The sequence below is a fragment of the Leuresthes tenuis genome, unplaced genomic scaffold, assembly GCF_036924035.1.
Source record: "Leuresthes tenuis unplaced genomic scaffold, fLeuTen1.0.hap1 SCAF_6, whole genome shotgun sequence".
Classification (NCBI taxonomy): domain Eukaryota; kingdom Metazoa; phylum Chordata; class Actinopteri; order Atheriniformes; family Atherinopsidae; genus Leuresthes; species Leuresthes tenuis.
In genome coordinates, this window is record NW_027325360.1 from 23,747,528 (window position 1) to 23,815,263 (window position 67,736).

At 40.8% G+C, this 67,736-nt stretch overlaps 1 protein-coding gene across 2 annotated transcripts; it reads left to right on the forward strand.

The window, feature by feature from the left end:
• Nucleotides 1–4,859: 4,859 nt before the first annotated feature.
• lmx1bb (LIM homeobox transcription factor 1, beta b) lies at nt 4,860–48,609 on the forward strand. Of its 2 annotated transcripts, XM_072387018.1 has the most exons (9): nt 4,860–5,242; nt 5,540–5,662; nt 6,106–6,292; nt 41,539–41,771; nt 43,572–43,747; nt 44,255–44,332; nt 44,698–44,764; nt 45,430–45,591; nt 46,697–48,609. In XM_072387018.1, the coding sequence occupies exons 2-9, from the start codon at nt 5,593–5,595 to the stop codon at nt 46,852–46,854; spliced, it is 1,131 nt and encodes a 376-aa protein (XP_072243119.1). In that variant the 5' UTR covers nt 4,860–5,242; nt 5,540–5,592; the 3' UTR covers nt 46,855–48,609. The 2 variants fall into 2 exon arrangements, with proteins under 2 accessions (XP_072243119.1, XP_072243118.1); XM_072387017.1 differs by lacking the exon at nt 4,860–5,242 and having other exon boundaries at nt 5,258–5,662.
• Nucleotides 48,610–67,736: the final 19,127 nt, after the last annotated feature.

Sequence of the window (67,736 nt, forward strand, 5' to 3'; positions counted from 1 at the left end):
CACACTGTATTTACAGCACTTAAACTGGTAAAGTTTCATGGAAGCGGCTTCATGTCAGTGTTGATTTGGTAAAGACATTTTTCAGGGATGAACAAAGTTTTTCTGTGAAGGGAACAGAGAAGGTTGCACTGGCTGCCTTTGTCCAGCAGGGGATGATGTTGTTATTCAGACAGCTGATTTTAAGGGTCTATGCAACTGTGGAGTAATTTAGTACAGTTCAGACCGAGTCTGGGGGACCGATGCATAAATCTGACTGCAGGGATCACTGTCATCAGATGAGCTGGGTCTTCAGGAAAATAGTGCCACAGCTTGGAATGATGAGTTACCATAAAGATAGGAGGGCTACATTTAAAAATAATGTCTCAGGGCAATCAGTACCTCCTCAGAAGATTGGGATTAACTGGTTCTTACTGCACTCCATACATTTTTGACAGTCAGGAACTCCTGTTTATACATTCAAATAGAGTTAGTTAACAGGAAATAGAGAATCTTAAGAGAAAAAATGTTATTTGTGACTGTGACTTGCTCTCAGTTCATTCAGTTCACCAAAATTAGCAGTTTGGTTAATTAATGATTCAAAGACAGTAAAGCAGGAAATAATAACCTTTCGAATCTAATAAAGTTTATTATTCATGTTATTCTATTTTATTCTGACATGTTTCAACAATTAAATACATTATGGTTATCGGTACTTGTGCTCATTTAGTTGGATATATTATCTGAAATGCAGTAGAGCTAATAATACTGTTATATTGAGACTGATTTCTTCATTATTATTATTATCATGCAACCTTGGTTGTATATATATATATATATATATATATATATATATATATATATATATATATATATATATATATATGACTTTATAATTAGATTTCATTTTAATCAAGTTATAGCTCTATGCCTTAACAGAGTGTGGCCCACAGACACAGGTAAACAGATTTCAAAGTCGTATTTTCAAACTTGTATGTCAGCTTGCTGTCACACAGGGGCCTGTCAGGCCATTTGTCAAGAACTCAATAAATTTGTCAGTGGAAAGGAGAGGGAAAAAAACAGAATCCAATAAATCATAACGTAAACAAATCTAGCCATGAGTTGACAGTGCTGTATTATACTTTGGTCTAATCCTTTGGGATTTGGGATTATCGAGTAGTATCTCTTCTTCTTTCTTCTCTTTCTTTTTTTCTTTTTGATTTTCTCAGTAAGGTTAGAAGGGCCGTGTGCACGGTTGAGGCAGGAGAAAAGTTGAATTATGTGCACGAGAGGGGAAAGGGATATGTGGCGCAAATAAATCCACTGCTCATCCTGCACCGTTGCATCGATGAAGTTTCGTTAAGCAACACGTCATTTCACCATCAAGGCGAAATACACCGACGCTTGTGGTCATTTAGAACATTCGAGGAGCCACTTTGTGACATATGAATTTTGAACTGAAGTGAGTTGTTAAATTTAGTTGCTTGTTCAGGGGCCCATAGGCCTTTGGGGCTCGGGCATTCTCATAGCATGTTTGTTATTACAGTAGCGCTCTGCCTGTTTGTTTGCTGAGTAAAATAACTCCATAAGCCTAATTTTTAAGGGATGAAAACAATGGAAAAAAAATGTTGAAAACCTTGGGACTCAGCAAAGTCAGATTAAATTACAGCCGATTGGTCGCAAATTGCCGGCGCTCAAGCCTCCAATAAGCCTCACTGTTGATCCACGACGGTCAGCGGTTCCGTTGACTAAACGAGAAAAGTGCTCGGCCCCTGAAACGCTTCCCCAGCCACTCAGTAATCATATTAGACATGCAACCATGGAAGAAAAGCTTGTGCGGGATGGAAATAAAAAAAATGCGATATCAATATTTTCATCAACACATTTGAACATATCTTAGATTAGAAATTGATTGCTGGCGCATTATGTCATTTTTAAAAAAAAGTGGCGAACAAATTTAATCCGCCTCCAGTCATTCGAGCTTTAGAAAAAGCATCGTGGAGAGCCTAGAAACACTCATTAAAAGATCAAAGTGAGTTAACTATCAAAGTCTTCTGGCTCTGCAGTTTAAGCAGCCATTATGTGTTTGGTTTTCAGAGTGTCTCCTTTGAGGATGTGAAAAGGTTCCTCCCATTTTTACCAAGGTATTTTATTTTAAAATGCTTCTCGGTGCGCTTTGTTTTTGCAGACAGAGCTGAAAATTGGAGCATTTCAGCTCATGCAAACCTGCGGTAGAGTTGATGCAAAACGCTTTGCTTAAGAAGGATGCAGCGCTAATTTCGGTGTGCTGGTTTCATGTATTCTTCGTTTGCGCTGAAGTGAATATTTTCTGTGTTTTGCATACACAGCCTCCGGCTTTGAGCGGAGCAGGCCTGGCATCGTTGTTATTCTGCATTCAGCTTACAAACAGCACGATGTAAATGTACAGAAAAATATGTTGACCAGTTCTGCAGTTTGATTAAAGCGTCTGTTATATATTATTTAGACTCATCGAAGTCATTAAATAACATTTAAAAATAATAACCGGTTATTTTGTTTTTGTTTATTAATTTATTCATCCAGGCGCAACTGTCTGTGGTTCTTACTGTATTTTGGGAGTGGCCTATGAAATCATAATCCCGCATTATTCATGTACATAAACAACACAAACAATCCGTCTTTGTCTGTTTTCCTAATTCTTCTAAACTTTTCGCCTCTTCTAGTCAAACGCCCTATCAGCTAATTCCAATTTGAACGCAGGGGAGGCTCAGCCTCATTTTTGCGCGTTTCTTTTCACTAAACTTTCCTAATAAATTATCACGTTTTCGCTCGTTGTCCCTGAAATAATTTAATTTGGTGTTATATACGGAGTCATTACCCTCACTGTGAAAATTGTACAGCAACCGAAATCACAGCAGACTCGTGCGGAAATGCGAGCTGCTCCAAAGGCGCGTTATTATACTGGTTTCTTACCTTTCCGATGGATGCAACAGTTCTGGCTACTTTAAAGTAAATTGCTTGCTTTCTGTACTGCACACCTGCTGCTTGGGGTTTTATTTTTCTGCCCCATGGAAGGCGAGGGAGGGTTTGCCATGTAGAGGCTCATTAAAGCTCCGCGGGTTGAGAGTTGGCGGATTGATTTATTGAATGAATGTTTGATGTCCTCATTCACACAAGTGACCTGGGCGATAACTCCTGAATGAGTGGCGGGAGGGAGGGGCGGAGGGCGGGATTCAGATGTTCTTGAAAATCTATTGATTATATTGTATTGATAATGTTCAGCTCATAATGCTGCTTAGTGGTAAGATAATCCAATATAGCGTGAGGCGGAGGTAATTGACCCCATGCTGATAGAAGTGCTGGAAATAGGAGGAAACCAAGCTAAGCCGGGGGAGGATGTCTTCATGACAGCCTGGTGCGGATTCATTTTTAGCGGAGCGAGACTCCTCTAATGAAAAATATTAAGATGTTAATGTTCATTAGAGATGTATAAGTAACACGTTTCTGTTAAATATGTTTCTGAAGTATCCTCTCTGTGCATTTCATAACTGCAGCAGTACTCTGTTTGGCCAGCAGAGGGCAACGCTAACAATCTCCTCTCTGTGTTCCAAACCGGGCTGCAGGTCATCGCCTCGATGCAGCACAAAGGAGATCAGAAACAACACACAGCTGGGGCCTTTGGAGCGAAGGTAAACGCTGACTATAGATTTCACACCAGTCACAAAGTCTGAAACGCAATCGACACTTTTGATATTCCTCCTGATTTTAATGCAACATTTAAAACCAAATTGTGTGAAAACATATTGTCATTATTATTATTGCAATTCGTAATAATCGTAAAGCAGAGTTGTTTTCAAAGTAAAAAAAAAAAAAAGCACCGCAAATGCTGGACTGATTTCAGAGCACATATAACGTTTCTCATCAGGCCTCCTCTATGTGTCCACTGCTCTTATTTTCCCCCAACGTTGATAACAATCAGTGTCTCGTGCAGCGTGACACGGGACGCAGCGCGCGATCCCATTAGCGAGCCTGTAATTTCAGACGGGCCTCGGTGCGCTGTGTTCCTCCACACCTCCACAAACTTCGCGAACTGCGTGTAAAGATCTTGAACAGAGAAACTGACAGGTCGTTCCTGGATTTATCCGCTGTCAAAACCGTCAATGTCGGCAACCGTTTGGACATTCACGTTTAGTTCAAATTATCCTCAGTTTAGGCTGTTTTAGGAATTCCAAGTATTCCGATTATTTTGGTTTTATTGTGCGCGAGGAATATGTCCTTAATGTGTCCCTACAAAAAATAAAAAATAGACTGTATTATCATTATTACTACTACTACTAGTAAAGTTATTATTATTTATATTATTATTATTATCTTTATTGTTATTATAATTGACAATATCATTGTTGGTGCTAATTTTCCTGCCTGATCGAAAGGTGGACAGCCGTGTCTGCAGGCCACCCCAGGGCCGGACACAGCGCTGTTATCACCGCCGATCGCCAGGTGCATCAGCTGAAAGAGTTCGGCAGCTTCCAGCGGAGACAATACACAAAGAGCTCGTGATGCTTCAAGAGACACACACAACATACTCCTATCTGTATAGTTTTTATGACAGAAGCAAATCTAGCAATTCGTGATGAGGGCTCCAATTTTTTTCTTCTTTTTTTTATCTCAACTTGGTGCATTCAGTTGGCAGATGATGCTTGGTTGGCCTAATAAACCCAATAGTGACGTTACAGCGCAATCACAGAATTATTATTATTAATATCATTCTTATTCTTATTATTATTATTATTGTTATTATTATTATTATTATTATTATTATTATTATTATTATTATTATTATTATTATTATTATTATTATTATTATCATCATCAGGCCTGTGTAAAATATCACTTTCCTTTTGGCTGGTGTGTTATTGGACTGTGAGGAGCGCTGTGTGCTCTGCTCCAATAGCATCTCAATGGCGGTGAATGGGGAAATGAAAAAAAAAAGTGTAGCCATGCATGCAGGAGTGGGAGGATCTACTCGCTTCAATCTTGATCTCAGACTTTTGCAGCGACAGGGGCACAACCAGCCAACCGTCTCTGTTACTTCCAAAGAGTTCCTGCCGGGACATCTGCACACGCACTCTCCTATCTTTGGATTTGTTGTCAACTTTTGCTTCTTTTCCCCTCTTCCTCGGCGAGAGTGTCACTCGGTGAAGTCATTTTTCCAGCTCCCTCTCCCTCTCTCCCGTCGGCTCGGGGAGGAGAAGATAAAGCTTCCACGCTCCTCTAATCATAACAGGTGACTGTTCAGAGAGTTGTCCGCCTTTAATGTTTGCTGTCTCATTTCTCCGCGCCTCTCTCACACGTAGACGTTCTCTTTCCTTGCATCAAAGTCGAGTTTTTCTCCACTTCATCTAGTTTATTTCCCCCTCCTTTTTTCTTCCCTCCTTCGAGCTGTGGGCTGTGTGTCACACGGAGCTCAAACGTTTTCAACAGGTTTCCGAGCCTCTCTCGTGCTCCCTAAAGTCCAGACAGATTTGAGTGGCCGGGATTTGCTTGTCAGGTCTAAACCGTATTCTTATGGATATTGCAACAGGTCTGGTGTCACTGGAGCGCCTCTCCGCGGGAGAACAGTCCGAGACGTGCATCATGCTGGACGGCATTAAAATTGAAGACCATCCGCTGCGATCGGGACAAGCCACGCTGGGAGTCATGCTCGGTGAGTCCTCCAGCTCTGAAGTGTACGCAACACATCTCTGCAAGTCACTGACGTTCGGGCTGCTGTTTCTATTGTGGATGTTTGCACGCACGCCCAAGTCAGTTTTATTTCCTGATTTTCCACCTTCGACAATTCCAAAGCGAGGAGAGGTTAAACAATAATATACGTCTTTAAATAACAGAGATAACAGTGAGCTTCTAACCTAAATTATTACCAAGATCCAGGAAGGCTGAGTGTGTGAGGTGATGCAGGCCTCATTATTAGTATTATTATTGAAGAGGGAGCCTACATTTGAAGCTTTTGAATGTAATAATAATAAGAATATATGGCCTGTAACATTTTCCAGGTTGTCGTTAGGCGCAGCATTCCACGATGCAGGCCCTCTCCCTCTTTTCCTGACCGACCTCATCTCTTTTTTTGCTTTGTTTCCCTTTTTCTTCCAGGGACTGAGTGTCACCACAGATCCGTGTGTGAGGGATGCCAGCGTCCCATCTCCGACCGCTTCTTGATGAGAGTCAACGATTCCTCGTGGCACGAAGAGTGTTTGCAGTGCACCGTGTGTCAACAGCCTCTCACCACCAGCTGTTACTTCAGAGAAAGGAAACTTTACTGCAAACACGACTACCAACAGTAAGCACAGTGTCCGGGGAGGGAGCTTTGCTTTTTCTCTCTCCTTTTTTTCTGTTTTATCTTTCCTTTTTGCATTTCTTCACATTGTTTCAGTTGGTGTGCAGCGATTTAGGAAAAACTCGTGGGGCATCGTGATGGTTTTGGATGGTCTGTTTGGCCTTGTGTGTGTGTGTTGCAGTGCACACACACACGTCTGAAAAGTAATTAAGCTGCAGTGTGAGGTCTCCTATAAATTCTATAAGCTTCTTTTTTTCTGAATTGAGATGCATAGAGCTATGATAAAGTCTACAGTTTAATATTTATTTCCTGCAGCATATTGTTTAAAACAGCAGTTTTTTTTCTTCACCCGCTTAGACTTATATTATAAGAAATCAGTGCTCACACATCGTCGTGTTATTCTGTTTCTTGACTTTATTATTGTCGCCGTGGCCCACGGTGTTTCCACACCTCAAACTAAAATCCTACTCGGGCCTGAAAATGTGGAGGCGTGCTCTGTCGGGTTTTATTCCGCTCCCCGTCGGATATTTTCCGCTTGAGTCGCGTGGCCTTTTCCTCCATCACCACCACCAACGGCTTCAGAATCACCCAAACGACGGAAAACTTTTTTTTTCTTTTATCTTCAACACTTTAAAACCAAAGCGCGGTTTAGATCATTTTCCGATTTTGATCAGCCCATATTTGTTTGGGCTGTAAATAACTCGCCTTGATTTGCCTTAGATAAAAGAACCGGTTTCTTTTATTTGATTTTAGCTTGCTTATCTCATTTCTGTTAATTCCATTTATTTTCTATTATTTTATTTCTTTTCTTTTTTTTTAGCAGTGTTTTTTTCTATTTCTTTATATAATTTTGGGCTTTACTTTATTTGAAAAGAAAACGATTGCAGCGTGGCGAAAATGTGACTGTATATTATAAACCAGCACGCGCACTGCACTCTATACCAACCTGTGAGGCTCAAGTGGAGAGTCTGAAATTTGCGCACGCGCTCGTCGTGCACGCACTGCAGCAACAACACTTTAGTAATAAAATAAAATTTAAATTCAGTGATGGAAACCTCTGTGAAAATATATGGGTTAAAATGCTCACGTTTGATTACAGCAACAGAGCATTCAGTGGCTCATTCTTAACAGTTTATTTAGTCATTTGCTCTGCAGGATTCACAGCAACAGAATAACTTAAAACAGCATTATTAATAATAGAATAATTTATAATAATTGTATACATTTGAATTATATTTGAATTATTTGAAGAAATGTATTTATCCATTGCGTATTTAAATTTTTTTATTATTGTTATTTACTTTTTGTCAATTTAAACCATTTTAAATTCTATTTAGGGTCTGTAACTGGAAGCACTGAACAAAATAGATTTTATTAGTTTTTTTTTTGGGGGGGGGGGGGTTCCCCATGAACAAGCTTTTAGTTTTGAGTGAACTGAATTAATAAATGATCTCATAATATGGGCAGAGATGGCAGATAAAGGGAAGCTAACTCTGAAGCAAAGTGACCCTGAGTATTACAGGGCTGCTGTTTGGCCTGTGAGGACCCCGGGGTGCCTTGTGTTTCTCATTGCATGAGCGCTTTTCATGCTTGTCACTAAATTTTCAGCTTTTTGTGTCCGGCCTTTTTAACAATTCTGCTTCGATTACCGGGACATTATGGCTCTCTGCTAGATACCTTGCAAGCAACAAAGAGTTACATCTATTGCCATCCGTGCCATTCATCCAGCTTTGTGACAGCAGTGTAGTCGGCCGATAACAATGGAAAATTCATAGCAGTAACTAGGGGATACCAGAGTCACGGCGTCACGGCTCAGAGCTGGCTGGAAGCTGATACGCTCAGATAGAGTGAGGGATCTCTTTCTCATGCTTGTTGCAGCACTGTCCATTTGCAGTTTTTGAATTTGTTTGTTGAGTATAAACGGAGGAAGATAAAGAGACGCACGCAGAGACAGACTGGATTTTATCTGACAGCCAAACAGTCTCTCCTGGTATTTTGTTTCTGATGTGCTCTTTAACAATCAGCATTTGGAACATAGCTGACCAGTCGGCCCCTTCTGTTTCCCTGCTTGGTACTTTGAATGCTGTGAGCTTGTGTGACAATTGGGATCACCTCAGCCAAAAACAACTAGCTGCCGGGCACCATCCTGCACTCCCACATTATTATTTGTCACGTCTGAATTCTTTATACTCTTTTTTTTCAACCCCTCCATGGTTGAATTAACTGGTAGATCCCTTCATCATACCAACACAAGCGTCCCCGCTTTTTTCTGCTGTTTATTCCATTTTTTGATGGGTTACTTAAAGATGTAATTGGCACCTTTTTGACTTTTATGACACCCATTTAAGATGCATTTGTCAGCCCACAAACTGCTTTGGGCTGTGAAGAGAGCTCCAAACCTTACAGAGGTCTTCGTGCCTAATTACATTCCTACAGCAACTGATTCATGCCCCGTAATCAGCCCTCACTAGCTGTAATAAATCAAGGAATTGGCAAGCAGGCTTTTTTTTTATTTTGCTCTTTTGTAAGAGGTTTAAGTGCAGACGGGGGAAAACAGTTGTCTACTGTGTTATTAGAACTCCTACCAACCCAGTTTAACACATCATGCTCCCTATATTGTAATTATGTAGTAACGAGATTGGATTACTTTGGCCTTTTTCCCCATATGTTTGCCTTTAGTTAGTTTGTCATTTCTGTTTTGATATGAAACAAGCATTTTTACGAATGAGGGATATTGTTGATAAGGATTCACACCATCTTAAATGTAGAGATGATTTTGATTAGTTAAATATTTAAAGAGGAGATATATAAACAGCTAAGTAGTGCTGGCTTTTGTGAAAATACATGATACAAGTCTGAAGGCATATCAGCAGAGCTGTCAGTTGGACGACAGCCGTAGCCGTAGAGGAGGAACAAGCTTGAACGAGACAGGCGGTATGTGAAAGGTAGAGTGGAATTACACCATTCCAGGAGAGTTTGCTGTGCCCTGGTGTTTGGAGGTCAATTATACATCATTAGAAAGAGGGAGATCTTTTCCCCACAGGGACCTTTCCTCTAACCAAGCAGATGCTTTGAAGGGAGCCGTGTAATAAGGCCTATCACTCCACCGAAGTGTTGGACAACACCCCTGTAATGGACTGCCTTGTTAGAAACTGCCACAGGCTCCAACTACAAAACATAACATTTGCTAACTATATTTTACACCACGCTGTCTGCGTTTGGATCTTGCTGATGCATTCCAGAGGGCAGTTTTTTCTTTTTCATGCTCTGTAAAGTTTTACTGTGTAGCAACATACAATTTTAGAATGTTTCATTTGTAATTCATCCCAAACAAAAAAGAAAAAAAAAAAAAGATCAACAAGCAGATTTCTTTTTTTTTCAAATCTTCAAACTCATGTGCTACAAACTTAAATTCAGGTCACGGTAGAATGAGCAGTAGAATAGCACAGCAGTGATGAAGCCATAAAAGCAGAGCTCCCAGAACCTGTCTCACCTCCCTTGTATTCTGCACGATCCCCCGGTGTGCTGAGAGGTGCTTTTTAGAACTGTTTGGAGTGCCCTCCTGTGAAATTGTTGTTTTTTAATTAGCTGTGCTCGGGACGCTACCGCAGTGTGTGCCGGATAGATGCTGACGGCTGGGTTTCTGTGTTGGCTCACCCAGTGTGTGTGTTTTGCTCACTTTAGGACACTCCCGTATGATCTGGTGCTATGTGAACACTCATATGCACACCAAAAAAAAAAAAAGAAAAGAAAAACACTGGGACATAGTTTGTGTTGTCAACCCAGCTGAGGAGTTTTACCGTTAATTGAAGACGGTAAGTATTTCAGTGGAAGCTCTGGTACAGGCCTGTGTGCGGTGGCATTTGTGGAACACTTTATCTTATTCAGCTATTCTCCCTTTTTTTATTTAAAATTTTCCCTGAAAATGATAAAAAGCTGTCTTTAGTCATTGCTCTTAGGTACACAGAGATAAATCAAATGTTGGAAACACAATGCCGGATGATATTGCACAGCTTGGTGGGATTCTTAGTGCACGGCAAGAAACTAGCTGAAGCTGGCCCTGTTCCTTTGTAAGGAAGTATTGGGTTTTATGTCAACATGGCTCGGCCTGTCCCAGCAGCAGACGAGGATGCATCATCTGTCTCATGGTTTGCTAAAACAGTCATAACCATTAAAAGACCTGTTGGAGTGTGTTGATCTGCATCACTGCAACATATAGGTTACTTTTTTTTTTTTGTCTGGTTCCCATGAGTGATAAATATAAGATTTTTACATACATTTTTTCACACTGTTTGTGTGAAAGCACTAGTGAAATTTTTAAAAGGTTATTAGTCTGCTGTGTTAGTCTGTGTGCCTTAAATATGATATTTATTTACTTATTTTTGTGATGTCAGTAAATCACAAAGTCAAGTATTGCTCATTAAATCAGGTGATTTCATTTGGATTTATTTCTGTAAGTGTCCGCTGTGCGTTTTAGTCACAGTGATTGGCTGCAGAGTGTGTGGCAGAGGTGCTGGGGGTGAGCAGTGTGTGTAGCAGCAGTTTAAACACAAAACTGTTTGCAGGACTCTATGGGAAGCCACAGAGGCTCAGGCACGGTAATGCCCATCACCACTTTAGAGGCCAGACTGGTGGCGAGGGATGTGGAAAGAGGTCTCCGTGGCTTTGTGTGGGGGAGCTGTTGTGCAGGGGAGGAGAAGGATCTGCAGAGGGATCTGCCTGGTGTGCTCACATTACACTGGATGATAGCAGAGGGGTGCAGAGGAACTCAAGCATGCAATTTGTTGGTAGCCACAATTTAACCTCATCTCCTAAAGCCGGCTGTTAGGCAGCCAGTGGACATGTCAGTCAATCGGGAATGCTAATCAGTGACGATAGAGAGAGAGCCTTCGGCTCGGCATAGCAGCGATTTTCATTACTTGCTCCAAATCCTCTGGCCTTTGGGTTTATTTTCACAGCATGACAACTCTTCATAACAAAAGGCAAGGCAACCGCAAACCATTAAATGCAATCTACAAATGAGATTTTGGCTAAATCTGTGAAATACTGTAATAGTCTTCTTGAAGAAGCAAGCTGAGGAATACACACACTCAGCAAATATTTTCAATTTTGATTCGCTAGATTACATGTTTAAATCAGGATGGCGAAAATGTTCACTGGGTAGATTTTATCTGCACTGAAATTATTCAATTCAAATATCCTTCACAGTGTGTTGTGAAAGTGCTGCCGTTTCTCATTTATTTCTGCACATTTGCTGTGTTTCTCATACCATTTTCAGAGGTGTTTGTTTCTTTCTGCATCTATAAATGTGGAAATACCCCTCACTTGTTTCTTCAGGCAGCTCGGTCGAACGTGCATGAGAAATTGAGACATGGCTTCGGCTGCTGGCTCGCAGTATGGCTGCTGGCCCCAACTGTGTATATGTGATCCCACTCTGGAATGTTTTTCCAACACGTAGGCTTTTCACAGATACACTAGAGAGGACTGGCATCATAGTGGCAAGTGCTGCATTCAGACTGTTGTGTGCCCAAGGCTTACTCTCACACTCACGTCACACATTCAAGCTGTACATGTGAATGGGCAGAGCAGTGTGTTTGTCTACATACGCCCCAGGTTTTTTGTGAGGGTGTGGGCGCATGCGTATGTACACTTGCTTCTTCTCTGTTCTCATTTCTTTCTTTGTCTCTAATCTAAGCTTTTTCACTGCATTGCATTTGCTCCCTGAATTGTAAAGATACATTCCAGTATCTTACCTGAGTTGTAGTATGTCAGATTTGGTTGCGTGAATTCACACAACTGTAGATTTTTGTACAAATGCATCAAAACATTGCTCTTTGCTTTTTTTTTTTCTAACTGTTTTAATCTTCATCAAATGAGATTAGCCCCCAAATACCGGTATTCCTGCCCAAAGTGACTGACAGAGATTTGCACTTTTATCATTAAGTGTGACACTAAGCTGGTCAGAGCTTTGTCTTGAATGGAGGGTCTGACGGAAACTGGGGCTCCTAATCCTTTTATTTGTGTCAGGCCCAGAAAGAGGGAAAGAATGGGGCCAGGGTGGGTTGGGACTGCAGAATGTCGTGGCCCTTAGTCCCCTCCAAACCTGGCCTCCACAGCCAAGTGAGCATGGGACTCATCTTATGTGGTCCATGCACTCCAACAGACACACTCACGAGCACAAACAGACATGCTCATTTTTGCACGGTATGTTTAAATGTTTGCACGCAATCACAAATAAACTGTCTCATGTACAGTTTCATGCAGTATGTTTACATACTTATACACATGTACAAAGACAAATACACTTATGCACATGCCATTTCAGAGAGTGTACCTGTTGACAATGACAGCAGAGCTTGTGTCCGTCCATGAGTGCATGGATTGCGATGGCAGGAGGCTCAGTCTAGGATGAGATTAATAAAGTTTGCCGGTTCCCTGGTCGAGGTCCAACCCAAGGCTTTTGTCTGCAGCTCACATCGGGTTGTGGGGCTTCAGCTCCTTTTGTGTTTGCACCCTTGTGGTAATCCAGCTTCAGCGGGAGTCCCCTGGGGCACTTTATTTACTCATTCAACTGTTTGGAAGTCTGTTAGACTTCAGATCAGATGCAGTGAGACCAATGTGATTACTTTAACCAGCACTTGCAGATTCCTGCCCAGCATCTTCTCTCACCCTGAGCTGGTTTGCTCTGCAGGTGGGAGGGAAGGTCCATGCTGGTTATTCCCTCTCTGTCTGTCCTGTGTATGGCCCTGATTTGAGTGTCTACCTAAAATTCTATGTCATTAAATTGCTACAATAGGTATCAAGCCTCTTACGTTCACACAATGTAGATCTGACCCTGTCTTATCCTTGTATAAATGAGTTTGTTATTTTACTTTGCATGAGGAAAATAGCCCCTGAACTGGTTGCTTCTTGAATTTTTGAATTTGTCAGGTCTCTATTTCACCACATCATAATTCAGCACCATAGCAAATGTGGTGTCTTAGTATAAAAACCAACATCTAGGTTTTATTGCAAACAATGGAATGGATTTGGTTATCCATCCATCAACACAGACCCAGAGCTATGTATTTGGGGCTAACCCTCATGTTAAACCACTGCAGGCTGTCAGACTCTCTGAATTTACTCTCCATCCCTTCCCCTTGGCGTGGCCAGGGAATATGGTTGAGATCAGCTGCCAGGTCCGGCATCTACAGTGAGAGCTCTCTAAATTCACTGCTTAGACCCAGCTGCTGATTGGTGATGGCTGTCTTGGCAAGAAAAGCAACCCTGTATGAAAACAGTGCAGATTGGATTTCTGTGCATCTGACTCATTCCCGTCCTCTCTGACCGGCCCCCCCACAGCAAACCAGCATGATTTGTGCATGAGGTCCCGTGACCCATGGAAGCTTCAAAAAGCAGCGAGGGGAAATATTTGGATGATCCTGATGGGGGAGTGGAGACGTGGGAGTAAGGCAGAGACGATGGGGGCTTGGTAAGAGCAGGGCTATGCGGTGTAAGGCAAGGCAGATGTGGAGAATCTGCAGTGCAGCCGTGATGACAGGGGAGTGTGTGTGGAGATGACTGTCCACTTTGGACTCTTAGCCCTCCCACCCAGGCACCACCACCCTCTGTGTCCCCTAGGAAACAGACAGCGTATCCTGCATCAAAATGGTGAAACAGTTGAGGGGTAACTATTTCTCTGCAGGTTGGAAAGAACTGCAATAGAGGAGGCATTTTATCATCAGGTACCATGCCATGATACTGATCGTCTGTACCTCACCCCCCTGCTGTACACCCCCGATCCCTTCTCCTCTCCCTTTACCTTTCCTCTGCAGGCTGGATATTAATATTTCCCAGAAAGCTGCCACAATATGTCTTCTTGGGAAATTCCACGTCTCCTGAACACTGCAAAATGATCTGGTGTCTATGAGGAGGATGGATAAGGAGATAAAACAGAAAATTTTCAAAGTGTCTTTTGTGCGTATGTGATTTCATAGTGCTGTCGGAATGGAAATATCTATATGGCTGCCTTGATAAGATAAATGCGTTGCTGCAGGTAAGGGCCAAGTTGTTTGCTCTATTCATCAAAATGTTCTTCTCTGGCCTGTTTTAGTGTCACTGAAAATCCCATTAACAAAAATATCTCTAATAGCCTGAGGTTTGATGCAAAACCAAACTCATTCATTAAAAACAGAAAACAAGTAGCGCGAGGAAAAAACTATCAGTCTTGGTCTCAGTGCTTGTCTTTGCCTCCCCTTGAGAGTAGGTGGGGTGAGTGACCCCCTAGTTGTCTGTCTGCCTTAGCACTGGCCCTGCAGGCGCAGCCTCACAGGGGAGCACTGTCCCAGCTGAAACTGGAGCTCCATCGTTGTGTTGTGATCCCAGCTGGAAAGAAAGCTCGGGCCCTGAGTAGAGCCCTCTCACTGCATGTAGTCACCAGGTCATCAGTGGCCTCTCAGCCTTCAGTGGTCATCACTCTGCTGAGCGTTTTGCGCAGTACCAAGTAGGACCACATTATTTATTGCCCCTGAGTCTTTGGTTCTTTTAAGGTTCTGTCTCTCAACAAATGTCAGAGAACAGAAGTTTTATTGGGGTCACATTATCAGTAACCTCTACTTTAAGCAGTTAAACTACCTAGGTGTTAGGTCTGTCTTTGAATTAGTCTACATATCAGTAATTTCACTGTCAATGAAAATACAACTAGGCCATCCTCAGTTTGGTTCTTGTTTGACGGTTTTATTCAGTGTTTTCAAAAGTCTTAGGTCAAAGTAATTGTATGCATGCAGCCATAATTGTTTGTGTGGCACGTCCACTTGCATGCCATCACCCAGCCGAATGTTGGATTTGCTGCTGGCAGTCGCCACAGTCTATGGATTCGCCTGTCAGTTGTGCAGTTTTGGAGGCATAAAAATGGTTCGTGCCACCCAAACCACCAGCCACTCGCCCCCACTTCTCTATCATCAACCGAGCAGCCTTCTCCCTCCGCTCCTTGCTCTCCTTTTCCTGGGCCCCAGAATCTAGGCTGTGGCCTGTGGATGAGTGCTACATCCTGGCTGTCAGCACAGGGGTTAGCTGGGGATTGGCCTGTGGTGGAAGTGAAGTATCAGGCCCTGTCTGTCAGCTCCTCGTTCCACTTCCTCCCGCCCCTCAGCGCAGGCTGCAGTCAGTGACACAAACATACGTTGAGTCAGATCTCTGACTTAAAAAATGAAAGGATCACCCTTTAGAATAGGCATATTCATAGCCCTGCCAATAAAAAGGGGCTGTTTAAGTGCTCGGGTGTTGTGTTTTTAAACAGACCGCAAAAGCTTTGACAGATGGTTTACTATTTCACCCAGTATTTCATTTCAGGTACTTTTAAATGTTGCTTTCTGACTTCCGAGGAATGACCACTCACCCAAAGCGTGTATTTGCATACAGTTACAGCTCCTTTGCAGCCATTGCTGTCTAGAAAAACCCACTCCCATTTATCACATTGATAAATGTTTACAAATGTCACATGTGGTATTCTGTAAATGTTGCAGGTCATATATTTTCTGCCAAGATTCTGTGTTTTGTGCATTGGCATTGAGCCATATCTTCACTTTGTCTTTGTGCATCACATCTACACACACAGGTATATAAATACTCACACACACATGGACACACATCTGTACGGCACATGGTTTCAGACAGGCCTACACATGTCAGAGGATTTGCGACTATAATCAGATTAATTGGTCTATCTCTCTTTGGAAACATCACATATACACATGAAGGCCTCTGGTAGCTTTCAGCTGGACGCTGCTTACACTAACCAGAAGCCAGGCAGCAGGCGTAAGGTCGGAGGGGTCACGGCACACTCTGTGGCGTCAGCATCTTTTTGTGGCTTACATTATAGAAAAATTGTTACAGCCCTCGAAGCTTTGTTCTGTTCAGTATTTCTTTCTGTTTCTCTCAAGAGTTTGGATTTATTTAAGCTGCATTTTCTTTTAGTTAAATTTGACCCAAAGAAACTTGTTTTTCCCCCAACATAAACACGAACGTTGGTGTTGCTTGGCAGAAGCCTCAACCTCTTCAAAGGAGGTGACTAAGCACACATGACCCTTGTGAAGAATATTAGAAGTACATTAACCATAATCCTTATTCACATTCTTCAAGCGGCTTACAGGTTTAGTGCCCCAGTACGCTCCATGTTTTTCTTTTTGCCCACAAGTATGTCTATGTGAGGGACTATCTACACACATGCTGCCATTCATGATTTTATAATAGCTTTTAGTCTCACCACAATTTATACATGGGAATAAGTAATGCTCCCTGTCTCTCACTTTCATTTTCTGATTTTGCAAACTCCTTTAAGATATATATACATCACACTGAGTGTATTTAAGATTTGAAATCATTATTATGTCTTGTGGGCAACTAAGAGTCATCATTACTGGCAGAAAACACTGACATATACTGATGTTATGGGGCAGTGATTTCTGGGTGTTGAAAAAGAAAAAGTGTGAGATGGCTAAAATCATTTGAAAACAAAATTGAGAATGTGATTAGAAATATCCTTGTCTTAAGAAACTAAACAGTTTTGAGTGTTAAACAGACAGCTGAACAGAACTGATTAATGGCTCAAGCAACTACCAGTTCAAACAGTAATGACAAATTGTCAAAATAGTTTTAAGTTTCCATGAAACATATAGAGCTGTTGGCTCCTACATATTTATGTGTTTTCTGTAAAAGGTGAACCAAGGGAGGTCATAACCTCCCATCCCCCACTGTCTTCTCTGATTGGTCAGATCCACAGACCTGAGCAGACACAGTCACACATTTCACAGCAGCTCCACCAGAATTCATGTTTATAATCTAATGGGAGAGATGAAATACATGAAAAATGGATCATGAAGTATCCCTGAGTGCAGCTTGAATTATCATCCTATTTTAGTTTTTTCAAAAACAACAAATTCTAAAGTATTATTAGGTAACGCAACAAAATGATTTTCTCTCAAAAAAGAGAAAATCATTTTGTTGCGTTTCCAAATAGTACTTTAGGCTGATATTGTCGCATACAGCAGGTGGCATAAAGAAGAAGACATAAAAAAAAACTAGAAAACAATTCACAATAAATTTGAGTTAATGGGGACTCCAAAGTATTTTAAAAATGATTAAAAAAGACACATATATATAACAGTGGATAACAATAATCACTAAAACTCAGGATAGTCGTCTAAAAATAGAGAAATGCTTGAAACTGTTTAAAGATTTAGATTTAGCCTCTAAAAATTATCCACTTTAATTATGTTTGACTTTTTATATCATTGATGGCTGAATAGTATCTGGTTATTAATGTAATTTGGAGTAACATGTTTAGAGCATGATGGTTTGTGGTTGCAAAGGGGAGCTAAGTTCATCTGACATGGACGTGTGAGTGCCTCGGACAAAAAAAGTTGAGAAACGCAGCTTTAGTGGGCAGAAATGTGATATTTATGCACTCAACCACTGACTTCCACCCAAAACTAATGGTTGATGAGAATGGCTGTATGAATTTACTTTTAAGTCATTTTTCTCATTCAGCATCAAATATCAGTGGTGTGAGGTTTACCAAATCCCAAACACACACAATAAAAATTGTGTCTGGAAAGCTGTCAGTCATAAACGAAGCAACTTAACCTTTGTGTACTTATTTGTTGTCAAAACAGTCTGTCCGCTTGCTCTGCTTTTTGTGGTAAACCCCACTCTGCTGGCCCTTGGGATGAGTGAATCACCCAGCTCTCTCTTTTTCGCACATTCTGGCGCTAATAAGCTCTGACACACCCTAAACAGCCACCCTCTCAAAGAGTACATCTTGTGTGGAGCGGTGGTTTGGTGTCCAGGGGAAGCCTGCGGTTCTGGAGCCAGAGAGGGAGTTGTGTCCTGCCGTCCCACAGAGATGACAGGAAGATAAGAAGGAGAGGTGGCCTCTCCGCACAAAAACATCCCACCAGGAACTAACCTAACCAGGGGCAGAGATGGAGAGCCTCAGGATTCGTGTCAAAAGCTATCCTGAATGGAAGAAAAAACACAGAAAAAAACAACATTCCTATTCATCAAAATTAAGATTCCTTGATCACTCTTGACTGTTCGTCATCCAGAGACCTTCAAAATATAGTGTAAGATGTTCTTGTGGTGTCAGAATATCCATATCCAGATTATACTACAACAACATGCCTCTGTGTGTCACAACTTTGGCTTTATAACATGACTTCTCGAAACCAACAGCCACAGTGAGAAAGGGGGGAGAAGAAACTAAGTACAAGCGACAGACTCTTGGCAGACACTGCCCTTGGAGTTATAACTTAGAAAACCGCTTAGAGTTTGCAATATTTGAGAAGGCGAAGTGAAAAGGTAGCCATTTCTCCTAGACGATGCGTAATGAGGGAACCGTAGGGAAGAAGAAACAGCGAGCGGTTTCTGGAAGCGGCACTTACACAGGGATCAGCAGCATTAAAAGAGATTTACACCCCTGCTCTTAAACCGTTTTCTTTTGCTCAATGGTTCCTCTTTTACAGATATTTCAAGGAAGCAATAAACTCCACTGACAAGCGTCCGAGTGGTTTTGAAACATCCCTCATGGGCTACAGAGCTCCATCATTGCTATCACAGTGTCTTGGCTCTGTGTCGTTATTCCTGTAGAAGTGAGCCTGTTTTTGTCTGTTTACAGCATCTGGCCTTGTCTGGATGTTATGATCAGCCTGTTGTTGTTTATATCAAAGAAATGTTGCGTAACTAACTGTGGTACATCAAGCATTATGTTCTCCCCAAGGGTAAGTCAGTTTAACATTTGTCTTGTTGTGAGAGGGGCTTTTGCAGCACAGTTTAGGCATACAGACTGTTTTTCTTGAAGGTAAAGTTCTTTTGAAGCTGTCTGCATGGTCCAGAATGAGGCCCTGCACAGTGTAAGATGTCATACTCCCACTGTGCTGACCAACATGCTCTGTGGGCCTTGATGTGCCCATAACATTTAATGGGACTTTGGCAAATGCTAATGGAAATTCTTACTTTGCCTAGTAATCACATTTCATTCCCTTCTCCATGGTTGCTCTTTTTTTATTTACCATAATTATTTCTTTGCGTCTTTGATATATTTAAGTATGAACTTATGGCCGAGAGAGAGGAGTGGAAAAAAATCATGCATTATCTGCTAATTATTAAGATTAAGGGTGGGATAAATAAACCAGAACCAAAGGGAACATTTGTCTTGAGTAAGGAATGGTTCCCCATGTTCTGCTACCCCAGAGCGTGGATGTTTGTAGTCTCCTGTAGAGTATCCCTGATGGGTTTGATGCTGGGACCTGGACTGACAAGATACTGCAGAGGAGGAGGGGGAGGAGGAGGAGGGGGAGGTCATGCCGTGGCACATACATGTCTCAGTGTGGGATGAGGAAACATTTCAACCTCGCGCAGGTTCAGAAGAAACAGCCTGCTTTTGATTAGTCACTGTGATCGCAGTGATAAACAATTCCTGTGGTCTCATGCTCACAGAGACATCGCTGGCAACGATTGCGTGTTCACGGGTGGTTCATGTGTTTGCATGTATGTTCAGAAATGTGTGAATGTGTGCTTTTGGCTGTTGAAAGCCATTTCTAAAATTAAGGTCTGAATAATATTTGTCTTGAAAATCTTTTGTACATTATGATAGATATGTCTGGATATGGATATTATTCATATTTGTACAAGCCTAAAATAGATTATTGTGATGTTCTTAATGTCTTCAGTCATCACAACATGATCGCAAGGTCAAACAGCAAAATACATAAAAGACACGCATAAAATCTGTTCATACCAAATCTACGGTTCATGAGAGCCCAAAACCATAACCAGAGGGATGACAGAGGAGTTTTAAAACAATTCACTCTCAGAGACTGTTGCCCTCTTTGCCCTTGCTGGTAACTGGCAAGTTTATCTGTTGCTGTACTTCCGCGCAGATGCCTGGCATCGAGCCGCAAGGCGATAAAAACGTCTTCAGGAGGTAAGTGTTTATGGTGAGGATCCATAAGGTTAGCAGGATCAAAGCTTTGTTAAAAGGACATGAAGCAAAGACACAGGCATGATAAACAAAACAGTCAGTTAGTCATACAATGGGATTTATGACAACTAGAAACCATGTCAGGAAAAGGTAGATTTCTGTCAGGTCATTCTTTATTGTAGTGCAAAAAAGGCCAAGAAGAATAAGAAAAAGAAATAAGAATGAGTCCAAAAGCACAGGGAAGCTGAGTAAAAAGAACAATATAAGCAAGGACGAGAAGAAAGAACTGGTAATTTTATACTCTAGATATAAAGTAGATAATTTTTTTGCCACTTCATATAGCTATTGTGCTATTTAAATACAATACAATAAGAAACCGAATGGATGAAAACTGACTTTTTCATATTCAGTGAATTTCTTAGTATGTGGCTGGAAATGCTCAGCAGCCTGTCTGTCTTACCAGGGAAATGGCGTTGTGCATGAGTCAGCTTGGGCTGTTTCTGGTGCTCATCTATGAGAGAAGTTTGATTGAGTTGACTGTTTTAGTTGAGTATTTTCACAAATGGCCCCCTGCCTGCTCAATCCCCCACACTAACCCAGACTTTAGTACCAGATTGCAATCTGGTAAAATCTGATAAATGCCCTTTAACTTTTTAGTATGTTGCAGAACTGAGTTTACACTTTTATTTTGTTTTCTCATGTGTTCACGTTAAAACCATGTTTTTGTAGTTTGGCTCCTTTATGAGCTCTGGCTGTATTGCACATTGACATACTTTGTGGATGTCTTCTATAGTAGCTTCTATCTAGCTGTTTGTCAGAGTCCTAAAGGAATGGGAATGGTGTACCACCTCGACCTGCAGTTCCCGCCCTGCCCAGTCATTTGCTTGCGGCTAAAGCTTTAAGTGGGAATTATTGCTGGGGAGATAAGTATGGAGATAAGCCGGTCCTTGCCTGCATGATATATGAGGTGTCTGGACATGGCGATAGGTGCACCTGACCTGGAAATGAATGGTGTGAAGGTGCAAGTGCAGCATTTGAACCCCCTTATTCATCAGGCCCTGGTTGTGTAAGTGCAACACCCCAGATCATGACACAGATATTTGAAGGCAAAAAAGTTGTATTATTAGAGCATTTATAAGATTGAATCTGGTGTTTGGGTTAAAAAAAGACTAGTTTGTGTTTTGTGGCAGTAAAGCGATGGAAACTTTAGGAACTCTGCAAAAATTATGTGCAGAGGTTGAAGCATTTATTTTTTAAAAAAGGAAATATATTGTAGGTACTAATTATACTTTATTAAGATTTTCCACTTGACTTAAAAAGAACCACAATGTGCCCCCTGTAAAACATCAGCAACAGTTTTAGTACATGTCAGTTCACCATAAGTACGAGACAAAGGATAAACGATTAAAATATGTACAATAGTAATTGAATGGAAAAGTCATTTAGTATTTAAGTTGGGGAACACTGAAAAAAAAGCAGCAAAAGTAAAAATGTCAGAAAATCCCCAAAAATATTTAACACTTATTAATATTTATGTTCATTCCAAAATTCACTATTTCCCCCACAAAATGCTGCATTTGAACTTTTAGCAACTTTGAATGTTATAAATGTGGATACATTTAGCCCCCATGTTAAAAAAAATCGAATAAAAAAAAAACAATGCTTGAGTTGAATTCAGACAAATAACTCACAGGATTGAAAAAGTCTTCTCTTTTTGTTTCAGAAAAGAAAAAGTGATTAGGTTGCTGCATTTTTAAGGTTTGTGGGAGAAACATTCCTCCTACTTGGTATGTTAATTCACAGCTCCAGGGTCTGTACCGGCCTTCGCTCTTTGAAGTTTCACTTCGTGCTGTCTTTTCTCCATCAGGTGAATTTGCAGCCTCTCAACATTTTTATTTATTAGACAATCCCTCACATGTAAAAGATGATAAAGTCGACGTGTTACAGACAGTTCCTGCTTTCGCACATTAAGGAGAAGTGCTTTGTTAAACACCCCAGCAAATTTGAGCTTAAAATTTAATGACACTTTACATGCCAGAGGAGCTTGCTCATTGGACGGCTGCCAAAAGGAGACAAACCAGATGACTATGATCTTACTGGCACAGTCAGTGTAGCAATGCACTTATTGCATGATTTCATATTTACTCACCTTCATCCCTTTTTTGTTATGCAAATCCCTGCTGCCCATTTGTTTTCTCTGTGCACAGCACATTTCTACTGGTTACATACCTGGAACATTTGCTCTCATCTGCCATGATTGCTCTTTTTCTTCTCCTCTCAACTCTGTACTAAGAATCATCTTCAGCAGCCTGCTGAAGTCCAAACAGGTCAGCTGCTGTTGTGATTGAGGAAAGTAGAGATTGTTTGACCCAGCACACAAAGAGTTATAGGTGGTTGGTCAGCTTGTCAGTCAGTCAGGTTGGTTGGTTTTTTAATCATTTCATCTTTGCTGGGGGGCTCTCCTGAGACTCCTGCAACGTTTAGCAGTCTGCGGCTCAGGACCCCGGGGCTCGTCTAAGCCTTGCCTGTATCCGAGCTGCCATTATTAGCTCTGCTCTCCAGAGCACGCCGCTCATCTCTCCCCAGAGAGGGCTGCTGAAAAATGAAGCTCGCTGGCTGGGCACAGCAGCGGAGGGCCAATAGCCCGACATGGAACAGTAATTACTCCATTGATATTCCTCACACAATAACACTGTCATCTCTCATTTGCATAACCTTGCTCGGCTCACAACAGCAGATGAATGCATACGATCTTGTCAGGAAGCAGCAAGAGTTTAGATGCCTGAAGATTTGAGTTGTTTTTTTTCTCTCTTCTTTTAGGTGCCAGTTGTATTTTTTTTTAAAAACTGGATGAAGTGATTATGCTTCACTAACTTCCTACTGTTGTGTGTTAATAGGGTCTTGTGGCTCAGATGTTTTTGTGGCATTAGAATATATACAACAACATGGGTAGCGTAGGTTGTTATGTATCAGGTTTGCAACAGTGAATGTGCTCATGTGAGTCCGCCTTAGAGAATGAGAGTGTGTTGAAGGGGTGGGGTGTCAGTGGATGTCATAGGGCCCTGTCTCAGTCCTTGGTTAATAGCCATTGGTCATAGGCTGTCTCCCCTTTATTTCTTTTGCTCTCCTGCTCTATCCTCCCAGGTCTCCCACTGGAGCAGCGCCCTCAGGCACAGCATCATTTATTGCTGTCAGGAGTCACAGTGGAGAGGAGGGGGGAGAGAAGTGTGTAGGGGGGTGGGGGATGCAGGAGGAGGGGAGGCAGGGAGAAGATGTGCTGCAGAGAGAAGTCAGTGGAGGCAATGGGAAGAGGCAGGCATGCTAGACTGTCAAATCTCAGCCGTTGAATATTTAATGGAGCCTGGAGTGTTTATTTAGTTAGCCTGTCGATTTTTACCGCTCTGTCAATAGCAGCTCCCGTGTAGCCTGCTGATGATCTTTAGTGTCTCTTCCCCCAGGAGAGGCTAGGCACTAAATGCAATTATGGATTTTCCTGCACCGCAATGTGTTTGATATTTTTACTGATCTAATTTGCAATCTGGTAGTTTATTGTTTGGCATTTTAGTGGCGCTCAAGTGGCGGGGCAAATTTGATTTCCCCTCATAATTCTTTATAACTTCATTAATGCTGTTAGCACATTGGCACAGATCTTAAATAAAGCTAGAGAATCATTCCACGCATGAATGCATTCCTCATTTTATTGTCTCCATGCCCCATTCTTTTTACTGATTCTGGTTCTAATTAAAAATCATCCTAGTGGTGTACTGTCTTTGTGAAATATGAAATCATAATCGGATTTGAATGGCTCCCTTCATAAGGGCTTGTGTATTTAACCAAATGCCCTGCTCTGTTGTGGGCAGAACAAAACAGAATCAAAACAACTTCCTTTCAGTGGCATTCAGCATCTTCACAGACAAATGAGGGTATTAGCCACAGAACAACAAAAGTAACAGAGCTAAAATAATGTGGGTGATTGTCTCCGAGAGACAGTGTGATTCTGTACAGCCGTAGGATTTCTAGCCCTATGACGGATGTGTTAGTTAGAGGCGCAGCATTAGCTGTAATGCTGTTAGCATGTAGCCATGTGAGTGATGTGCTAGTTAGATGCCCAGCAGTAGAGCTAATGGTGTTAGCGTGTTGAGCCTTCAGAGGGATGCAATCGGTTAGGCTGTGATGGATGAGTGTCGTTCTGCAGAGGCCTGTAAGCCTCCTCATTCGCAGGGCTGTCAGCTTCTTAAGTGGACGTGCACAATTAGCACTGAAATCAGAGACTGCTTAATCTGATAGTGGGTTTAACATTCAGTAGGAAAAATGACTCATCTAGCTGCTGGTGAGTGAATGATGGCTACTATAAAAGCAAGATTCAAAGCTTTGTAAGAGAGAAGGTGCTGATACACATCTTTCTCATTCTGAATTCCTGCAAATATAAAAAAAAATAGTGCATTGTTCTGGAACTTGGTCTCGCCTGAAAAAAAAAAGAGGCAAGAAGAGTTTTAAGCGCTTTATCCTGCAACACAACTTGCTCCCCTCTTCAGATAAAAAAAAAAAAAGCTTAAAGAACTAAATAGATCTGTCAGCACTGCAATTCTATGCTATAGAATGAGTGACAGACTCTGTCATATCTCATAGTAAGCAGAACACACATTCCACTTCAGGGGTAATGAATAGGACACATGTTAATCTGAAAACACACTTAAGCATAGGCCTATGACATATTCACTCGTCTCTGAGTTTCCAAAACAAACAGAGGAAATATCAAAGGCAGAGAAGCCTCAATTTTATGCTTTACTTCAGATCAACAAAACCTGTTCTCACTTGGCCCACTGAACACATACACATAGCTATCATTGCCAGCCTGATTATCAGCTTTGACTGTGTTGGTGTTGTGATTAAAGCAACTACAACTTAGGTTTTATCCATTTGTCACACTTTGTTCATTTAGACTTGATCTGATATCAGACAAACCCTTTTAAAAGAAATCGGTGAAGATTTATTTTTTACTTTTTTTCCTATAGTGATCTCAGCAATTCCGTCTGTTATAGGCTAGTATGAACATGGAGTTTAATTTTATGAGAAAAAAAATCCTTTTCTAAACTGAGGACTGTCATCAAATCTCATGCAACTTTTGCCCTTCTCCTCTTCCATCACTTGCGGTTTCAAAAGAACACAGACTCTCTCAGCCAAATCTTAATCACATGAGCACACATGAGAGATGTTTGTGCTCTAGCCATGTATAAAATTCATTGTCCTTATCAGCTGAGATGAGACGGGGAGCGGAGCCGAGGAGGATTTCTCTCTGAGTAGAAAATGTCATTTTTCTGCAATAGTTTATGATTCATCCCTCCACCTTTGACTAAATAATGAGGGATGACAATTAGAGCAAGCCATGGGAGTAGAAATCAAAGGACTGAGATTCTCCTTGGCAGGGTAAGGCCTGTCTAAGAGTGCTCCCAGCAAACAGAATCCAGATGTCAAGGTCTGTACCGCCATAGGCTGCTGCTGCCGCTGCTCCTGCCACAGCCGCACAACAGGCTCTTTCTGCCAGCTAGCCAGCCAGCAACCCGCCAACCAATCTCTCAAGCTCCATGCTTGCAAACATGACAGGAGCCTCTCCCGGTGAAAGCCTGGGACAGAGGCCCCCCACCCGAAATAAAAGAATTCCAGCCCACGGCCTTCACAGAGCTCAGGGCTGAGAAGTATAATTTCTTCACGCTGTGATTTATCTATGCATCGGTTTGTGTCTCTATCCCCTCTTTGTCTTCCTTCGTCCTTTAGTGTGTGTCTCCTGGCTTGCTGTGCATGTGGGATTAGCTATTTGGAGCAAAGAAAAAAAGTACTGAATATAAACAGGCATTTGATAAATGTATTGTATTTCAAGATTATCAGTGAACCCAACTGAATTGATTTATCTGTTTTTGCTTTAATTGGGCCGCTTTTTTTGTGGACATTTTTTACATTGTAAGTGTAATATGTCTGGCGGTGGATGCAAGGAGAGAATGAAGTCAAAGGGGTTGGGTGATGTCACTCATCACCGCGGCTGAATCAATGGCCCAATGTGGCAGAGAAAAGGCCAGCAGAGCGCTATTGATATGTTTAACAAATTAGCCCTGATGACGGCAGGTGTGATTGTGAGCGCAGCTCTGGGGTCAGCTCGTCATATGGTGGCTAACAGACACGATATTGCTGCGTGTCCTGATCTCTCCATTCCCTCACAATGGCATTAGGGGCACCCCAGGGAAATAAAGAGTCCCACTCCCCTATCCCCAGTGCTCTTCAAATTAACTCCCCAGAAGGTTAAGCTCCCTGATTCATAATTATTCAAGCCCACCACCGCAGCCACCAGCAGCCCTCTCCACATCCACTTCCCAGCCCCTCTCTTTTACTCTCCCTGCCACTTCTCCTGAGTGGCACTTGGCTTTTTGTGGGAAAGCCCAGGAATTAGATTAACTAAGCCTGACCTGTGAATGAACACCCAGATGACGGGAGCGGGATTGGACTTGATCTCTGCCTGTCTAGCTGTCTCTCTTTTCAATCTAGCTGTCTGTCTCTCATATCGTGTGTTATTGCTTGTGAGCGTCCCTATGGATGAGACATTTTCAGTCGCGGCAGCTATTCTGCAATTCCATATATGGGCCTCAGAGGAGCAGCCAGTGTCAAGAGTAGGTCTCACTTGCATGGACATGATTTGAATGATGCGAGGCGCAATTGGCCTTCAGTTCTCCCTCTGTGGGCTTCTGACAGGCTCAGCACCAGTCTTCTCATTAGATGAGTGCCAACACACTGAACAAAACACAGTGACTGTAATGGAAGGAGTCTGTCCACAAACTGTAGATGTGATGGTAAAAAGAAAAGTCATGATATTTCCCAGTACTAGAGCATTTTTATTACTACCTATGATATTAAGTAGACTCTACATGGTTAAAAGCAATGAACACCATGAAATTGTTATTGAAAGCAGTTTCATTTCATGTGTAATGCACATGATTATCCTCACTTCAATAAAAGTCTTTAGTGCATCTGACTCCCCAATCACAAGAAAACATGATTCTAACAGTAGTTTGCTTATTACTGGCATATTGGCCATATTAATAACGTATTGCATTATCAGCCATTTCTAATTGTCACAGTTCTCAGACAGTGTAGCTCTTTTGTGGAGGTCGCCTTGTGCCTCTGAAGTCAATTGAGCTCCTCAGGAGGAAGAGGTAATGTAACGAGGGCCCACTCTGACTGAGGTCCAGGCTCCTTTCTCTACTATCACATAATTAATCTCCTGATTCTAGCACTCATCATGTCATGACAGATACGTTTGTGTTTGGTGCATAATGGTGAAGAGTTCTGGGCTTCCCGCGTGTATCTGTTTTGGAAAGTGGTTATAAAGCCCATTCCTTCACAAGCTATAGAGGCTTACGTACAAAACAACACTCCCTTTGGGCTCTATTAGGAGACAAAGAGAAACACACACTTCTCAAGCAGGTACCCTAATAATATGTCGGCAATTTAGATAATGAGTGGGAGTGAGATAAACTAAAGTGTGTATTACAGGTAATTGGATCTGCAGTGTGTTGGCTACCTAAGCATCTATGACATATTGTGTTTTGGTTTTCTGGCTTACAAAGGCCACTAAGAGATGGACTGCCAATGAGAAGTATTGTAAAGCATTCCAGCAATTGCAGTAGTGATGGGTGATTTCAGATACTTAAGCTGTCTGCACCCACAAACATCATCAGAGCTGCAAGCTGATCAGACCTTGAATATCCGCCTCTGGACAATTCCGACTTTACATTATTTTTCCCAGCTTCTCCATTTAGTCAGAGGATGACAAATACAACACTCGTAGCTGTCAAAATGATCAAGCTGAGAGTTTTTCTCTTTTTTTTTTTCTTAGAGGTGAAGCCTAGAAAAGTTGGAGCCATAATGAGAGTTGTCAAGCTCGAGAAGTGAAGCAGAGCACTGTGAGAGCAACACAAGGGTGCCTTTGGGGGCCTGGTGGACTGAATCTCCTTGGCCTTTAAAGAGATTACCTTGGCAGAGGAAGGAGCAGGTCTGCCCACAGGAATTAGGAAGAGATAGGCCAACCAGCCCATTACCAATACTGCGGGGTACCCTCACAAGCTTCATTAATAATCTGATGATGAATCACCACTTCAATTGGACCTTTATAGCTGTTGCCTAATCCCTACTCCCATCTTCTCAACTCCATTCTTAATGGGCAGGTAGTTTGTTTTTATTTCTCACAATAATCATTTCTTTAATTGATTAAGTTTACTTATTTCATAAAAGGTGGTTTAGATAAATTGGGATAATGCAATGCTAATGTGATGGCTCTTTACAGAGGTATTTCTTTCAATCAAAATGGTTAATTGCGTCTTTTTTGGGATATGTCCATATGATTCAAAGTAGTCCAGGTTTTAAGACAAAACACAGGGTCAGATTTCTCCCACTCTTAATTAGATGAGGGATGGTCTAATTAAATCAAATTCATTATCCTCAGCTCTAGAAATCAAGGGGCTCTATTGGAAATAAGGTTAAGCTCCCCCTCATCCATCATGGCCTAACTAACCAATTTACAGGCCAGCCGTTTGCATGAGGCATTATTACCTTGTCATAAACAGTTACCTTTAAAATATTTGAATCAAGCCGTGATATGCTAAGCTTTTATCACATTAGTTTGTGCTACTGTGTCAGCCTCTTTCTGCCTAAGACAAAGTGGGTCCCAAATAATTATATTAGCCACATAAGGCAGAGACAGTGCAAACGACTGCTATTTAAATCTGGTTTAAAATTCTGTATAATTAAGATAAAACACTGTACCTCGAATAGAAGAGGGGCTGAGGGCTTTTTCTGTGGTAAACAATGTAAAGTAAAGCAGGTAGTGTAATTTATAAGGCTGCTTTTATAGCAAAATATGCACAACTGAAGAATCAAACTAGCGTCTCATTTATCTGTAAAGAATTTTATCTTCAGTCGTGTCCATTGCTTTGGCTGCATGTAAAGTCGCAATATCACCTTTACTCAGCTATAGTCTCATTCCTGCAGCTGCGAGTCACTCCGCATCCTTTGTCTAGGAAACATAAAAAGCCACCATCATGATTATTCAGTTCAACTGATCTCTCTGAGCAGATGAGCCATTCATCATATGTCTTGCCTTTGATATTACTGATGCTAAAAATGATTACAATTGTCGTTTAATAAACTGCCGCAGCGCTGTTTCACAGTTGATATCTTGGCATATTTACATCTGATTAGCCCAGGTTTAGCATGTGAATTGTATCCTTCGATGTGAGAATGCAGTTGGTTAAAATTTACAACAGTCAACCATAGGGCCACAAGCCCTTTAAATGCCGCTCAGTAATGGAGCCATATTCTGAAACACATGAGGCCTGTCCTCTGTTCTGTGTTGGAAAGTGAATTAGTAAGCTCCATTCTGAAGCTGGTGATAGAAATGGGCTGAAAGCAGTGATTTGTTGGCAGCGTATATTACAGCCCGGTCAGGGAAGGAGGGATCACAGAGGCGTGTGTGTGAGGGATAGGACAAGGGGCCTTATCACTCAGTGTTTACTCACAGTAAATTGAGTTGAAATAATAGTCTTTCTCTGAGGCCAAACAATGGAGCAGGCTGCAGTCTGAGGGCCCAGGCTGGTGCAGAGCTGGCCCGCGCCACTTCAAAATGAAAGGCTGAGCCTGGGGCCATGAGGAGGAGGCACGGCGGGAGGTGGGGTGGTGTCCTTTATGTGGACAGCTACACCAGTCGTGGAGCAGACACCCCTCTGACAGGCACCTGTGCAGGACAACGGGGAGAGAGAAGCGTGGAGCTGGGAGGGAGGGGTGGAGGTGGGGGAGGGCAGAGTGATGAGGCCTCAGGGTTCTGTCATTAGGTTGGTGGTGGAAAAGGAAGATGACTGCCCTGAGGACAGAGATGCGACAGGTCTCGATGGGACAGCGACCACGACCTCTCGTTCCCCTGGGTGTGCACGTGGACTGGTGGGACGTGTCAGTCTGTTAGCCCCCTCCCTTGCCCCACCACGCTGTTATAACCTCTAGCTATGGGTGAGCTCCAGTTGTCTAACCTGCAGAGAGGGGGAGTGCGTAAGCAAGAGGGAGGCACAGAGAGCATATCCACGTAGTGCATGGACCCTCCTATGCTATTGTTTTTGCGTGCGTGTGCTTCAGCTGCAGCTCAGCTCTGCCTTTTCCCCTTCATTTATCATTCTGCAACATAAAGTGCTGCCACAGCATTATAGAAACAGCTGCTTTTTTCAGACAGCCACAGAGAATGGGCTGCTCTCCAGCACACAAAGACACTCCTGGACTTAAAGAGAGTGTAAAATTGGTGGATGAATGCAAACCTTTTTCCTTGCTGAGAGGGCTGACCATGGATGTCAATGAGGCGGGAGACATTGTCATCAGACAAGACAAATAAGAATCCATATCCACAGAGTCATTTGTACAAAGAGCAGCAGGGGCACCAGTGAGATCGGTGTTGTTCACAGTTAAATATGCATAACTACAGCTGCTGCACATCATACCCTCTTGAGAATTCATATCAGGCTATTTAACCAGGTCTTATATGCATGAATCATCTGAGTCGAGGCATCTGTACGTGTCCCTGTGCACTTCAGCACAATGCAGTGTCAGTTTATTGAGTTCAGAGCCAAAGAGAAGAAAATAAACCGTGTCAGCGCTCTGTTAGAGATCATAATGCAGTCACTGAAGGGTTGTGGTTAAGGCCACTGAGCTGACTCGAGGTAAGCGCCGCGGGGCCATGCAGATGCACTGTGAGTTGGTCTGTGAGGAGAGAGCAGACGTGCCGTGCCATGCTTCACCATTCCACTCCGAGCCTTTAAGGCTCCACGTGGAGAAAAGGGAATTTTGTCGAACCTGTTCTCTTCCAGCTGGAGAGATGAGATTTTACACTCCACCAACCACATGACAGAGAAATGCTGTGTGTGTGTCTATGTGTGTGGGTGTGTGGGAAAGACAGGGGAAAGCAGAGAGAAAGAGCAAAAAGGGCATCAGACAACTCCTCTGCCAGACCTCCTGGGGCAAAATGCATGCTTGAATACTTTAAGACTTGATCAAAATAGTTTCACAGTAACTTTAGCTGCAACAATGGAGAGAGAATTTCCCTTTCAAGATTAAGCACACAAACACTTGCATACACAATGCAGGTTGAAGCAAGCATACAGACAATTCATTTATTGTTCTTTTAGAGTAAAACAACACAAAGATAACACTGAGTATTTGACTGTGTGTGACTATACACAGAGAAACCACTAAATCTTGCAAGTATAAACATGTCTGGCTTGAGCTGTAATGAAGGATGCACTCTTTACAAGTAAAAGTTGTAAAGAGTACTCTTCCATGCTGTAGTCCTGTGTTGAAACTCACCCGCAAGTAAAAGTTGCCTGTTCATGTTAGAGTGAAATTGCCCCTGTCAGTCCAATACATGCAATATGCTCTATCTTTTAAGTATGAGCAGAATTTCAGTGTTGTAGCTGTTGAATTTGAAGCTATTACGACGTGAAGCTGTGTCATGTTGTACGTGTATTATAAATTTGTTTAAAGTTTTATTCTATATATCACAACCTCATCTCTCTTTTAGCTCTATTAACATGAGTAAATAGTAGTTAATGTATGTAATTGGGTTACTTTTAACATGCCTTATGTATGTGCCCTGGCAGATCTGAGCACTGTGTCCTATATTTCAAAACTCTTTAATTTCTTCAGGTCAAAGGTAACTGAATAAATCTTCATAGGCAAAAGGGGAAGCACATTCTTTAATCCATCCTTATGCATACATCTACTTGTCGAGTTTAGATTCATCACTTTTATATCTGACTCCCTTGGCCAGGCCAGGAGCTCTTCAGTCAAACCAACTAAAAAAGAACATATATTTAAAAAAAAAGATGATTCACAATGACCTTTAAGCTCCCTGGAATTTGTAGGTGGTCTCAATAATGTTGCCGATGGTCTTTAGTGAAACAGCAGGTTTTTGGTTTGCTTTGCGGTGTGTGTGCGCCCCTCTGTCTGTTTGACACATTCCAACACCGCACCCCTCACCAAGGCTCCTAACTACCAGTCAGTCGCCATGGTTACAACCATACATCCATGCCAGCTCTTCACACTCAAAGACATATTTGTTTGGCTAGTGTAGCTACGTTCCCGACAAAAAACACAGCTTTTTAGCATAACACCTGCTAATCCTTGGATTTAGCTCTTTGAAGAGGATTGCTGATCAGATATTCAAATAAATTATTTGAATGCTAAGCCGAATGTTAATCCCTGGCCCCCGGGTTTTAAAGCATCCTGTCTTTCAATAACAGTGTTTATTTTTCATTTGCTTTCTCCTTTTCATTTTCTTGTCAATCCCGCCACTGCATATTAGCTTTGTTGTCCGTAACCTCAAGGAATGGGGGATTCATCTTTTAAAGGATGCAACAATTTCATACCATGAATGATTTAGATGCTCCTAGAGAGACAAATTATTTGACAGATTGTTATCAGTCATTCTTATAAAAAATTAAGGTCGCTGTCGGGGTTTCTCTGGGTATCAGTCAGTTGATCTATCCTGCCACAATCGCCACTATATTCGGATTTTCCACTCAGTTTAAACTAATTATATAATAATTGGGTCAAGTTGGAGTCAAAATAAAACATCCAAAACTCACGCTGAAGTGTTTATTTTACACATTTTGTTTCATGCATGTTTAATGAGAATAAATAATACTTGTAATTTTCTTACACACTTATTATATTAATACAAAAATACACAATAAATTGGGGAAATTTCATTGTGCCAGCTAGTTTATAAAAAACATATTCACCTATAATTCACCTATAATGTGCAAATAAGTTAGTTTCCATAAAATACAGGAGTCTTAGATATATGAGTATGAATATTGTGATGTGCATTTGTCCCAAATAAGGCAACAAAATAAAAATTCACTCTTCTAATCTATCCCTTTCTTGCACCCTTCAAGCTGTACTGTTTGTCTTCTTTCCTCTGCATTTCTTGGCTACTTTTACTAGATGTTATCTGGATACTTATATATCTACATAGCTGAATGTTAGCAAGTACAGGAGATGAGTGGGCGGTTGTTCTTTAAATTATGTTTAAGTTTGGATAAATAAATGACAAGAAAAAAAGGAGATAATGAAAGACAGACCATACCAAAACATCTACATCCGTGTAAAAACTATGACTGCTTATTGACCTTTCTGAGTAGCTAACATGACTCACATTGCTATCTCTATATACCTCTCGGTGTTCTTTCAGTATCTCCTATGGTGCTGGCTTTTGTCTTAGTTAAGACACAGACAGAGAGAATCAAGGGCGAAAAGATCACAAACACTTGAATCCAGATCTTGTGAACAACGTCTAATTCCTGGTTGCCTCACATTCTCTCCCTCCAAACTAATTTTGGGCTTAGACTGATTCTCTGTTAAGTAAACAGAGCCCCCACATTCAACAGTCCCCGGTCACAAGGATCTCCAGATCATCTCTGCCCATTAAAACCTGAGCAAACACTTTACTTCGCACCAATATGCTAAAGATTGCAAGAAGAGAAAAAGGGGAAACACACAAGGCCTTTTTAAAGCGCTCCCAGATTGTCTCTCTATCTCCTGTTCTACCCTTTAATCCAGAATCTTTCAGTGCTGGTAAACTCCTCAAGATGGACATTGCTTGGTTCAGGACGGAAAGGGGTCAAGCTCCATTGGCCTCTGCACAGAGCTGTGGAATTTTTCATTAGTGCACAGCTGGGTCACAAGTGGCTCCAAAGCCGTCTTAATATTGTGTAGGCCCACAGATTAGGGAGTGGAGAAAAGAAGCCAAAGCGTGATGCTCTCTTCCAGACCCCGTCTTTGCATATTTGCAGACTTGTGCTTTAGAACACCTCATATTACTGTTTGTTTTATTTCTTAGACCCAGAACCTCAGGGTCAATAGTAATTATAAAGCCCTCCAATCCAAATGTTGTTTTTTAACTATTCCTGCGCTGAATCTGTAAGATGAGTCCATTTATTTTCTTACAATAAAGAAAGTAAAGCATCTTAGAGATGGATAAAGCCTTCACTACGCCATGATTTAATCTTGTCTTTCACTGGACATCAAATCATATTTGTGTGCATGGCTGCAAAAGTTGTGCAAGGATTGTGCCTTGTTGCTAACTCCTGTGTCAATCTCTCATTATAAAAGTAATAATTGTGCATATGTGGGAGCTTGTAGTTAGTCATACCGAGGTTTTGAAGCATGTGAGAGCTGTTACACTGACTTTCATAAGCAATAATCACTCAAAGTGGCTCATCGGTGGCCTGCTCTGCTTCACATCATTCAGATCAACTGAAGCCGAACAAAGAGATCCACTTAAACATTTATGAAATTTATGTGGATGAGTTTAAAGATGTTTTAACGGGAGCTAATCAAACCGAGCTTCTCGGCTTCGTGTTGTAATCATGTCACATCCACGGTGATGGCCTTTACAACGTGCTTTACTTACAGGAAAGATAAAGGGCAGTGCACAGAACTTCATAACAGCCTTGTAAGGCACAGTCTTATAATTTATTTGTTTAAGGATCAACTCCACTTTGAGAACAGGTAAAAATAGGCGCACGTGAGTGTGTATGTAAAAAAGAAATCATGACAGTCATAATTTCTTCACAGATGCAGAGTGCGGGATCACACTATTTGATCTAGGCTCTAAAAATTGAGCTTAAATGTGATGTTGCTCTCATTTTACATACTCAGCAACAGCAGCTGTCCAAACAGCATCATGTGTGCTTGCCTGCTTACTCTTGTATTTAAATGTGTACTTAGCCTCCTATGCTGCCAAATACACTGTCCTTTTCACTCCATGAGCTTTGTTCTACCTGTGTGGCTGGGGAGGATTATTTCCATGCTGTTTTCCTGTAGTGGCTCATTAGTAGGGATGTGTGAAGGAGTGATGCTGCAAAACAATTGTAAACATTCTGCTGTTGCGTATGGGGCTTTGTATGAACGTGTAGCACTGACTATATATTGTGTGTAGCCTTATATCTCATATAGTCCAACACCAGTTTGAGTTATATCCAATGCCTTCTTCTAAATAACAGAAATATTTGATCTAATGTAAACTAATGATTAAAGATCGACACACATTTTGTCTGTTTTAGGCTCTTGCAGTGAGTTGGAACACATAACTCTTCTTCGCTGTGGTTCAGGTGTTGAGTAATCTGTGAACCCTAGAATGAGATCATTTGAATGAAGTTAGGATTTCTTTTTGCAGCTGTGCAGTGTAGCGTAATAGACAGATCAGCCTGGGATGTCCGTCCGGACAGGGACTCGTCCAAAGAGCTGCACATTCCACCACATAGGAGCTCATTCTACCGTAGAAATAAAGTGTCCATATTTATTTTCACAATAGCAGACATGTGGTATAGATGATCCTGGAAACACTTCACTCCATACAAACTGTAACCGGCGTCATCTTACAGATTTAGTATTGCTCTGATCAGCAGCTATTACTAAATGTGTTCCCTCTGAGAGGCAGGGCAGGTGCATATGCACACTCTTAACACATGAAACACGTTTCTGCGATTATCTTTGCTATGCCAAGTGCAATCAGCCTGTCTCATTCCTCCCCTGTGGGCACGCAGGCAGGCTATGCTGAGCGTCAGTGTAGGGAACAAGCAGAACCTTGTGGCCAGAGCTGCGTGATGAAGACGGCACCTTTGGGCCATTAGTGGTGTACACATCTCCCGTTAATGTGTTTTACTTTTACCTGCTGGGAGTTTAATTAAAAAACAAAGAGCCTCAATTTAAAGGCCATTATTATGCTAATGTAGTAAGCAAGGGATGGTGATTAAGCAGCTTTTAGAGCTGACTGGAGCTGGCCCTTGGGAGCAGAAGGATGGCACTTTTTATTTGCCTTCATTACTCTCCATGAATCTATGCTCCAAAGAGAAATGCTGATACAATAAAACAAGGTCAGCCACTGAGATTGTTCATACGAACAGCATTACCACTACTACCTTTTTTGTCTTTTACTATTCACACAGCTCAAAGTTTGCTTTTATAACAGTCAAATAAAAATATTTTTTTTTCCCTTACTCTCACAAACCAGTTGCATTAGAGCACAAGTCTCTTTTTGAAATCTGCTTTTATCATTCTAGCCTCTGCAAGCAATCACACTCTTGTATTAACTGAATTCAAGCTGCTATTTTTGGGTTAGTGTGGTCAACATCTAGCATCCTCTGCATGAAGAGGGCAACAGAGCCATACATAACAAAGTAATTTTCATGACGTTGAGACGTTGAAAAGGTTTGTTCATCCGTGTGAAGCAAAACATCTGGGGTTCAAATGTTTTCCTCTGTAGCTAAAGCTCTTGATACAGTTGCTAAAAAGCAATTTCCACACACCAAAGAGTGTCACGGGGGGAGCTAAGAACTGGCTGAGTGACAGATCAGAGATCCCTGCCATTTGTTGCCTTACCAGGCAACAAGCAGAACAAGAATCAACCTGAAAGTCTGGATTAGAAAATTACTTTAAATACATGACATAAAACCTTCAAGGCAAAAAAATCTGTGTAATTAGGACAAAACTTGAAAAACTTTATGAAAGACTATTTAACAACATTTAACGTCATAAAAAGTGTGATATATCAACCTTTATAGATCACGACCATGGACATGCATCCATGGTTTGAATCGTCCACATGTGTTAGGTAAAGGTACTAAAATTAAAATAAAAAAATAATCTGTTACACATTAAAGTCCTGCATTGGAAAATTTGTAACTAAAGTAATAGTATTTTAATGAAGATCTATGAACAACAAAAATAGTCAATGTACTATCATCACCAACATAAGTGTAAAATCTAGATTGTACAGTTGCAGTGGATGGAGACGCAGCTCGTTTTGAACAGTAATATATCCAACTGCACCTAATTAGAATTTCTATTACGATTTAACCTGCTGATCATTTTCACCGTACATTGACAGATAGAATAAATGAAGTCGCGACTGCTCTAAACAAATTAGTTGTCACTTTTCTTTTGATTATATAACTGATTAAATGACTACATGTTAGAGCTGTACTGGGATCAAAAGTGCCATATTAATGAAAGGTTTCAAGTAAAGTACATAAAAGGTAAATTTAGCTACACGTTTGGTACTTTTCAAATGTACTTAGTTCCACTACTAACTGTTGATTGGTGAATTTTTACCTATGGCTAAAATCAAGCTTATGCTTACACATTGTCATTCGGTGAGATTCTAATTCTTGTCCTATATGTATCTGAATGTTATGCAAATTATATTGACTGCCTTATTTGGCTCATTGTAGAAGATAAGTGAGCATATCCTCCAAACTTAGAGCTTTACTGTTCTGCTTTTTCAAGAAAGGGAAACCCTAAAACATTTTGGTGAGCCATGTTTAGCCGTTGAGAGAATACAGAGTTGTGAAAAATCAGTTTGCCCCACAGTCCTCATCTTTCACCTCTGCTCGATTGGCTTGGCTACAGGTTTCTTCCCCAAACACAAGAGCCCATCTTCAAAGTAATAGCTTACAGCTGCCGCCTGGATTATCTTCATCATCCTCTCTGTCTTTGAAGGGATGTGGTGACATAATGGCCCAGGCTATTCTTCCCCCTAAATTGTTATGGTATTTCTTAGTGTTGTTCAAAAGCGAAAGGGGAGTAGGTGAGACTGTTGCACGTGTTGCTAAATGTGGCACGATTGTCAAGAGCCATAATCACCCCCCTGCCCCCCTCTCTTATTCTTCTGCGTTTCTTTCATCCCACCCTGTCCTCCCGATGCCTATCACTGAGGCAGAAGCATTCAGTGTAATGTCTGTAGCAGAGGAATCACTGGCAGCATGTGGTGATAGCTTAAGAAGTTGTCACAGTTTAAGTTGCCCGTAATCTGTTCAAAGGGAGAGTGCACAGGTCTCCAAAGTGCCTGGAAAAGGAGAGGAAGAAGAAGAGCCGATGTCCCTCAGCTGTACTTTGTTCAGCCGAAGTGTTCATCAGACACAGCAACACTCTGTTGGCTTTTGTTTACTTCATAAGGCTTTTTTTTTTTTTGGGTCCTGTCCACATTTTTGTCTATTTGCTACAGTGTTACAAGCCTCAACAGTGTGATAATCTGTCACAGAGAGGGAGAGACAACCATAGATGATGTAAGAAAGAGTGGACAAGGGATTAAAGGTATGTGAACACAGGATTAAAAAGGGGGACGTAATGATTCCTTTGGGACTGAGGTATGTGCTGAGATGGGCTCTTTTTTTCCATTTATGAGTCCTGTTCCAGGGAGGCCTGGGTAAATATTGACAGGTCTCTCTGCTTGAGATGCAGCCATTGATCCACACAGGAGGGTCTCATCACTTGATCTGTGCGCTCAGGTGTAGGAGGAGAAAAAAGCAAAAGCTGTGATGTGGGTTGACATGCTGGTGGTCCCCTTTGTGGTGTCTTTTCTATACAGACTAGCTTGCCAAAGCAACACTAAGCGTCATGTTACCGAAGCAGATGAAAGTTCAGAAAGTTGATTTTAGGTGAATACAAGGCTTAGTGTCTCTGGGATCAAGTAGAGGGAGAAACTGGTAAATGATGACCTAACTCACTTGAGGTTTGATTTCAGACATACATCATCTTTGATATCCCTGTGGATCTTTACAGAGGCCAGTGTTGTGTCTGCTACTAAGGGTATCACCAACCCCTGTTCATATGTTTTTCTATATATAAAAATAATAATAATAAAAAATAATAAAATAATTTACATCTTCTACTCAGTCCCCTGTTGGCATGCTGGCCCAGCAGTCTGGACCTCAAACCACTAATCAGGTAATGTTGGGGAGGTTGAATGGCGTACCTCCCCCTGGTCAACCTTCACTGCTCACACAGTGGTGTTGTTTTAAAGAGCATTCTTTAGCAGCTGAACTTGGAAAGGTATTAAAGTGGGATTAGGCTCCTCCACAATCCACTGCTTGTGTCATTCAGGGAGTTTGTGTTCTCCTCTCCCCGCTGCCACCTCCCCACTCCTCCTCTGTTTGATTGTGGCTAGCCGCAGGAGTGGGACTGACTGTGCCTTTCAAAGGAGAGGGGTAGGGTTAAATCCCTAGTCCACTGCTCCCTGCTAATTCTCCTTGTTCCTTAGAGAAGGATTTACTTCTGCTGCCAGCTTCTCAAAGGCCTTCTCTGCCCATCCGAAAAGTCGGCGTTGCCTTCCTGTGGAGGTGTGGTTGCCATAGAAGGGGCGTCATGCATGGCTATTCCATCTGAGCCCCACTGAGAATGGAGACCGGGGACTGAAAACAGGCAGAAAGTCCGGATTAGACCTGAGGACAAAGCAGGACAGGAAGATTCCAGAAGGGACGAATAGGAATTACAGCAGCAAAAATAATGCAAAGTGACAGAGAGGGGAAATAGAAAAATAATAGCTTACAAGATTAGACCCAGTGAGGAGAAAGAAGAAAGGAAAGAGGGCTGAATGAGAATGTTTTCATCTAGATGAGAAGATTTGAGAGAGTGGTCGTAGGTGAATGCAGAGTCCTGGACGTATCAAAACCATGCTAATAAGTCATTTCCTCAACTTTTCGCTCCCTTTCTGAGCCTAAGCCGACAATCATTAGCTAAACATTAGAGTTTGAGCAGGGAACTTGTCTTGACGGATTCATCACCTCTTTTTCCTTTATACCAGAATGTAAGACACTAATCCTTATAAAAACTAGAGACAAGTCCCTGAATATTCTTTTTTTTCTTGCATAATTGAGACAATGGGAGGTGTTTCCCTTTGATTTTCTTCATTTTTTCATTTATTGCTCTTTTATTTTTTAGCGACCAAACTTAGAGGTTTGTTTAGAAGTCAAATCCAGGTTGGCAGCATACTTCAACAAGAACCCTGCTTGTTTGAGAAACATGCCAACATTTCTTTTTTAAGGGATTATCCTTGAGGTTTTCCATAGTTCAATAATAATCTTCTTAACTTATTGTAATAAATAAAAGATTAAAGGATTTTATGAACCCTGAGAGTGCCAGCTCTGACATCTCTGTTGTGTTGCTGCTATATGATGAAAAAAAAAGAGAAGACGCTCAAACTGTCTTCTGCTGAAGGATACAGGTTGTAATTTTCATCACAGTGGATCGATACCAAGAAAGTAGTAAAATAGCCTATTAATTCTTGTAATGTGATTAAAACGACATAAAGTGCAGTTTTCCTGATTCTGATCTGATGAGCAATTATTTTAGGAAGCTGCAGAGACAACAAAAACCACATTGTTTTCAGCACGCATACAGCTGCTCATACACAGGCACTCACACGTGTGAACACATACACAATATCAGCACTCAATCAGTACCTATAACCGCATTACCATAACAAAACCATCCTTTGGTTTCCCTCCTCTCATATTTACACATTATATTCATCACTATCGTTCATCCCTGTCCCGAACCAGCAGATGATGTCAATTGCTCCTCTCGCTGCCTCCCTGCCTTGCACAATGAAATAGATGTTCACCACAAATAGATAGGCGGTTGCCAGCTGTCTTCCAGACCAGGGCAAACAAAGAGGCCGCTAATAAATCCAGCTTTACGGCTGGACAAGATCAACCACACTCCCTGCCTTCTTGCTCCATTTAATGTGGCTTCTTCTGAACAACAGAGGTCGAATTAAATGCCTCTCAGTCACCAATAAAACAATGCAAACATCTTCCCTGAAAGGATATAAAAGAAGATGGAGGTGTTGTCAGGGAAATGGTGATAGAGGTAGTGTTGCACCATAGAGGCATGATATTAGACACTAAGATGAGATATGAACAGTCACCAGCAATGAATCATACGCTCTGATATGGTATCTGATGCATATAAAGTACTGTGGATATGAAAGAAATGTGGAAATTGCCATCAAAGGCATGATTGGATCATCAGATATGGTTATTTATGTCCTAAAACACAATCCAGCCTCTTTTTTTAGATTTTGTGGAGAGGGGTTTCCAGTGGCTAAGCTTACTTTAGAATGATGCTGGGCAGGGCCCACCCTAGAAATTTTAACAGATGAGTTGTTGCCAAAGGAGTCACTTCTTTGGCTTACCGCAGGGTCAATGAGCCAACTTCAAAAACACTTTGATGGGCAGGCTAAAGCTTTTCTGAACTGTGACCACAGACAATTACATGGAAAAAATGCTACAAATAGAAAAAAATGTAAAACACAGGTGTTTTAATGGTGAATAATTGATGCTCCAGTTCTTTCTTAAGAATTCACATTTTGTTTATTTAAACAGCTGGATCTTGTTGACAGTCCGCCTTTTTTCTTGTTCTGTAGGTTGTTTGCGACCAAGTGCAGTGGTTGCATGGAGAAGATCGCCCCCACAGAGTTTGTGATGCGTGCTCTGGAGTGTGTCTACCACCTGAACTGCTTTTGCTGCTGCGTGTGTGATCGCCAGCTAAGGAAGGGCGATGAGTTTGTCCTGAAGGAGGGTCAGTTGCTTTGCAAGATTGACTACGAGAGGGAGAAAGACTTACTCAGCTCGGTCAGCCCGGATGACTCAGATTCAGGTGAGTCCTCTGCACCCTTTAACACAGGAGTGAGAACAGCACCATGGTGCTATCATCATCTGGCACTGAGGTGTTGTATTCTGGATGCTCTATTCCATGACAGCGGCAGCCAACACAGAGGTCCTCCTTGAGGATATAAATTGCATCTCACTCGCTTTATTTTTGTATTATTATTATTAAGAAAAACAAACAATTCTAGCTGCTAGATCAGTTGCTGAGACGTCTGAGATTTTGCCTGCACCCCAGGCTGCAAAGACTTCTAACATCTGCGGCTTTTCAAAGGCTGATATTGTAGCATTCATTCTAGCAAGGAGCGTAGGTTTATAATACAGTAGGAAGAGGAAACAGGACCAGCCAAGCCACTCTGTATTAATAGGTATACATGCGTGGGCAGATTCTGGTGCTGGAAAGAATTAAAAACTGTATCATAGTGAGTGACAGAGGGATTTGAAGCCTTTCTGCTGAAGCCTGTGCCTCCTCTCTTATCAGCTCCAGTGTTCCTAGCCTTTAGACTGCACACACAACGAGGCATCACGCCAAGCCTCACTGTTCACTACCATCTGGCTCACATTTAAACATGCACAAAAGCAGGGAATTTGTCAAATACATCTGTGCCTATGTCAACTTTTGTCAACTTGTGGGAATATTTGCTTCGCATCCCTCTCGTCCTCCTACATCCCAGTGCTACGCTCAGGCACGTCTTTTTGTGCACCTCTCCAAATCTTAAAGATGGAGACAACGTCGACATGAGCAGAGGTTAACCTCAGCATGTGGAAGACAAAATTAAGGTTTTCTGGGGAGAATTGTAGACACATATCAGAACCAGATGACAGGAGACAGTGAGGCATCACGTATGAATATCACCTTTCAGCCACTGAACACTAAAATCAAAAGGTTTGTTAACAGCACTGTTGGTTCAGGATTGGAAACAACTGTTTTTTTTATCTTTACATAGAGTGACAATTCATATATCTTTTCAATTCAATCACTTATTTCATATTATGTTTACTTGGCTGTATGGTCTTTGAGGCAAATCCTATTGAAGTTAAACTACACCTACGCTGTCCTATTATCAACCCAAATCTTCAAAAATGTCAAATATTTACAAGTGTAAATGTAAGTAGATATAATTCAGTAATATGTCATTAATGATAAAAGGCTTTGGTACGTGACTGGAAAACTGAACTAAGCTGTAAAAGTTCCAAGCTGTGGTTTTTCATTACAAAACACACAATGATTACTTGTAATGAATTATTTTGAGAGGGTATGATAGAGATATGAAACACAGATTTTACTATCTTGAACTCTAATGTTCTGCATATCATAGAAAAATGTACAAACCCATGTAGATTCTGTATATATTTTGATTCATAAAATGGACAAAAGTTGAATTTCCCTTCCGTGTTACAGGAGATTCATTTCTCACATGAGCCTGTCTTACTTTTTTCAAGTCACATTTGATGTTGTATTTTTTATCAGAGATTGATTTAGTGTAAATCAGACAAAGCTGAGAGCAATAAATTACTAATGACACAGTGTCTGGTTCAGTGACAAATGGGCAAATTTCATTGTGCTCTCCACAGACTTCTGTAAGTCTAATCATACATGTGGACTTTTCCTTTTATAATAAATTGACAACAAAGTATCAAAAACACATGTGTCTCCTTTGATTAGGCCTTTGTGCTGCGTGAATCTCCTGAAATAGGAGGAGTGAAAATATATTTATCAGCAAACTGTCAGTTCAGGGTATAGTCGGTTCAAGCTTGTGCTGATGGCACCCAAAAAATACTCTTTCTGCAGAGAAAAGTGATGATGAGGAGTTGGACATCAAACCAGAGAAAGGCATAGGAAGCCAAGGGAAGGGTGATGATGGAAAGGATCCAAGGAGGCCCAAAAGACCACGCACTATCTTGACCACTCAACAGAGACGGGCCTTCAAGGCCTCCTTTGAGGTGTCCTCAAAACCTTGCAGAAAGGTAAGACAAAGTTAATAATCAGCTACAACAAAGTGAGGAATTCTTTCTTTTTATATTCCTTGGTTTGGGGTAATTGAGATTTAGATGCTGACCACAAGCCCTACAGTAGTTTGACAAATAAAATTCTCAAATTAAAAATATCTCCCCCACCTCCAAGCTGAGCTTTGAAGTGGCAAGCGGCATTCTGTTCTGCTTTAACTGAGACAGACTGCTGTAACGCAGTCCGTCTGCAGCAAATGTCTCACTGGGATAAGAGAACTGCCTCGATAGCTTGGGCCCTGAAACAGGCACTGCACTCAATCCAATGCTTTGAAGAGGCAAAAACTACAATCCTCAAAAAGACCTCTGCACTGATTCAGTGTACACTGAAATCCACATGAATTAAAGAGGCAGTGTGCCTGTTGGAAAATGTGACACATATGTTAAGGAAGCAAAGTATTTCAGGGTGTAGTGGGGTGTTTTGTATTCTTGTGTGATGCTGAAAAGATTTTCCCTGGATGTCTTTAGGTGAGGGAGACGCTGGCTGCAGAAACAGGACTCAGTGTTCGGGTGGTCCAGGTGTGGTTTCAGAACCAGAGAGCTAAGGTGAGAGCTACTAATACAGGATTAACTAAATTTTGTTAAAAAAGAAATTAAAAAAACAGCTTTCTTTTATTTTAGTCCACCAAATAAATCAACCCTATGTATGTCAAACTTATCGCTGCATTCCTTCCAAATGCAAAGATCTATGCTAGGAGTTGCACATCGAGCTCACTGTTGCATTTAATGTCTACACCCTCCTCTTTACTGATGATTATCTGGCGAAACCTTTGATATTTGACAATGAAGCTCACTCAGACACAGGTTTCATGCAGTTCATTCAAGGGTGAACAGCGAGGAGCATCCTTTTTAAATTAAAGACAGTATGTTAGTTTTGGGAGTTCATCACAACTTTGACTCCTTTGTTTCAGATGAAGAAGTTGGCAAGAAGACAGCAGCAGCAACAGGAACAACAGAATTCTCAAAGGCTTGGCCAAGGTACGACACTGCACATGTACGCTATGGAGGCTCGTCACCTCAGGCGACGCCCACAAGTGTGACGTGTTATTGAGCTCATGTACATTGTGTTGTATCTCATGTTTCATGTCATTACATATGTCTGGATGAGGTTGACATTTGTTGTCTCATGACAGCGTAATTAAGCTTGTAAAAAGGTGTGCATGAGTAGTTCTTTTCAACGAACACTGACTCAGAAAATGTGAGCTTCCTCTCCTTAAACTATCTGGGACTGTAATCAAATTAGTGTTATTATCACTATTTTAAACATAAACCTCCAAATATGCCAGTGGGTAAACAAGGACACTTCAGAAGTAAGTTGGAAATTATGTTTGCAAGCTGAATAAAATAGATGATAGACATAGTTTTGCAAAACCGCTGTAAAAGGAAGCATAGGGGGATGGGCTTCAGTGACAAAGCTGCAAGAGCTTTGTGTCCCCCTCACTAGTAAGTAAGAGGAGTGTTTGCAAAGAGAATTGTGGGAGAGGCCACAGGGAGAACTACTGTAGGTTTCCATGGAAATACCACTAGAGAGACAGACATACAGTTAAGGTATTTGAAGCACAAATGCAGGGAGAAACACATCCATTCACTTAATGCTCATAGTTCTCCCCTCATCCTGAAGTGTTTTTCTTACTGTCTTGCAGAGGTAATGTCTAATCGAATGGAGGGGATGATGAACTCCTTCACACCGCTGGCTCCGCCGCAGCAGCAGCTGGTCGCCATGGATCAGAATGGTTACAGCACAGACCCGTTCCAACAGGGGCTCACCCCCCCACAGATGCCCGGGGATCATATGAACCCATATGGTGAGCATCCAGAAACTCCTACACATCCCCCAGCCAGCCCACACTCATACAACACATGCAAACAGAAAACACACACGTCTGTCCCTTGATCAACCTCATAGAGTGGGACATGTGCTTAGACTACTACTCCCTGATTTAAGTTGCTATCAGAGAAGAGTAGCGACTTCTCCTCCCACATAAGATAACACAAGTGTTGGGCCCTTGGGTTTTGAAGTGCCTTTTCAAATCTGTTTAATATGGTCTAAGTCTTCGCCTCCGCTTCTAAGACATGCCCTGTTACTGATTATGTTTCTTAATGTTGGTAACAATATGTGGTCTGTATTGATGCTTAAGATAAACTGCAGTCCAAAGAGTGATTGAGGACTGTGTGAGCTAATTAATCAGAATGGGAAAACAACAAGTGTCCAATTTCTATTTGATGCAAGAAGGAATTAAAATGCAAACAAGGAAGGAGGGAAATCAGTCAATCAAGTGTTAGTCCACAGGATGTAACTGGAATAACACATTTCTTAGTGATGTCCTCAACATGTCCCAGAGGGACCATTTCCTGAAGTTCATAACTTCCTTATAATTTGCTTCCATTTACTTCTTCTCAGTAGTAAGAAACCAAATCCCCCGTCTCATCACTCTCCTTTGGTTTGGGGAACAGAACAATATTGGCAAGGCATTAAAAGATATGTCTCAAAACCCTGTCCCCATTTTGTGCAACACTATCATTAAGATCCAGAGTGTAATAAAGTTAACTATTCCCCCCAGAGAAATAACACGTTGAGGTTTTATGAAAGGCGTAAACAGTTGCCATTAACCAGATCTTTTAGAAGGATGCCCCTTGTTTACATGCTCCCTCACAGACCACAATTGTCCCAGCGAGGGCAGCAAAAAGTGAGCTTTGATGATATCCAACAAAAGTGTTCTCACAATTGTGATGACACACAACTGCAATTTCTCAAAGTGACTATTAGTAATTATAATTTCCCAACCCTGCTGTAAATCTCAAGTACAAGACTGCACTGATTTAGTCAGAGTGCAGTGTTGTTGAGATTTTCTGAATGACTTCTCTCCTTTCAAATCCTAACAACAATCTCCATGTTATTTCTTTCCCCAGGTAATGATTCTGCATTCCATGACATAGACAGTGACACATCTTTAACCAGCCTTAGTGACTGCTTCATGGCATCATCGGAAGTCAACTCCATGCAGGCCCGTGTGGGAAACCCCATCGACCGCCTCTACTCCATGCAGAACTCTTACTTTGCATCATGAAAAGAGCGGAATGAAAAGCATCAGCACAGAATAAACTGCCCATCTCAACCTAAGCATGATGACCAGGAGTTTCTACACAACAATGGACATAAGTGAAGAAACATCCCTTGTAGTAGCTCCTGGTTGTGTGTGGAAGCTTACTTAAAGGTAGTGAAACCACTTGTAGGAGAGTGAAGAATCGGGGGGAGGAAGACTTAAATATTGTTAGAAATTATTTGGTAGGATTGCTTATTTGTCACAGGAGATAGTATTCTGTTCACTTAAAGAAAAAAAGTAGATATTGAAGCCACTGATTACACACTCCCAAGCCAAATAACAGTGAGTTTATACAGTGCATGATCAATTGTAAACTGAAACTTTTTGTAAGCCCCGACCCTCGGTTAAGATGTGGTGTTTGAACTGTTTCTACTTCACACTACATGGATTTCCATGTTCACCATTAGCATTTTGATCACTTGCCATAGGTTTAGATATTGTGCTAATAGTAAATAGGTGCAGCATGTCTGCAAGAGTGACTGTACATTTGTGTATGTATGAGAGTTTGAGATGAGAAAGAATTGTTTAGAGAAAAAAGCAGAGAATTAGATGGACGAGTGGGATCAGTGATGTGTAAATACTTTCCCCGGGCAAATTGGATGTGCATGTTAAAATGGAAAGCATTCTATTTATTTAACTATAACAGGCTCTTGAAGGTACATATTAAAAGTGAAAAGCTTTATTTAAAAAGAAGAGCATTTTTTGTTGAGCAGTTAGTGAGTTCATGAGCATCACAACTCATCTCTATACCTTTTTTTAATATGAATTTTAACCCTTTTATTTTTTTTTCTTCAGCCAAGCTGTAAATGAGCAAATTTGCTATTTATTTCGTACAAACCATAAACCTTTTGTTGTCATTGTCCAATGTGCATTCTCAAAATGTTAAAGTTGCTAACTGACCAAAGTTGACTGGTGTGATGAATAAACAATGTCTTTCTCCTGATAACATTAAATAAATACCATCGGTGACTATTTACATAGTAATATTTCCAGTCCTACATTATCTACTTGAGAGAACGGCCCTATTGAAGTTTTACCATTCATTTCTTAATGTCAGCATGCCGTTGTATTATCTTTTCAAAGCATCTGGTGCAGACATTCATGGTCCCAAGAGGGTGACTTGTAATAATTCTGGTGGTTCCTTGACTTTTTCTCTAGCATCATGCTTGTGTTTAATGCTGATTTAATCACTAACTGTCCGCATAGGACTGTGACTAAGGTGAATATACCTTCACACATCTGAATTACTGAGCGCTTAAGAAAACAATTATGAGTCTCCCTCAAAGAGCTGTTCCAAATCGAGTTTCTTACTTCAGCAAATAATCTTAATAATGAAGCGTGTTCCTGCTCCAGTGTATGACATGTCTGTAAGGGATTTAAGAGCACTAAGGCAGAAACATACACATGCAGAAAGTATGAGGTCGGAGAAGTTCAGGTGACATACCAATGTAGCTGCACAACCAGAGAGCAAACCCCGCCTAACCTCTGGGCTTGTCAGGCGGTTGCTTGGAAGTACCATCTGGAAGCGTCATCTCTCTGGCAGCTCTTCAGTGTTGCCAGGCAAACCTCCACCCACTGACGCATTGATAAACAATGCATTCATGGTGTTCTGTGTAACTGTGACCCAATATATTTCTAATATCATACCAACGACATGGTTTAATAATCTTTATCCATGAGATGAAGGAGCATATGAAAAAGTCTGAGATGATGTCATTGTGTTGTGCTTCTGAGGATAGCTGCTCCCTTGTACAATATATTTAAATAAATTGCAGTCCAACATGAGGATGGTATGGCAATTTGTGGATAGATGTGTGGATGGATAGATTGATAGATAGATAGATAGATAGATAGATAGATAGATAGATAGATAGATAGATAGATAGAGAGATAGATAGATAGATAGATAGATAGATAGATAGATAGATAGAAAGATAGATAGATAGATAGATAGATAGATAGATAGATAGATAGATAGATAGATTGATAGATAGATAGATAGATAGATAGATAGATAGATAGATAGATAGATAGATAGATAGATAGATAGATAGGTAGGTAGATAGATAGATAGATAGATAGATAGATAGATAGATAGATAGATAGATAGATAGATAGATAGATAGATAGATAGATAGATAGATAGATAGATAGATAGATAGATAGATAGATAGATAGATAGATAGATAGATGATAAACATGGAGCACATGTGTGTTTGTGTGACACAAGCAATAGGACAATAGATATGTTTGCATCAGGTTTCTAGTATGTATGTGGATAAAAGTGTGAAAGACGTGAAAAACTGAGTAAACAGACATGACAAAGACTCCCATTTACAGTAAACATGAATGAGGCTGATACGCACACATTGTGTTTGCAGGGAATAGACAGCACAATTGGCTCCAACACACAATTTTCAGGACAGGCCAGGTGAGCTTATAGAGAGGTGTTTAGGTAAAGAGAAGGACAGAGGGTCCTTCTGCCGACATTGTTGTTGTCATGTGCAAGTAAACCCTTGAAAACCATAAATTCTCCTACATGGCAATTTTGCTAAAAAATAACTGTGTATTATTGTTCTAAACTGCTAACTGCTGTACTTTTACTTGAAAACTTGAGAAGTTTACGAGTTTATCTATTTATCTATCAGTGAAAAAACATGATTACACTGTTCAACAAAACCGTTGCAGAGACTAAAAATGTATTTTTTGTCCATGTAACTGCTAAACTGAACTGTCTAAATATAACAGTATAAAATATGAATGAATTAATGACAAGAGGTGATCATCACTTAACATTTTCTAGATGTGATATTAAATTCCTTAAATGCCCCACTTGTGTATGGCCCTAGCTTGTTAGCATAGGGCAGCATCAACAGTTTGAGCTGACTTTTTAGATAAACACTCCAGTCTTGATTTATTTTTCATCTATGTCCAAGAAAGATATTTGTAGAATAATTTTTTCAAATAATTTTTTTTTAATTTAAGAAACTGCATTTATGTTGCTCAAGCCTTTATTTTGCTTCCATGGAATTAGCCAAAGTAGGATGTGATAAAAAGAGTAGTAGTTACAGTAAGTTATACTTTTTCTTTCATTTACTTCCACACTCCGTGTCCCCATGCACCTCCTATTTTTCACTTACCTTTGACTTTCCAGTTTACCAAACAGTCAAGACTGTGGATGAATGCCATCTATGTTACCACATTTTCGTTGGCAATTGGGTGTGAATGGGATAAAGAGGTTGAGTTAAGTGGCCTCAATATGAAAACAGCCACCCCGAAATCTGAGCTGGAGACACACAAACTCACGATGAGTTAACAGTGGCCCTTAAGTATCCTGTTCACACATTTACTCTTCTGCCGTTCTGGCACCACATAGGAAATGAGTCTAGTGACAATATTTTTGTTAGATAACCAAAATCCTGAAATTTGTCACCTGAGACACAATTGAAAGTTTGTGATTCATTTACACTCGTAACTGTTAACTTCTCATGCCTGGCTCATGAAAAACACATGGAGTTTGGTTTGTTATCCGGGGATATTATTATAAAACAAGCTTCTGACCAGCTGCCCCATAAAACGCAACATGAACTAAGACAGTTGCTGAAGAGAGAACAATACGGTTGCACATCCCACCTTCACTTCATCATACTTACTCCATCAGGCAGAGGTTCATTCAAACAAGGCAAAACTTCAACTATAAAATGGCTATTATTTTGGATTTATTGCACTTGTAATTGGCATTCTCAGTTGTCGTTTCTCAACAATGCATTTACAACAAACCAATATTACATTTTTTTAAGAAACCAAACCCAATTAATTGTTGCCCTGCCAGGCCAAAGACACTCAGACACTTGTGGGTTCAGTACAGTCTAGATTTCTTCTCATGATTTCACAGGGTTCACAGGAGTTCACAGCCAGTCTCCAGAGGGAACGGGGGGAGCTTTTGGGTGTTTTCATTGGGCATTTTCCATGGCGTGTGGTTAATTGTTAGGGGAGACTTTTAACCAACGTCTGACACATATTCTTTGAGCCTTGTGGGCTTGTGTATAATCAAATCAGAGAGTATACCACAGTTTGGGCCATAGTAAGGGGTTGGGGCCAAATATCCAAGCATGCCTTCACAGCTGTGTGATGCTATGCAATGTCAATCAGACACACAAGACATTTCTGCTAATGTATGAGGCAATATTTGCATTTTACAAGTTCAGTAACACAAGGTGGCTATTATTGTAAAAGGTAAATGGACTGTAACCATATAGTACTTTTCAAGTGTAGTTGACAACTCAAAGCTCTTTTACACTACAAGCCACATTTACACACACATCCATACAAAACTTTGTCTGAATAGTATTATTGGATATGCAGAGCTTGTTTTCTATCACACACATTCACACACCAATAGACGTGTCAGAGCCAACATGGGGTTCACTGTCTTTCCCTGGAACACTTTAACATGTGCTCTGGGGAGGACAGGAATTGAACGGCTGTCGTTCTGATTAGAAGATCTTGGACACCGCTTTATGGAAAGATTGTATTTGTGCCGTACAGAAGAGGAAAAGAACAAGACAGGAAAACTGCATCTCAAAGGAAGATTAAGGTACAATTTTTTATTATTTTTCTTGAAATCATGTCTTGAAAGAAATGACCATTTGAACCTCTCCATAGACTTTGCTGAGAACTGTAAACATATTGCTGAAACTGTTTTTCCACCTCCTATCCTTGTTCCTATGCTGAGAAAAAATGGCGTGGGATATACTTCTGAGTGCCCAGGGGTGCAGATAGAGCCCTGGATAGGGCTCAGTAATCCCCAACACTATTGGAGTCCATCTGTTTTGGTTTTCATTTTTCTGTATTATTAGTGCTTATTGGTACATGGTCTAGGAATGTAGCCAGGGTGTTTGAAGTCAAGGAGGAAGGTGATGCCAGGGGCATTAGCTGAAAGAATGATGACCTTAAGGTCTAACACAAGCCAGCACTCCTAACCTCCAGGAGCCTCTCCCTTGATGTTGGAATCCAAAGTCCTGCACTCTCCAACCTCAGGCACCAGGGACATTAGAAATTTGCCATTTCATCTGGCAGTAATAGTTATGACACTGAATGGTGTAATAATACACAAAAAATATAAGTATATATTTTAGTGTCATAATCAATAAGTGGCATTAATTATGCCACAAATGTCAGTTTCCCATCTAATAGTGGCGATAGCAGTAAAGTAAGGTAGCTCAAGTCTGGTGCTGTGCTATCAGCTCCACGAGGTTGTAGCTTTGCCATCTTAATATCATATGGAATGGATAGGAAATAAGTACATGACCAAGATTACTGATTGTATGATGTGGACATAGTTTCCATGTTCAAAAAGTGAAGCTGAGGCAGAGGTGCTCTACATCTGCATTATTTCTATTGGCCAGTAGGAGTCAACCCCACTATTCACAAAAAGTAGCCTGACTGTGCAGGAATCTACAAGAAAATGACCCTACTAGCTAGATTTTTTCACCTCTTAGGGAATTTTTTCCCCCAACAAGTTTCCAGTCTCAATCACTCATCTCAACATTTGAACAAAACAATATGATGTTTATTAAGTAAATTATGGATCAGTTAAGGTTAACAGAGAAAATAAAGCAGAATATGCTTTGAGGTAGCATGTCATAATGCAAACATGGCAACAACTAAAATGCCAATTAGCTGCCTCAAAATGACTGTCCACAACCTGATGGGTGATGTCACAGTGACAACTTATACTTTATAAAATCTGTAAGTCCACCACATGATCTAGCAATTCAAGATGGCAGCTACCAGTGCTATCCAGCAACAACTTTTTAGGCATTACTACATAAAACAGTTTCACTTGCAGAAGGGCCCACATGTTTTATATATCAACAAACGTTATCTCAAAATATGACAAAAAACAGTGACAAGGTAGAAAGACTCACGCTAGTTGTGAAAAAACATCATATTATTGAGCAAGCTAACTGTTTGGTAAAGCACTATCGACCCCAAAACTTTAAAAACAAGCAGTAATCTATATAATTACCAACACTATAATTTGAACAAGTGAAAACATACAGAGAAACATCTTGCTATACGAAAGGTTAAAGGTATAGAACTTATTGTATTGCTATATGTGTTAGATATCAGTATATAATTACTTCTTACAACAGCTTTCCTTGTTCAAACTATTTTCAATTGCATAAAGCGATGGATCTCACGGAGAACCATAGAAACAACATGTGCCCATAAAACAGAGGTTTGTTCAACATGTGTTTTGTTGTCTGTTTTGCTCTAAATGAGACTCATATTTACTAAATGAAAACTGTATCCTAATAATGAAACCATTACTAACTTTTTTTTGGAAAACGTAAACTGACTTCTATTCTATTTCTATTCAGACTTCTACCACAGTAGTTATCCTCTACTGGCCAACAGAGATAATGCAGACAAGGGGGGCAGTTCTGCATTGGTTTACCATTTTAGTTTGCTAGCAGGATAACATTTGCTAAGTAGCGCTAAAAAAGTGCAGCAGAAAATGATAATTGTCTGAAGTTTGCAAAATAGAACAATTGAGTGTGACATATGGGTATTGGTCCTTGATTTACAATATATAGAAACACTTCAATTTAAGTTCAGACAGACATTCTGACTGTCATCAAATTGAATTTTGCTTTTATAATCACTGCATCAGCATAAGGCTGTGCAACGGTGTAATGTTGCAGACTACAGATAGAAGTTTATGCATATACACATATGTAATTATGGCATGCCTCAATAATAAGGGTCAGTTGATGATTGATCCATCAAACTGTACTCATGTGAAGCGTGATTGGTGATTAGTACTTTTTTTGTTCACGTTAACTGATATGTGTGAGATTAAAATCATTCCCTAAGCTATCTTTTTGACAAACAGACATTACCAGTAGAGACCAGGCAAACCTTTATTTGTGCATCTGTCAAACTACAGAAGTGAATTAATTCTGTCACTGAAGCAGGTAAAGGCAGCATTCATATCATCCACAATAGTTGAAGAGAGTGTGCAATGCAGTTCAGGATTCTCAAGCAATTTGCAAATCGTGTCAATAAATAGAAAAAAAAAACAATCCTTTTTAGCTGTTACTCCGATTCCCCCAAAATTGCTTGTATATAAAGAGGAATTTTTATCTGTGTAGTCTGAAAGCTCATTAAAGTTTGATTTTACAGTAACTCCCTTTTCCTTAGAGTAGCTATACTTGAAAACGAGAGGAGGCAGTCTCTCTTGGCTAATGCATGTTTTGGTCAGACTTTCTGTTCAAAGCAGCTCTCAGAAACTTTACCTCTGGTTGTGGGTTACAGAGCAGGACAAGTTGAGCCCTGGATTGTATATACATACACACACACATTATGTGTGTGTGTGTGTTTTCAACAAAACTCACCTGTGAAGCTGATAAATCACTCACAGTGTACACACAGAGCTGAGCGTGGACAGTAAATCTGAAAGTCAACAGTCAGTGAGGGCTAAACCAAACTGTTAGATTTCTGTCTTTGGCAGTTTTCCTGTCATGTATACCCTGTTTGTTATATACCCTTAATGGCTCCAATGAGAAGCTTTATATGGGCCATCAACAACTTCGAAGGCATATATTTGATCTCAAAATGGAGCTTGACCTCTGTCCTTTACCTAGAAGGATATGAAAATAAATCTGGAATAGTACATGCCTTCTGCTTGTTTATATGAATTAGATCGAATTTTTAGTAATCCCCAGAAATGTTTTTAAAACTGTAAATCAGAGTGTCACACTAACTATTGCACCTAGCTCATCTAATGACCACTGGGCCACATTTGACCAGCTCCATGACCTGTTCATGCTCGATAATCAGTACTCTCAGAAGACAGAGGTCAGTGCTGATGGGGCTGTTTTCAATGTAACACGAACCAACATGATTATCAGCTCATCATGACAATAATTCATATTGTTACGAATATTATTTGTTTGTCCTCTCTTGAGTCCAACATCCCCCCCAGAGCCAGAACTCCTCTAATCGACTTTTGCCATGCTGTGCATTGATTAGCCTCCTGTTCTCAGTTAACCGGAGCCAATCATCCTTTGTGCACTGCTCTGCCTTTTTGTGTGTTTTTGACAGTTTTATTATAAGAAGCAAAATGGCCCAAATAAACAGAGGATTAACAGCCATCCCTCAGTAGCGCTTCAAAAGGTTAGTAAATCTCACCATATGGATTTTTTTGGTGTCTCCCCCAAATGTCATGGCTTAATTATTAACTGTGGGGCCATTTTGGAGAGAGATTTGCACTTTTACAATATTGTTATGCCTGGTGAGGTTAAGTGTTGAGAGTTCACGGAAGGCCATTGTCTTCCCTTTGTGTTTAATGAAGATGGATTTAGAGATGAAATGTTGAGTGTAATAAAGACAGCGTGACCTTTAAGGTTTTGCCACAAGTACAAAACATGCTGATGGTTTGAACAGACAAATAAACATTCATTCAAGACACACACAGGTTTCACGGACTGAGTGAAGCTCCATGCTGAGACATTTAAGCAGTAAAAGTTATTCATAGTATACATTGTAACTGATTGTTTTAATTGAATCGATCATGTAGACAGTTTTTTGTTTTTCGGATTTTTTGAGATCAGGCTCTATGAGCTCTAACTCAAGATTATAGCCAGCAATGAACAACAAAGGTTGTGACCTCCCAGTGTGGCCGTTATGAGTACATATTGATTACACTCCAGTCAGACAGCTAAGTGAAGCCACCAGAGCAGAACACAGCCATGTACTGTGACATTTTTTCACACAAGTAATATCAGCTCTAATCCCAGCTTCAGCCCTGTTCTCTCCCCAGTCGGTGCACTTCTCTCTGCTGTGCATTTATCAGCATGTGTGGCTCTGCACAAGGCTCGGGTTTCCCAGAGCTCCTGCTTGGTGCAGTCAGACCTTCACTGCGGTGCATCGGAACAAGCTCCCACAATCTTTCGGTCCTTGTGCTGACTGGCTGACTCCCAAGACAGCACAAAAGTATCTGAGTTCACATGTTCCACACCCCCACCGTCATGCATGTCATCAGACTCAGTGTGCCCACCTCAGAGAAAGTGCTCTGTTGACTTCCTTTGCTGACAAGCAAGACCTCACTAGTTCTTTACCGTTAAGCTCCAGAGCCATGAAATAGAATAAAACTCTTAGGCTATTTTTGAGCGCAGGCAGTGACTTGTGTTTAATTTGAGTTTGTTATATATTTGTCCTTTTCCAGGTTTTTTACAAATTTTTACTCATAGCTGGTATTTTAATTGGAATTAGATGAGCAGAATTGTCAGTGAATGGATACATTGGCCAGCTATGACCCGTAGCAACACGGTCATTCCAGTTGTTCCAGTTGTTGTTTAGTTGTTCAAAAGCATTGTCTAACCAAACATCTTTCCTCTGTAGTAAACAATATTACCAAAAGTAAATGAGCTACCCATAAACTATTAAAACTGGAGTTACATCCAACTTCTATTTGTTTTTAATTGTTATTTAAAGCACACAAATAAATATCCCAATACCAACTAGTTATTTCAAACAAACACATCATCATTCAGGTATCAGTGTTCAGAATGGCATAGGTCTGTAAGCCCTGCAATGATCTAACAAAGTGGTTTAAAATTAAGCTGAACTTTTGATTCAAGACTATTAGCATAACTCACAATAAAAAGTCTGATAATACAATGAATAAAGGCTTTTGAGCCAATCACCAGTATATGTGTCAGCCTTCAGATTATCCTGATTTGCTTTGGAACTGGAGGCAGCAAGCCCTGACAGAGAGCTGCCATTGCACACAAACCTGCTCACAAAGTCCTTGCCTGTGGCTTTGCCTTTGAAAGTGCATGTCTCTTCTTGACATTTCTTGTCAACTTGCCTTGGGAACATTGAATTCCATCCACTTGGTCTAAAGTCTTTTAGCTGTGTGGCATAATGCAGGAGATAAAAACAGCTAGACTGTCATTCAGGGAGGTGCAAAGTAAATAATCCTCAAAAACAATATTCCAAAACCAATACATCAACTAGCCGTCCCATATTCTGGTTTGACATCATGAGATGAGGTTCAAACTGCTACAAATTAACACAGTTTCAGCTCATCCATGAAAATGCAAATGGTGTAGTTCAAATGGACTGTATTTAAATGTTTATTTACTGCTCTCTTTTATCAGAATAACAAGCGATTTTTCTGCATTTTCTTTTGTATGTTCGTGAGAGTTAATGGAGAATATGGCACATTTGTGTCACTCCAGCAATTGGAACAGAACAACATTAATAGACCATGCGGGTTGTAATACAATTATAACATAAATATGCAAAGCATGCTCGGGTGCCAGTGCTTTGCTGCATATGTTGAGACAGGTGCCAGCCATCTTTAGTGTTTACAGCAAAGATACTCCAGCAAATGGCATCACAGTGATCAGACTGGATTAATTTGTGATGTCTGGGAACTTAAATTACCACATGAGTTCAGCCTAAAACAATCTCAAAAAGTAAATGATCTCAGCAGGAGGAACCTTGTTCTAAAAGTAATATGAGGTAGATTTGTATTAATAACATCACATTTAAAGTTTGTACTGTCAAGTAAACAGTCAGTACTGACTGATGCTTTCGTGAGAAGAGGGTTCCCACTTGTTATTCTGCATGGAAAAAATTGTAAACACTATTATAATGTCATTATGCAATTCAATGATCATTGTCTATAATTGATATTTATTTGATATCAAAGGAGGAGTGAAAAAAATGGGCATGTCTGAACAGAAAACTGCTGGGAGGCAACTGCAGCAGATAGCAAACGTCCTGTCTGTTGAACTGACTCTGGCCTGCTGACATGTCCCGTCCTCTTGCAAAGTATTCGCTTTCTCTTCCATCAGTCTCATTCTTGGTGGTCCTGTGTTCAGCTTGGCTGATTGAGCAGACAGTTCCACTTGCCTCATGGCAAATTCAACAGATTTACGCAACCTGTCAGTCAAGAGGTGACTATCCAATATTATAGCCCCTTCAGCCAGTGCCCAAAGACATGATGGCCATTACAGCGCCATTATCACTGAAATCCTTGTCTGCACAAGCGGGGGGAAACTAATGCGCTGCTGTAACAAAAGGTAAGAGATGCATCAACAGTCGAATGGAGGAGATGGGATCAATTTCAAATTAAACTAGTAGCTGTGAGTATAGTGACTGGGTTGCTTCAAGACATAGTTCTTATTATTAAAAGATAAAAAGTTTGGTTCAAAGAAGTTTCTCCCTCAAATTAGAGCTTTGAATGTTTACATTAAAAAAAAAATTAAAACCTTTACAGTGTTTTGTTTTGCATGCTTTTAGATTTCTATCGTGAATGTGCTTGAGAGCAAAGATTTTAAAAAAGCAAGGCCTTTGTTGACAGCTGCTGACAGCCAACATGACCCAAATCAATCAGATTGATTCAGAAAAATCTTAAATAACAACAAATGTTGTTGCAGATTCTGACAAATGTAAGATTCGCAATGATCAAATTGTATGAATTTATATTTTAGACAAAGGAGCAAAACTTCTGCTTTCAATCACTATGTTGCAATAGTATACAGTAGACAGCTGTTCACTGTACAAATTAGCCATGTAGATAACTTCTGCTCTGCTATAGTTTCTGACGAACCTAATTCTACACTCCCACATCTGTTTTGATTTTCCCATGGGTTTTAACTGTCTATCACAATGTGGTTTCCAAAATTTGTTGGGTGTTTCTCAAAATACCCGCACAAATCTTTCCAACCCATGTAATAAATTTACTTTGCATTTCTTCTGTGGTTACCCATATTTACTATAATGTTTCCTCCGCTTATTGTTTCAGTATATAGCTTAAACATCATAAATATGATTCAGTTATTTTGGGGGGCGTGGAGGTTGGCGTGGGCTGAAAAACAGCCTAATCCCACCCTGACATTATCAAAATGAGCTACAGAATCTAAAGAACTTCTTCAAGCTCAGTGATCAGGACGTTTGAGAGGGCGAGAGAAGTAAAAGTTTTCCTTCAGAGGGGGAGGATCTTGTGTCTTGGATTAATTAAGCAGAGGAACTCCCAGTTTGGGGAGCTTAGCATGTGCAGGGTGATGTTTTCTTCAGAGTCTTTTCCACAGGGATAGGTTTGCACTCATCTTTGATAGTTAACCCCATGTGACCCTTCCCTAGAGCTAGAGACCGATCCCACTTCTCTGCTCCTGCTTCTCATTAAAGTCTGTCCACTAGTCTGACTGGGTCTAAGTAGACCGCCACCCCAGCCACTGACACAATGGTCCTTCCAAGTGATATAAAATACTACGTGTGTGCATTCTCATATTCAGACGCTGTGAGCTCACAAGCAGGTTTATCAGTTACTAAACTGTCAGTTCAGTTCATATGAAAGTAATCTTCATTTACTACTAAATTAATATGAATCCATGCATGTTTGACTGCAATTACAATGACACCATTTAAACTGTGTACTTTGGATCATTAACATTTTTAAGGCTTTCAAAAAAGGATGCCTGTTGTTTTTCTTGACCGAGCAGAGAATAACTGATCTGATTTGAACAGCCCAAATATCACATCCGTACAAATACAATGAGTTTATCTGTTCCTCTTGTTTTAAAAAAGCCACATGCGATAAGCTGTTTCAGTCTTTTTTTTTTACAACGACTGAGGTGACAGAGTTGAAACTGCAGCTGAGTCATTATCCTGTATCATTGCTATCTCAGTGTATGATGAGACATGAATTTGTCTGACCTGCTCAGGGCAGCACAAAGGGCTGAATTCAAAGCAGGGCACCAAGGGGCCAAGCTGGCGGCTGGCCCAGCTGAGGAGCACCAGCCAGTCACCACCTGCATACTGCTACCCGCCTGGTCTCCCTCAGCTTCCCCCAGCTACGCACCCCTTCCCCCACCTCCCCTGCTTCGACAAACCTCATCTGCATCCCAGTCATATCCTACTCCCACTCCTAATATCTGCCCAGTCCATCTCATCTGTCCATCACACCACCCAAATTCTATACGGAGGCAGTGCTGTGGCCTCAGCTGTGAACACTCCTTTCATTCTGTCATCACGCCTCTGTCGACCTGATTTTGAGATCTCTCTTGTTGGATCTTAAATACTAATCATGTTTAATATCTACAGATTAGAATCTGATTGTGGAAGCCAATATTGCCCTTTTGTTTCACTGTGCATGTTTAATCATTTGTATTTCTGGACAAAAACAGAAAAAGAAAATTTTACTCAATAAAACTTCATATGTTACTTGTTTCTTCTGCAAATATTCAGTCAAATTTTGTTAAATTATAAAGGTGAGACGAACATCTCTCAGTTCTATCAGGAATGCATTTATCTGATTAGTCTCCCCAGATATATACAGTCACTAGCAGTCATTTTACCCAACAGTGAGTAATGAGCTGCGTGAGAGAAAGTCAGGTTTGTTTTCTCTGTGTCGGACAAATAGTGCTTGAACTTCAAGCTTTAATTCAATTGATTAATCAGTGTAAACACGTATGAAACATCCAAGAATTATCAGTATGATTTTGATCATTTTCCTTTTTGCTGTCCATGTGATTAGACTCAACACAGCCTCGGAGTTATGAGTGCGTTTCTCTCTTAGTTCAATAGTGCCCCCTGGAAAACAGTGTGTGTACTGCAGTCAGAGAAAGGGAATCAGGATGTAAATATGACTGATCATTTAGTATTTCCATCTTTTTCCTCTGATTTTGTGGCCAGGTGAGGTTTATCATCAAAACACTTAGATACAATGATGTCTGGATGGCTGTTAGATCACACATATGAAGCCAGAAAAACCTATCATATATTCATTGTAAGGGTTATTTTTCATAAATGTGGGAGTGATATCATTCGGATTAGCGTAGTTGCTAATAACAAAGGCTCTCTTCATCCCCTCTGTTTTTCTGTCCGAGTCAGTCTGAGTTTAAATTTTCACCTTTATCGTGATCACTGTTTGCAATTCATTTCCCGTCAAACTCAGATGTCACAACCCAGCTGACCCTTGCCCTTGAGCAAAACCAATATCAAAACACTGAGCTGGGAGGACAGCGGAGCCAGACAGGGAACTCTGGGATCCCAATGCCAGACAATAAGAGGGCAAAATGTTGGATGGTAGAAATTCTCCTCCCAGCTGTAGACCTTGTTGGATCCCTATTCCAAATTCCTGAGCTTTTCTAGAGGAGCCCTCAGGGCTGGCAGAATGGCAGGGTGTGTTGTGGGAGTCTGTCCTGTTTCTGTAAGCCCAAGCAGGGGGTTTGGCAAGGGGGGTGGAAGGTGCAAGTGTTTGATAACACTGCATTTTTGACCCCCTCATGCTCTTGCTGTCTCTGCTGCAAAGTCTGATTCATGTGGAGGCATAGGCGGCCCTTCAGACCTGTCTCTTAGATTCATGCCAAGACTAATTCACCAGTTTGTTGTGGGCAACAGCGTTTGACACCGAGCATCAGCTTCCACGGTGGACTAATGGGAGAGTTCACAAAAGGTTAAAGGGTTAGTGTGCTTTACCACTGCTCTAACCTTGATCACTGAGGTAATTATGAGTGAGGGAGGGACTGTGAACATGCCTGAGGCTGTGGACATGGCAGAACAGAAGAGCACAATCTCTATGTGTAAAGATTTTTGTGTGCATAATGTGGATGGGCTCACGTATTAGTCAGAACACAAGCAAAAACAAAACACCACTACAATATTTCACACATAGAGTCTTATCATACTGACAGGAATGTAATGTGAAATATTTAGAGTCACAACTTACACTGGGCATCATTTTCACTTCAAATACGCAAAAAACAAACACCAAAATGGCACGGAGCGTCACATTTGGCCTCGGGGTAATCTGTGGCTCGGTTGAGTTACTAAATTAAATAAATACAAGTTTAAAGCACTGAATGGTCACAAATTGTGTTTTTCTTGCAAGTATAAAAAATAGCCCTGATGCAGAATATGAAATATGAAACAACCCTTCGAAAACTTCAAACTGATCTTTGAAATTCAACATTTAAACCAGTCTTCAAATACATACACAGTTCTAGCAAAAAATATTTTTAGAATGAAATGTGAAGGTTTACTGTGAAGAAAGTGAAAATCTTGAAGGGGGGCTCATACACGAAAGGAGGCTGTCATATTGCATGAAAGTTGACATGTCACATCATGTGTGTTCATCAACATGCTGCAGACTGCAGCTCTGTGTGCAGGACCAGTTCGGCCTCTGAGGGGGGCGGTTCTGGAGGTGATCCATTATCTGTGATGGGTCAGGGTCACACAATGGGGGCACTTTGTCAGATCTGTTGGGGATGCACTGCGGTAGGCAAAGGGGTCGCTTTGATCTTGTCGCGTATGTTCACCGGAGTGTGCCATGTCTGAAAACTGATCCACTCTCTGACATTGCCCTCACATAACCATCTCAGAATCTATATGTCTTCTTTGGAAAAAAAAAGATGACCATTGCCTATATTCTGTAAATCATACAGGCTACCACATGGGGTAAAATTACAGTCTTCCCCATTGGCTCTCCTTTGTATCAAAGATAAATGGGCAGTTAACAGTTGGTATGTGTGTGTGCACGTGTGCATGCAAGTGTGCATCTGTGTGTCTCAGATAGGAGCCCGGACAACCCAGTGTTTGTAGTTTTTGTAGTCTTGAGGGCCCCTGGTGGGTGTGCTCACTTAAAAGGGCCCAGTGAACTGTGAGGACTTGAGACATGAGACTGTGCCGCCCAACTGGCCCCGAGGACATGGGTTCACCCAGAGAATGTGAGCTGAGCAGGGTAACTGGGCCGAGACGAGCTCCCACAAACCTCCACTCCATTCCACAACATAGCGGTCCCATCTGAATGACCCAGCTCTCGCTAGTCAGAGGAACTCTACCTTTCTTCTGTCAATCTGCAGCTGATTTGCCTCTAAATATACCAACTCTGCCATAGTTGGTGCGTCTTACAGTTTTTGACATTTTAGGTGTACATTAAGAATGCTGATCGTGCCACGTTAAACAGTTTCAGCAAATTGCAACATTTTATGTCATCGCTCATCCTATCAGCTGTGGGCATAGTCTGGTGAAATTATAAATTTTTTTCTTACCATGGAGAAAAAACAAGCAGCAATGCACTGATTCTAGTAAGTATTCTAACAAAAAGACTTGTGTATTGCCATAGACTCCATTCATGTCTAAAAACTATTAAAGATAACATCAGTGAGTTCTCAGGTATTGCACTGGGTGACATGCATATAAATCAGCCTTCTGTGTTCAAAACTTACTAGCTAACCAAAATATTCTTTGACTGAAATTAGAAATCTCCTCCCCCTCAGCTGTTTACTTCATATTTTGTAAATATTGAATATATGTCTGTGACCATTTTTTAAAATGTACTTCTTTAGTGGCGACCATTGAATTTGGGGAAGAGAGTTAGAGTAGTCTTTACTGATAATAACAAAAAATAAATTACTTTAGCTTAGGTTTGATAAACAATTTGGGTCATTAAACAAAAAAATAAAAGTACTTTGGATATAAATTTTTCCCTTCAGTATCAAAATAAAATCTGCATTTCCAACAGATCACAGTTTGAACCCCTGACACCAGCGTACTGTAAGTGAGATTTATTTTTAGCTATGCAGATAGTTTAAGGAAGCCCTTATGGATTGCCCCCTCCCAGGAGAGAAAAACAGAGACTCCAGAAGTAAAGCGAACCCCAGCTGAGTGTTGATATCAGGTTATGATGTTTGCTGTTTTAACATGAGCCTCCTTTTTCTTTTCTCCTGTTGTTTTTTCTCCTCTTCAAGGGTAGACAGGCAGACAGAGCCTGCGGCTGTATCTCCCCAGCTGGGATCTTAAGGTTAAGCTCCAAAGAGAAAAATACCAATGTTGTTTCTTGGTGCATTTCCTTCATTGCTACTCTATTTTACATCCTCCACTGGATAATTCCCATCCATGGCTTTGCTGTTGTAATATGGTCTCTGGTTATGTTATTTATTTATTCATTTTTTTTAACTCCACTTCATTCTATAAGGTAAAAGGTTATAAACACACTGTCACTGCAAACTGCAACAGAAGTCCCCTGTTTGTGTTGTATCCATATGAATGTAGAGCATTAAATAATTCGAAAGCACCACAACAAAATCTATGATCATGGAGCAAAGCTGAACAATTTCACCTTCGGAGGTCACAGTTACTGGAAAACATGAAAGCATGATCAGCATTTTTTTGCATGTCCACATTCATCAGGTTGGGCTCCACAGGTGTGGTCTTGTGGACGTCAGTTAAAGGACCATTTAAATATTTAAGCAACAAAGTTTGTAAGTTGTCCCTTGGGTGCAGTTGTGAGGTGGAGAGTTGAGGAGAAGTAATGCGGCCTCAGCTCTCCAAGGAGCAGCCTGAATGCCAGGCAGTCAGCGTGGATAGTTGGGAGGCATCACAGCTTGTGTTACAGTGTGAATTAAAGCTGACACTAAGAAGCGCTCCTCACAATGACCTGCAGAAAACAGCAGACAAAAGAGCCTATTTTTAAGCAGGACAAAGGGGAGGTTAGAGGAGATACCTGAGCCTGGGCTGGCCGAGTCAGCGTGTCTGTGGAGGGACGGATAGCTGCTGCAGCCAGACCACCACAGCCAAACTCGACAGGAGAAGAAACACAGGGAAGAGCACATTCTTGCATACCCAGAACATTTGAAAATACATACGACACCCTCATGCATGCACACAAGAATATCCCAAGCACTGGCTGTAATTTGTAAGACATCATTTTGGTATTGATATCAGTGTTGTCAGTGGCTTGACTGGTGGTGTACAGGGTTTGTCTGGTCTTACACACATGATTTCATAGGAGTTCAAAACACAGAGACACAATTTGTTATGTTCCCTGGAGGACTTTGTCATGTGCAAAGAATATTTAACCTTTCAGATCTTTTCAGAAATCTAATTTTCTCTGCTGCAAAGTCAAATCAATCATTACCGAAGACATTTTGAGATGAAATTCAAAAAAATACTTCAGCGACTGCTCCATTGCTCTCATAGCAACCCTCTATCTACCCCCCCCCCCCAAAAGCAGCCAATGAGTGCCTGTGAATTCCACAGGAGTTTGTGCTATCTCCCTTCATCTGCTGTCACTATGGTCCTCAGCATGCTTTCACCTCCATCCTAATCCCCCACTTCATCTGAAAGTCAGAATGACAGCTTTGGCTCTTGTCTTCTGTGTGTGTGTTTGTGTTCACTCTTTCAACATCCGAAGCAGCCACCTGTTCTTGGTGCAGGGAGGTTACACAGAAGTTGTTGAAGAAAGTGGAATCTTTGTACTCAGATACTCCTTTCTTTTTGCTAATATATACATCAAATCTCTAACACCCAACCACCCACCTCAACTACAAAATAAGCTAGCTTAAGACCTGACATACTCTTTTTTAGACAATAGATCATTTGCTTCAAGCCATGCTGAGAGCATCCTGGTTAGTGTAATTACTTTCTGCAGACATCTCCTGGGGTGCAAAGTGTCCAGACGACAGCAACATCCTTACTCTGGAACGCCGAGGGTCACTGTGAGGACACAGCTCACTGTGCTGCTGGGAAAACCATTTGAACTTCTGTCTTTATATTCTGTGTTGTTAGTTATATGCAGAATGCATCTTGACTCACTTTCTGAAACTTAGACGAAAAGATGCAGAGGTAAGATTGTTTACAGTGAGAAACAAATACCATACAGCTAAAGCCTTGCCAAAGCTTGCTTTCCTGTGAATGTAACAATACCATGACACTACATACCACAAAGTTGACAGCTATAGGAAAAATGCCAAGTCAAGACCTATCATGTAAGAGACTAGAAATATGGAATTATGCATTATGAGTGATGGTATTTATGTTCTCTACCAACACAAATGCCGCAGTTTAAAAGAAATCTTGAAATTCATTATATTATTGATATAAGTTAACACTATATTGAGCAATTTGTCTTACACATATATAACAAAATGCACAACAAAATGTTTTTTTTATTGTTTTTTTTAATCATATTCTACAGGTAACATTTCCTTTTATATGTTCAAAAAATAGCAAATATGTTAAATCAAAATAAAATGAAAACATATTTATCACAGTTACACTCGTGCTTCTCAGTCTCATGTCAAATTATCCTCCTTCAAAAAGGTCTTATCATTCAAAATTATTCTAAATTGACATGTTTGGTCCAGGACCATTGCATTAACATTATACTTGTTGCAATTTTGGCAAAGAAAAATCTATATTAAATGCAAGTTCCATTCACACAAGTTGCAATACTAAATACAAAATCTGGTAACACTGCACAGTCTGACAGAGTAGCCCCAGCAGGAAACCAGCAGCTTATATGTCTCCGGTCTCTACTGATTAACATGGATAACTGTGACCCACAGAACGGGTGAGGATTCCTGTCTAATTGAATTACTGTCAGTCTTCTTGCCTCCAAATATTGTCTTGAACTTATACCCCTCTCTGTTGCCAGAGACTATTTACATTATATATGCTTAAAGTTTCCCCACTTTCTACTTAAGTGCCATTCAGCTTCAGGGTCTTTTTTTAGAGTTACTTTATAAATAATTACAAATGAGCTGTATGTCCACAAATCAGGCATCCGAACCATAAAAGAAGCAGTATTTGAATGTAAACAGCTTGAGGAGAGGTAGGACAGGTTAAAGAGGGAAAGCTAGTCCTTAAGTGTGAGTCTCATTATTTTGTGAAAGCCAAAGTCGTGTCACTTATGGCATTGCTCTGGAATGAGGTCTAAAACATGACTGCCAGCTCTTTTCCTCTCTTAGGTCTTTCAAAACCCACAGGCAGGACTTATGTGCCGTTTTATGTATGTTATCTTTGTTGTATCATGGGAGAACACAAAATAAAGACCATTCGGCAAAATGCGTCCCCATTATGTTCACTTATGAACATCTAGCAACAGTCCCCTCATAAAACATACATTTGACTTGGAGATTCAAGACACGCCAACATGAACATTCTATAAAATATGCATATCTCAAATGTCCATGTTGGATTCCAAAGTGGACATTCTAAGATTTATGGTACCATTGACCCTCATTGCTATAGTGCTTCCTCAAGAGAGCTTGCCACAGGCTGCGTGCCAAATGCTTTAAAATTTAAAGAGGTGATGAAGAAACTATCCAGAAGAGACAAAAACACATCAGTTCTGCCACAATAAGACTTTTCTCTTCCTTTCTTACAGCTTCCTCTTTTCAATTGATTCACCTTAAGCTCATTGTCTAACATTTGAACTAGGCGTGCTGTACAGTTGTGCATAAATGAATTTGACATGCCAAAATTACAAACGAGATATTCAAAAGTCTTCCTCTGAAATTTTGTACAGCTTGGCTTTGCCTTTCTACAGAGAGCAGGATGAACAAGGTTCATGGATCGTGATGGGTGTGACTTTTTTTTTCTTCAGGCCTTTTGCTGCAAGCAGAACACCTGCACTCTTTCCGGTCTTCCGACAACACGTCAGTTTTCACGTAAAATACTATCCAACTTTTTTTTTTAATGTCAGAATGCCACATAACTTAATTGTTCCTGACATGCTGTCTTGAGTATCAGATACAGAAACACTTTTCTAAAATTGCCAAAAGCTGACAAGCCTATTTGGGAGGAGGACAGAGAACAAGAACTCCCATATTCTCACAGCAACTCTCTAATCTGTCTACACTTGCTAGTAAACAGGGGGGATAATATCTCTAGAGTGTCTCATAAATGTTTTTGAATCGACCTTAAAGCATTTGCTGACAACAAACTGAGCTATGAGCAGGTGAGGGGGAGCGTCATTTCTCCCAGGGGCAGAAGATGATATTCTCTGACAGGCACACAAAATCTCTGTCTGGTACTCTGCG

What these genes read in the sequence shown, in the direction of transcription:
- lmx1bb (XM_072387017.1), top strand. Translation starts at nt 5,524, where the DNA reads ATGGATATTGCAACAGGTCTGGTGTCACTGGAGCGCCTCTCCGCGGGA. An exon ending in CACGCTGGGAGTCATGCTCG is followed by an intron (nt 5,663 to 6,105) that starts GTGAGTCCTCCA and finishes TTTTTCTTCCAG; the next exon opens with GGACTGAGTGTCACCACAGA. An exon ending in TTCTCAAAGGCTTGGCCAAG is followed by an intron (nt 44,765 to 45,429) that starts GTACGACACTGC and finishes ACTGTCTTGCAG; the next exon opens with AGGTAATGTCTAATCGAATG.